Genomic DNA, 71,386 nt, shown 5'->3' on the forward strand with positions numbered 1-71,386 from the left:
AGGGAAAATTTTCGGGTAATCATGCCACTAAATTCTTTCCATTCCATGGAGTAAGCATTCGTGCTTCCTTTGGCTTGAATGATAGAGTCCCACCAATCCAATGCTTCATCTATAAATAAGTTGGAAGCATACAAAACTTTATCCTCGTTAGCACATTTACTAATGGCTAACACTTTATCAATCTTCTCTATCCAGCGTAGTGTCGTACTTCACCTTCATTACCACTAAATTCGGTCGGTTTACATCCTTGGAATGCACGGTAGTACATCCTTGATGTTTAGCCTTCTTTTTCTTCGGCTTTTCTTCTTCAGAGTCACTATCAGCATTAGAGCTGGCATACTCTTCTTCCTATCTTTCTAACTTGTTGTACATTTCCTTGTTCGAAGATTCTTGTTCTTTTATAGCTTTGAGCATGACTGGTAGGGCTTCAGCAATTCCTTTAGTAATTAGATGTTGCATCTCCTCCTTTCGAACAAATTGACCTTCGTTTAGAGTAGGGATGGCAAAAATCCCCGAATCCGACGGGGAAACCCGAAAACCGGCTTATTTCGGGTCGGGTCGGGTCGGGTTTTGTTTTTTCGGTTTCGGGTCGGGTTTCGGAGATTGTTTCGGGGATTGTTTCGGGTTCGGGTTCGGGTTTGGGTTCAGGTACCCCCGCCCCGACCCGCCCCGATATAATATATAAATATAAATATAAATAATATATATATATATATATTAAAAACCCAAACCTACTGTAGGTTTACAATCTCAATCTGCTTAATTAGGTCTTTCATCCAGACTACCACCGCAGCCACACAATCGCCGTCTGCAGACTGCACCACCATCACCTAACAAGGAAAGCCTAACAAGGAAGGAAAGTGACTGATTAGGTTACCTACATCCAGACTCCGCCACCGCCAGTCCGCCCCCGATTCACTCAATCGCCGTCTGCACCACCATCACCATCCACTCAATCGCCGTCTGCACCACCGGACCACCCTCCTCCTCCTCGTTCTCATCCTACCACCTGTAAGATCCCTAATTCTCTTATTATTATTATTATTATTATTATTATTATTATTATTATTATTTCACCTGTTTTCACTCCAACTTATGTTAACGTAAATATTATTTCACCAGTTTCCAATCCAAATCTATTTCAATAGTCAAATATGCAAACCGTTTAGATAAACACATGCTAACCATATACAATCAACGTCTCAAATTGATTATGAATGGTGATTTTGGGAATTTTCAGCCCGTTGACCCGTTTGGCTTTTTTGTTAACATTTGGCAGTTTACCTGTTTGAGCCGGCAGAGATAAAACACAACCCGAATCGACCCATTAATATGTAAAAGGGTCAAACTTGCCACCTCTAAGTCAAGAATCATAAAGAATGATTTTAACTTGTAATACATAAAAGATGCAAGACACTGCAAGTGACAGAAATAAATAAAAGACTTACTGCACAAGTCCCTGCTATGAACTGCACCAATCCGATTGCCTTCAACTACATTTAAATAAATAAAACGGTAAACCAAAAAAATTTATACTGATATCAATCATATTATTTTTAAATTCATGCATGTTGCACTGATCATCTAAAACAGAGTTCAAAGATTTTGAACTAAAAAGTGCTTCGGGTCAAACTAAACCCAACACATAGAAAATATAATCCATTTTGAAACAAACCGACTTTTGACTGGTTACCAAACGCGCTCGAACTAACATAGATGAATAAATGTAAAACATCGATTAAAGTGAGACTCACTTTCAGTAACAAGATGTCCATCGATTAAAGTCTTCTATGTGCCATTCTATTTCAGTTGCATCTACAACTATATGGCATCACAAGGTGATAAATTTGCTTCAGACACTTGTACTCCTACTCCCGTTGCTTCAAACACTCCTACTTATTCTACTCCTCAAGGAAGCAGTGAAGGGGTACATGATTCTAATGAACCACCACCAACTAACTTTACTACCCACGATGAGTCTAACCTTGATGATACTTTTGAAGATGGTCAAAATGTCGGTGGTAAAAGGAAAAGATCTGCCGTGTGGAACCATTTTAAATTAATGAAAGTGAACGGTGAAGATAAGGCGGAATGTAACTATTGTAAGAAAAAGCTAGGAGGTTCAAGCAAAAACGGCACATCGCATTTACGAGATCATTTTGAACGTTGTCCAAGACGAACTGTTAAAGATATACGACAAAGCATCTTGATTATGGAGCAAAAGAAAGTTGATGGTAGTTCATCATATCTCTCCAACTACACGTTTAATCCAGACAACTCAAGGAGAGATCTCGCGGAGATGATTATTGTGCACGAGTATCCTCTTACAGCGGTGGACCATCATGGTTTTAGAAAGTTTGTTCAAGGTCTTCAACCTTTGTTTAAGGTTCCGAGTCGAAATACCATCAAGAGCGACATTTTAAAAATTTATGAATATGAAAGGGTGAAAACTAAGAAACTATTAGGGAGGATCACAAGTAGAGTGGCAATAACTACTGATATGTGGACAGCTAACCATCAAAGAAAAGGGTTTATGGCCGTCACTGCACACTTTGTAGATGACTCTTGGAACTTGCAAAGCCGAATCATGAGGTAAAGCATATATATTGTACAAGTCTAATATAAAGTTAGTTTAAAACTTTAAATGTATTTTACACTTATATTAATGCATAAATTTTATATAGGTTTATTTATGTGTCTGCACCACATACAGCTGATGTTCTTGCAGATACGCTATATGATTGTCTATGTGATTGGAATATTGATAGAAAAGTGTCTACTCTTACCGTTGATAATTGTACCACAAATGATGCAATTATCAACAAGTTACTACAGAAGCTTCCATTGAGATCACTCATGAGGAAAGGAGAGTTGTTTCATATGCGTTGTTGCGCGCACATTCTCAATTTGATTGTTCAAGATGGTTTGTCTGTTATTGAGGATGGGATTGAAAGAATTAGAGATAGTGTTTTATTTTGGTCTGCATCAGGAAAAAGAGAGCAAAAATTTGAGGAAGCAGCCAATCAACTTGAAATGGAATACACAAAGAAACTGATCGTTGATTGCAAGACTCGCTGGAACTCTACTTATTTGATGCTTAGTGTTGCTATACCTTATAGACATGTTTTCACGCGATTAAAGCAAAGAGAGCCCAGGTATACTAGTTTGCCTACGGACCTTGATTGGGACTTAGCAACTGAGATATGTAACAAGCTACAACTATTCTATCGGGTAACTCTTTTGTTTTCTGGTAACAAGTATCCTACTGCTAATGTCTTTTTCCCTTTGATATGTGAGATTCGTTTTTCTATGCGGGAGTGGACTAAGTCTTCTATTGTTGACATTAGTCTAATGGCGTATAAAATGAGTATCAAGTTTGATAAATATTGGTCTGTAATTCATGGGATTATGGGGATGGCTGCGGTTTTAGATCCACGTTACAAGCTAAAATACGTAGAGTTGCTTATGCCTGCCTTATACGGTGAAGAAATGGCAAAGGAAGAGTTTAAATCTCTTGAGGATTTTGTCCGAGCTTTTTTTAAAGAATATGAATCTACCAACTCACGTGGTAAAAACTACTATGAAGGTATAATCATATTAATATTTAATGAGTATAAATATAAATTGCTAATATTTGATTTATCTTGATTCACATTAATTTATAGGTGGTGGTTCTAGTTCATCTTTATTCAGTTCGGGGTTGTCAGAGTGTTCTTCTGGTGGATTCCAAAAATTCCTATCTGACATTAAATCCAAAGCTAAGGTGAATGATGACTTGAATGATATGGCAGAGTTAGATAACTACTTGAAAGAAAATCTTTTGCCTGATGAAGTAGAACTGGATTTGTTGCTTTGGTGGAAGACAAATGGAGGTAAGTATCCGACACTTCAAAGGATGGCAAAAGATGTATTGGCAATTCCAGTTTCCACCGTTGCCTCTGAATCTGCGTTCAGTACAAGTGGAAGATTAATAAGTCCTCACCGAAGTCGACTTCACCCAAAAACTTTGGAGGCTTTAATGTGTGCTCAAAGTTGGTTGTTGAATGAGATTCGAGGTAACGCTATATTGAATATTACATTATTACTCATGTTATTTATCTTCATAATCATGAATATATGTTTATGTTATTACTATTAAATATAGAAACTTGTTCGGAAGAGACCGAGGCATATTGCCGCACCATTGAATATGAAATGGATGTGGAAGAGGTAATAATATTTATAAAATTTACTATTTTTGTAACATAGCTTTTATTCTTTTAACTTGGTTGATTTATTGATAAATATTCTTAATGTAGGTAGGTACTAAAGAAAGTGGCACGACGACTTTGGATGATTTGGTTTGATTTGGTATTTAGATTTGGTCGCAAGTTTGTAGTTTGTGTATTTGGCATGATTTTTCGGCCATGTAGACTTGGTTTTATTTCCTTTGTAACACATTGTTTCAGCTTTCATGTGTGTGATGCAGAAGTTTATTTCGATAAATGTTCAGTTATGTGATGAACCAATTTCGGGTCGGGTCGGATCGGTTTCGGGTTTTCGGGTTCGGGGACGGGGCGGGTCGGGGGGTTACAAAAAACCAAACGGGGAATCCCCGAATTAAACCCGACGGGTAATGGGGCGGGTACGGGGATGGTTTTTGGTTTCGGGTTCGGGTTCGGGTTAAGCAAAACCCGCCCCAAACCCGCCCCGTTGCCATTCCTAGTTTAGAGGGGTAGCATCGGTGTCAAGATTAACAGCTGTTTTCTTTAATCTCCCTCTCGTGTTCCTCGAGGGTCCGCTGTTAACTTCGATATTCGAGTTCCCTTTCTTCGACATCCTATAGATGAGAAAAAGAGGCAGATGTTATTTACTCTGCCTAAACATTTACTAAATACACCTATCTTATCCGTAATTATTTTGGTTAAGGCCTAGATACTTATCAAATATCTAATTCGCTAAAACATGTGGCTCTGATACCAACCTGTCACACCCGGCCATTTGGTCCTAGACGTATGACCAATAGCTGGTATCAGTTTTGAAAATATATTAGAGTTTATTTTGTTGCAGCGAAAAATTCTCTTGACAAAATATTTCTTTATTTAAACAATGATTTAAGTACCTTGATAATATAAAACATTTATTTTAACATAATCATATTTTATAAGGAGTTTAACAAAATGAGCCCACAGATCCTTCTATATCTCCAATGAGCTGTCTCCCTATTACTCTACTGTCTTTATCACTTACTACTTATTACCTGAAATTGTTTAAAGTACTATGTCAGCTAAAAGCTGGTGAATAACATTAACAGACACATAGTATTTAATGTTGGCAAGAATTTAAAACTCGTTCAATCGTAATTTGTATTGGTATATCTACACATTCAGCAGGACTGTTTCACCCGAGTGTACAAACACGAAGCACACTAGTCTTTTTAATCAGATTGACCGTAGTTTTACGTATGCCTACAACTGAGTTTCTTTACTAGCCATGTTACGGCCTTTCATCCGTAACACGTGTATAAAATTGGATCCAACTATACGTGCACTTATGGCCTAAATTCTATGTCGTTAGATTACCTTTACGCATCAAACGTTTTGAAAACCATTCAAGCCATGTGTTTGTTTTTTAAATAATATGTAAAAATGCTTAACGCCTTCGCGTTAGTTTTGGAGTCAATATACTCACCTTTATTATGATCAAAATGTCTTTACTGATTTATGATGCGCGTGTTATCTCGAACATGTAGTTACGAGAATATCTTCGTATGAATATCTAGATCAACTAATCTAGCTTTAGACCTTTAGTCTAAACCTTGATAAGCATTTATTTTGATATAAAAGTCATTTTTATTCAAAATGCTATTTTAGTTCGCATAACGTTTGATGTTGCATGCTTTGGCCTAATAGGTTCAAACACTCTCATCAAGCTCTCCAGGAAAGTAAACGGGTCCCGCAGTTCATTGAGATTTATACGAATTACTTTCCTTAGACAAGAAACTAGACTACCGATATTGTCACCCTTCCAGTTACTACATGCCCGTCACGCTTTTCTGTTTAATTATTTATAAATATATTTTATATAAAAGTTAATGTTTCTTCTTTTTCTAGAAGAAAATCAATTAACAATAATCTTTGCATGTAAAACTTTATATTTCTTAATAATAAAGAAATGTTTATTTTTATAAGCCTTTATATATATAAAAAGCTTAAATATATCTATAAATTTTCAAGGTTTAGGCTATACTCTCGACTAGGATCTAAGCTATGAAGTAAAATATCTTAAACATAAATTTTACCTTAAAATGGGTATAACGCTTAAGGATGAACGAAGACTATTTCGACTATACGTAGGGTGTCGGGGGTATTAAACGTCGAAACTCTATAGTGGCATCGAGACTCCAACTCAGTGGCACAAACTTCGAGAAAGTGAGAGTGGTTTAGTGTTCGGGATGTCACAAATGACCAACATATGACCACTATTTATAGTTGAAACTCACACCCTCGGTTGGACCGTCTCTTGCCACCATTCATTCTTGTGATGACACGTGTCCTTTCATGCTGACATGTGGTGACACATGTCATTCCATATGATTAGTCATTGGACACATGTCGATTTCACTAGATTAGTCATCAGACACATGTCGATTTCATCTTATTAGTCATCGGACATGTGTCGCTTCAAGAGAGTTTTATATTTTTATTTTAGCCAAATGACTAATTGGTCCCTCAACTTCCTAAATTGACAAAATTGGTATGAAATCTTTAGGGATGTTACATCCTCCCCACCTTTGAATTAATCTCGTCCTCGAGATTGATCGAATAAGTGTGGGTACTTCTTTTGCATTTCTGACTCAAGTTCCCATGTATACTCTGGACCACACCTAGAATTCCATCGAACTTTAACGAGTTTCAATCTTTTCCGTTTGAGGAATTTGATTTGGCTATCCTCAATTTGGATTGGTTGTTCTACAAATTTAAGCTTTTCATTTATTTGCACATCTTTTAAAGGCATTTTAAGAGATGCGTCGGCTAAACACTTGCGTAGGTTTGACGTGAAATACATTGTGTGCTCCTTTCATCTCTTCTGGTAGTTCCACTCGATAGACGACTGGTCCGATCTTTCCGAGAACCTTGAATGGTCCAACGAAACGAGGACTCAGCTTTCCTTTCTTGCCAAATCGAACTACGCCTTTCCAAGGTGATACCTTTATTAAGACCTTGTCACCTTCCTGAAATTCTAATGGTCTCCGACGAACATCAGCATAACTTTTCTGTGTATCTCTGGCTGCTTTTAAATGTTCTCGGATCTGTATCACTATGTCAATTGTATTTTGAACTATTTCAGGACCTGACATTTGATTTTATCCAATCTCTGACCAACACACAGGTGTTCTACATTTACGCCCATATAATATCTCGAATGGTGCGGCTTGAATACTTGTGTGATAACTATTGTTGTAGGAAAATTCCATTATAGGTAAATGGATATCCCAACTACCTCCAAAATCTATCACGCAAGCTCGGAGCATGTCTTCCAATGTTTGAATTGTTCGTTCACTTTGTCCATCAGTTTGTGGATGATAAGCCGTGCTTAAGTTTAAGCGCGTACCCATCGCCTTCTGGAAACTTTTCCAAAAATGGGACGTGAAATGACTATCTTTGTCAGAAATAATGGATAGTCATGTAAAGATACTATGTTATCCACATATAATTGTGCTAATCTATCCATGCTATATGATTCTTGAATTGGTATGAAATGGGCAGACTTGGTAAGCCTATCTACGATAACCCAGATTGCATCATTTTGTCGTGAAGTTTTAGGTATCTTCATGATAAAATCTATGGTTATCATATCCCATTTCCAAATTGGTATTTCTGGTTGCTGTAGTAAACCTGTCGGCTTTTGATGTTCTTCTTTAACTTTAGAGCAAGTTACACATTTAGAAACATAGATGGCAATATCTTTCTTCATGCCTATCCACCAATAATCATTTTTAAGGTTATGATACATCTTGTCACTTCCAGAATGCACCATGTATTTGGATTTATGGGCTTCTTCGAGAATCTTTTCTCGTAAGTTTCCTATGATTGGTACCCAGACTCTATTCCCTAATATGAGAATATTATCTTCATCTTTGACTAATGAGTCAATGGTACCATTTCGTTTTTCTTCAGCAATATGATTTTCTTCCATTGCTTTATTTTTTTTAGTGCACGGTTTTGCGTCTAGAGTCTTTGTATTTATCGTTAATGTTTTATTTATTAATTAATGTAATATTTAATGTTTATTATTAACTAGTTCGTTAAAGTTAAGTCTAGTTCGCTAGGGATGTTAGCGAACTAAGACATTATAATGTATTCCCTCCTGATTCGTTAGGGGATGTTAACGAATCAGGGGGTGGTTCATTATGTTAATTTATGTAACGAAGGGGAAGCTGGTTAGCTAGGGGATGTTAGCGAACCAGGTCACCTTCTATATATAGTGAACTACTGTTCACTTTAATTAGAGGTTTTGAAAAAGAGTTTTTTTTGAGTAATTGCTCTCTCTCTCAAGCTTCACCTTAACATTATTCATCTAATATATTGATAATATATACACATACATAACACAAAATCAAGGTTAATTATGAGCTAGATCCTTAAGAGTTCTAATCGGATATTCACAGATCTGAGATCTTTTATTGTTATCGATTGTTAATCCGGGATCCAACAAGTGGTATCAGAGCTGTTGGTGCTCATTACACTTGATTTGGTGTTTTAATTGTTATTGTTATTAAGTTTTTCGGTTTTGATTGGTTTTGAATCAATTTTGATTTGAATTGATTGAATTATGGATAATTTGGATTGAGTTTGTGTTGGTTAAGGTATTGGATAGGTGTGGATTAAAGGAATTGAGGTGTGGATTAGATTTGTGTGTTTTGGATTTGGATTCGGTTTAAGTTCGAAACAGGGGTGTGTTTTTGGTCAAATTGATTTGGTTTAAGGTGTTAATCGGATACGAGATTATGTGTATTGGATTCGGATTTGGTTTACGAGGATTTTGGTAGGTTATTTGTGCATTTTGGTTGAGTAACGAGGTTGTATTACGAATTTGTTATTGTTGGGTTTCTGGGTTTAATCTTCAAAATTTCTGGAAAAATTGTTTGAAGATTTGAAGATTTGAAGATGAATGTAATTCGTTATCTTCTTTCTGGTGATTCGCTATATGTTTCACGGTGATTCGTTATCAACTGTGTTACTTCGCTACCTAGTTCGTTAAATCAATTCGTGTGAGTTATTGGTTCGTGTTATCTAGTTCGTTAACTAGATTAACCGATTTGTGTGACACGTGTTCTTCTTGGGATTTGTGTTATAACAACCTTTGCCACGTGGCATAAGGTGTCAGAGTTTGTTACAAACGGTTGTAACAACCTGATTCGCTATAGTGTGATTCGCTAATCAACTGTAGCTGATTCGTTATATTAATTCGCTAAGCATTTCTTAGTGATTCGTTACTGATTATCATCTGATTCGCTAAACTAATCCTTTGTGATTCGTTTGGTCAATTCGTTAAGTTGACGTGTGATTCGTTAAGTTGACTTGTGATTCGTTAAGTTGACTTGTGATTCGCTAAGTTGACTTGTGATTCGCTAACCTTCATCTCATTCGTTATCTGTTTCGCCATTTGGTTGATTCATTAACTTTATTTGTGATTCGTTAAGTTGGCTCGTTAAGTTGACTTTTGATTCGCTAAAACACTCACCTCATTCGTTAAGGTACTTCGTTGCTGATCAGTCTTAACTTCGTTAAGGGTTGATTCTTTAAACATTGTTCACAGTTCGCTATAACTGTTCACAGTTCGCTATAACTGTTCACTGATTCATTAAGCTATTTCACTATTTGATTCGTTAAACACTTAAATTTTTCAAAAATGGCCGGTATGTATGCATTAGCGTCTCAAAACATGTTGATGCAACAGATGTTGCAACTTGATACCGAGATAGGTTCACATTCTAAATGTCCACGTTTGATGAAGTTCAGTGACTTTGCCAAGTGGGAACCTCGGTTTCGTGCACATTTGGGTTCTGTTCATCCTGACTGCTCATATTGTCTTGACGAAGTTTATGTGGCACCATGATTGGTGATGATACTATTGGGTATACTCCTAAAGCCGTTTCTCAATACTCACAAGAAGAGAAGAAAGCTTTAGAAATCGAGATAAAAGCCTATTCTACTTTGACTATGGCATTACCAGAAAATATCTTTCATCAAGTTGGTAGTATCAAGAGATGTGCGTCTTTATTTCAACATCTGCGTATGAGAAGCATGGGAAACACAGTTGAGAGTAAGAAAGTGATGCTCAAGTTTCAGTTTCGAAACTTTAATCTATTGAAGGGAGAAATAGTTGAAGAGATGACTACAAGATTTAGTCATTTAATTGCTGAAATAGACAAGATGAAAATGGAAATTTCTGAAAGGGATAAAATTGACACTATTAAAAGTGTGCTTCCAAGTTCCTACTCAACATTTCTAATGGTTTTGAAAGAAAATGACTATTTTGTGAATGAAGACTTGACGGCACTTGAATTTCTACAAAAGATCGAAGCTAGAGAATATGATCTTAAGTGTCAAAAATCCTCCAAAGAAAATCAAGATCCAGCTTTCTATGGTGGAAGTATGCCTCTTAGTTCAACGATCTCTCCAATCACTGCTTTTCTTACTCATGCTGCAAGTGAAAACGAATAAACTATGTTTAATGATCCAAAAGTTTGTTTCTACTCTGCTGGTAATTCGGGTGATTCTGGAAGTTCAACTAATACCAATCCATTTGCTACATCTCCTAGTGTTAATATGAAGGAAGCTGAGCAAAACTTTGCTTTTCTGACGGCTTTTATGTCTTCATATGAAAACTTAGTGAGTAGTAAGATTGCCACAAGTGATTTAATAGATGAGGACTATGATCAGATAGATCCAGATGATCTAGAAATCATGGATTTAAAATGGAACATGGCTATGATCGTTCGTAACGTTAAAAGATTCATGTAGAGAACTGGAAAAGATCTTCCAGCTTTAAACAAGAAGTTGGGTTTTGACAAATTAAAAGTAAAATGTTATAATTGTCAAGAATTTGGGCATTTCGCGAAGGAATGTGACAAACCAAGGAAAGAATACACTGGACCTCGTGGTCAAAGTCAAAATGCTTCTACACCACGAGGAAGTGATGCTGAAAAGAAACCATCTTCTTCTACAACACAAGCAATGTTAGCAGATGGAACTGATTGGTCACAACGGTTACTATGCAATGATGTTCAAGCAAATTTGGCTATTTTTGGGTTACATAAAGATTGTCAAGATGCTACTGGTAGTGAGATGTCTTCCGATAATGATTCTGGATCTGATTCTGACGACTCTTGCGACAAGTCTTCTGAATCAATGTTTGCTTGCATGGCCAAGATCAATGAGGTTAGTAACTCTATTTCTGCTACTTCATTTGTTAAAGCATCATGTGTTGACTGTGAATCTAACAAATCTAAGTTAGAAGCATTGAAAAATCAAAATGATAATCTTGTAAGAGAAATTGCTTCTCTTAAGGATACTTATCGACAATCTCTTGAATCTCAAAGTAGATCTCGAGAAAAGATTGAAGCATTGTCGACAAGTAACCACGATCTCAAAGCCGAGTTATCTGTGAAAATGACCATTAATGACCAAAAGTTTCAGGAAATTTTGAAACATCGTTCTAAGATAACTGAGCTTGAGAATGAGGTTCTTGAGTTGAAGAACAAATTAGGGAAATTTAGGAATTCATCTTTTCTATTGAATGAAATTATTGAAGTATATGGAAAACAAAAATATTCCAAGAAAGGTATTGGTTTTGTTGAAATTCCACCACCTTTTCATAATGATTATAAAATTAATCCTTTTGCAAGAAAAGAAGAGGATTTGATTCAAAAAGATTTTGTGATTTCTGAAAAACCTAAATTGATTAAACCTGAAATTGTCAAACCCCAAGTTGCTCCTCAAAAACCTCATGTGGAATGTAAAAAGGTCTTTGTTGAAAATGTTGACAAAGTGATTATTGAGGATGTATTTGAACGTGAGATAATACACAAGAATAAGAACATTCCTAGTTCTAATCATATTCTTTGCGAACCTCAAGAGTTTGAGGAAGCTGTGTATGGTTCATTCAAGTCTCAAGTGAACAAGGAAGAAACTGTGAAAACCAAACCAGTGAGGGCAAAAAAGTCAGTTAAACCAAAGATTTCTGACGATGACTTAATGCGTTTCATTAATCCTCCGAGTTCTAAGTCTTCATCGGCTAGAGTTTTTAAGTTAAAGGGAATGGATACGATGTTCACTGAAAAAGATATTCCAATAAGTATTATCAAACCTGAACTTATTGAGAGTGTTTTTGTCAATGAAACTTCAAAAATTCAAGAACTTGAACGTGTGTATGCTCAAACAAAAACATCAGTTCAATCTGACCCATTGACTAAGGCAAAACAACTTTTAAAACAAGCTAAGAAAATTAACTTTGTGAAGTCAACTGGGACAGATACACTAAAAAGTTTTTCGAACTGTTATAATTTAGATTTTTATTTAAAGAAGAAATCTGAATTATCTGATGAGTTTGCTAAGAGCATGACTAAAAATGTGAGTCATCATCAACCGTCTGCATCATTTATTCCAATTACTTCTCAACATTATTATGTAGACATGCGAAGTTGTTTACTTTGTGGTCAACAAGGTCATGTTGTGAGGAATTGTAGTCAGCAGAACTATCAGAATCTTCATCCTTTTATCAAGGACAAATCTAAGCCAATTCCATTGGTCAATGAGATTTTGAAATGACCTGTGTCGTATGCTGATGATACTCATATTTTGTTCTCTAATGTGAATCCTCGGAAGGTTCTTCATGTCAATAAGACACACGGTCAAGTGAAACCAAAATTCGTTCCAACTGAACCCATATGTCAAAACAAGAATTCAAACATTGTTCAGGCAGCTTACTTAAGACGAAAGTCTAGGAAGCCGGTAACTTATTCACAAGTGACTGAACAAAAATTGAAATCTGTTAAAGTTAATGATCAAAGAGAAAACCAAAAGGTGCCCAAGACTGAGGCCTGGGCTGCCCCTTTTGAACTAATCACTTTTGTTTGTGTGTAGGGTTCACCAAAGACCATTTCTGGTGAAAACTGGATCATGGATAGCGGATGTTCTCATCATATCACTGGAAATCTCAACCTCTTATCAAATGTGAGAAATATTCAAGGGCGCTATGTAGCGTTTGCAGCGAATTCTGGGGGCATGATCACACGAGAGGGTGAAGTTTCAAATGGTCACTTTACGTTTGAGAAAATGAATTATTGCGACAAAGTTGATCATAACTTATTGAGTGTATCGCAGATTTGTGATAAAAAGTACACTATGATATTTACTGAAAAAGAATGTCGTATCTTGAAACCGGGTTATGTTATTCCCGAGGACATGGTTGTCATGCGATCACCACGATCAAATGATATTTATGTCTTAAATATGAGTTCTAAAGTATCCACATCGATCGAAACATGTTTTGTCTCGAAAGCAACCGAGAAAGACTCGATTATATGGCATCGTAGAATGGGTCACATACATGTCAGAAAGATGAATTATTTAATGGCAAATGACTTAGTTGAGGGTGTCTCGTTAAAGAATTTTAAGTTATCCGATCACTGCGTTGCATGCAAAAAGGGCAAGCAGAAGAAGAAGACACATCCCTCTAAATTATTGAATTCCATTGATACTCCTCTTGAACGACTTCATATGGATTTATTTGGTCCAGTGAATCGTGCGAGTATTTCTGGAGACTGGTATTGTCTTGTAGTGACTGATGATTATTCAAGATACTCTTGGGTGTTATTTATGAGTTCGAAGGATCAAACACCGGTTTTGGTACAAAATCTTATTACTAAGATCGAATCACTGTATAAACAAAAGGTGAGGAGAATCCGAAGTGATAATGGTACTGAATTCAAAAACACTATATTGGATTTCTTTTGTATTCAAAAAGGAATTCACCGAGAATATAGTGCACCTTATGTACCTCAACAAAACGGTGTTGCTGAAAGGAAAAATAGAACTCTGATTGAAGCTGCATGCACAATGCTCGCTGATTCTAAGCTTCCTGTCCAATTCTGGAATGAGGTAGTGAATACAGCTTGTTATACGCTTAATCGAGTTCTAACTGTGAAACGCCTCAAGAAGACAAGCTAGAGATCTTAAATGATAGAAAACCTAATTTAAAGTACCTGGAACCATTTGGGTGTCCGTGTACAATGTTGAAGAAGGATTCGGGTAAATTTGAAGAAAAAGCTATCGAAGGGTATTTCTTGGGATATGCATCTCCAAAGAAAAGGGTTTTTAATTTCACATCTGGTTGTGTCGAAGAATGGTACCATGTGGACTGTCAAAAGTACACAACTCCTCCTCAATGGAAATGTCCAGACTGGATGTTTGACTACGATAATTTATTTAATTCATTTACTCCTTCGACTGAACACATTGATGAAGATCTGGTTTGAGCATACTTTGAAGATCATTTGACCATTCCAAGATCTTCAAGTTCTAATGAAGTTGAAGCTCAACCAGATGCTCCAACTGAAGAACCTCAAGTTGTTTTTCCAGTTGCTATTGATAATGTTTCTATTTCTTCTGATGATGATCAAGCTGAAGTTCAAGTTATTGATCTTGACAGTGATAATGTTTCATCTCCCGAGTTGGGTGAACATTACACTAACTTATTTGATAATGTTGTTGTTCCTGAGAATCACACTCTTCGGATTCATGGATATCATCCACAGGAAAATATCATTGGAGAACTTGATGTGGGTGTTCGTACACGTCATCAAGTTGCTTCGTCACGTGATAATAACATATTGTGTGCTTATACTAACTTACATTCTTAGGGAATTGTGAATCTTGCTAAATTTTCTTGCTTTCTATCTCAAGTTGAGCCAACGACAGCTCGTAAGGCACTTGAAGATCCTTTTTGGGTAGAAGCTATGCAAGAAGAATTACAGCAATTTGCACGTTTAGGTGTTTGGGATTTAATAGACAAACCTGCTAGAGTCAAGAAAGCCATTCCGACTAAGTGGGTATTTAAGTGTAAGAAGGACGATCGAGGGGTGATTGTCAGAAACAAAGCACGTCTAGTGGTGCAAGGTTTTCATCAGCAAGAGGGTATTGATTACACAGAGGTATATGCTCCAGTTGCAAGATTAGAGTCGATTCGAATCTTCCTGGCTTATGCAGTTTATAAGAATATCAAGGTCTATCAAATGGATGTTAAAAGTGCTTTTCTCAATGGTGAATTACACGAGGAAGTGTTTGTCCAACAACCACCTGGTTTTGAAGATCCTGATTATCCGGACTGTGTTTACCGATTAAACAAGGCCCTGTATGGTCTACATCAAGCCCCGAGAGCTTGATATGGCACGCTCGACGACCATCTGACAGATAATGGCTTCAAACGAGGAACTGTTAACTGCACTTTATTTCATAAAACTGTTGGTGACGATCTTCTTCTAGTCTAGATTTATGTCAACGATATTATTTTTGGGTCTACAAACGACACATTGTGTAAGGAGTTTGAGAAGTCCATGCAAACAAAGTTCGAGATGAGCTCGATGGGAGAGATGAATTTCCTTTTAGGGTTGCAGGTTCACCAGTCTGCTCACGGAATTTTTATTCACCAGACTAAGTATGTGAATGACGTCTTGAGCCGATTCAAGATTTCTGCTGGAATAATCCCTTCTACTCCTCTTCCAGTAGGACACAATTTATCACCGGATGAATTGGAGGATTCCGTTGATCCTACCCTTTATCGTGCCATGATTGGTTCTTTAATGTATTTTACGGCTTCTCACCCTGATATTATGTTTGCTGTTTGTCTTTGTGCTAGGTATCAAGCAAGTCCACGAGTGACTCACCTAGCTGCAGTCAAGAGAATTCTTCAGTATTTGAGGGGAAATCCAAACATCGGGTTGTGGTACCCCAAGGATGATACTTTCGATCTTACTGCCTACTCAGACTCAGATTATGGAGGATGCAACATCAACTTCAAATCAACGACTGCAGGATGTCAATTTTTAGGAAACCGGCTTGTTTCCTGGCAGTGTAAGAAGCAGAGAACGGTCTCCACTTCAACCGCCGAAGCTGAGTATGTTGCAGCCTCGAGTTGCTGTTCCCAGGTTTTGTGGATACAACAACATCTTCGCGACTACGGTTTGAAGTTTCTTACTACTCCTATTTTGATTGATAATTCTGCTGTTATTAGTATCACCAAGAATCCCGTAAAACATTTTAAAACGAAACATATCGATATTCGATATCATTTTATACGGGATTGCTATGAAAAGAAATTAATCGATCTTGAGAAAGTACATACTGATTTTCAGAAAGCCGATCTGTTTACTAAAGCTTTTGACAAAACGCGTTTTAAATTTTTGCTTGATTTAAACAGATTGAAGACCCTCGCTGATATCCTTAGACAAGGATGACTATCTTTATTTTCTGTCATATTTTTCTTTTAAAATTTATTTTGGTTTTAGGGGGTGAAAATCTAGAAAATACAAAAAGAGTGTATTTTTCGTTTGTATAGATAAAATCCAAAAAAATTTAAAAAAAATTTCAAAATTAAAAAAAAAAATATTGTGATTTCTGTTCTTTAATGTTTTTCGTTTAAATATTAAAAAAAAAACATTTTAAAATTTTGAAAAACAAAAAAGAATGTTATTTATGTTTTGTACAGAAAAATCCGAAAATCCAAAAAGATTGTGAAAGTTATTTTGTTTATAAGAAATTTGAGAAAGACAAAAATATTGTGTTTTTAAAGTTTGTATAGAGAAAATCCAAAAAGATTTTTAGATTATTTTCTCGCTGAAAATTATGTCGGTTATTTAAGTTTGTAAAGCATGCTTGCATATCTTAGTCCTATTATTCACTTGTGAATTGATGGTTAGCCATTTATTTATAAATTTAAGTTAACTGGGGCGATTAAATTTATTTTTTCTTTATTTTATGCTCCTCAAAATTTTGAGTTTTTGAAGAAAAAAAAGAACAGGATAGTACATTGATTATCTTGACCCCAAATTCAGCAAAAAGTAAGCTTAAAAGACTGTGTGCTTAATTGCATTGGTGCATTGGTAGGTCTTAAAACAACCCAGTAGAGTAAAGTATGTGATATAATCATAAAGAAATGCCAAATTGAAAGAGGTGTTAGTCTCTAGCAAAAGTCTTGGTGAAGATGGCAGAAATGTAATAACCAGTCATACTCAAGCCTTATATTTCTTGATCAACCAAAAATAAAATAAAGCAAATAACAAGCGTTAAGATTCTGGACATTGTGAGTCTTTATGCGGCTTAACCGTCTGGGTATTCATAAGCATGAATATTTCACTCGCTTTCTAGAGCAAATCCAAAGTCATTAAACTTGATCACCGATGTACTTCGTACAATTTAAATTACTGACTTGATCAAAATCCGCTGTTAGTCATACAATTGTTCCTCCCTTGCGTGCATCTTAATATCAATAAGAAACGGACCCCAGGGGATACAATGTATGTAAGCCGACAGATGGACTCGTGCATACTCACTCACAGTAAAGGAAACTTGATGCATTGCTCAAAATTTCGAAATTGGTATCAAAATTTTGATCAACAATATAATGGTTTAAGTCAAGTTGGGGTGATTTGGCAAAAATCAAATTAAGCTTGAACCGAGATTACAGGCTGATAGTTTCTGATATTCTGTGCTTTAATTGAACTATTTAATCATATCACAAAAATACTTGAATATGTGTTATTAGATTTATGTGGACAACAATACCAATGACCGACTTATCGTCAGTCATAATATCGCTGAAATATAAAACTGTGATGGAATGGCAATTTGGTCAATATGATTCTCTGCTCAAACTCAACAAAAATACAAAAATATGTACTGCTTTTGATAAAATCATTGAAAAACACAAAAAGATTGTCTATTTTTTAACGGACCAGTTATTCTTTTGTAAATACATTCTTTAAATTTTTACAAAATACCAAAAATATTTTCTTCTTCTTTGTACAAAATACTTAAATAATTTTAAGTTATGTTTCGGAAAACTGAAACGTTTTTAAGGTATTTGGTTGTCGGGATAAAAGGTTTCTCGATAACCTAATTTTATTTATTTTATTTAATTATTTAATTCATTTAATTATTTAATTTGAAATTAAATAAAAGATTTTTTAATTAGAATCTAATTCGTTATTTATGGATAACGAACTAGGTGATTCTTTAGCGAACTAGCTTCTGGTTCGCTAACCTAATTCGCTTCCGCACTCTGTAACGAATCATCCCTTCGTTATGCATATTTAACGAATCATGACACAAATCATGTCTTGATTCGCTACCTTTAATTTAACAAATCAAGTAGCGATTCGCCAACATAAGGTAACGAATTGAGTTAGCGAATGGGCTAATTCGTTAACTTTAATTTAAACGAATCGTCTGATTCGTACAAGCTGTACCTCGGGTTGCGTGCAATGTTATATAAGACAAGAAAACGAACAGTCTTCCACTGTTCGCCTTCTTCCTTCATCTTTAAGAAACCCTGTTCAAATTTTCTCTAAAATCTCGACTTTCTTGTTTGGATATTTCAAGGATATATTTGAGTTTCTAAGGTATAGCCGATCATGGCGATATAATTTTCGTCAAAAATGGCTACGAGTTGATAGTTAAATTATGAACTTTTAAGAGTTTAAGGGTTTCCGAAGTTTTGAAATCCATTTGTGTATAATTTATGTTAATAACTATATGATTTTGATGTCATTGTGATCAGAATCATATTCCAATACCCTTGGTGGGCTTTAATCATGATTTGATTGTTGTTTGCCGGGTTAATTATAGTTTTGTGTTATTGGTGTTTACAGTAGGTTCGTCTAACCTATGTACTTAGAGATTTTGAGTCTTAATATCATTCATCTTCGATTACGAACGTAATTCCGAGTACACCGAGCTCATTATTGCAATGATTCAACGATAGTTATGGCCTAATCGTCCCCGGATTCATATTGTTGACTATCTATGTTCATCCTAATTTTGACCTTGTGAAGTCAAAGAACAAGTCTTAATTATGACCATTCGTTAATCTTAGCGAATTGGGACTATTTCGTGTCCAATTCGTTAAGATTTTACACGAACTAGCTAAGCGAATAAGATGTTACACGAATCAGATATGGATTCGCTTAAAATATAACGAACTAGAGTTTAGTTCGTCAAAATTAAATAGTAATTCGCTATGTTCAGTTCGTTAAGGTATTTACTTGATAGCGAATCGCCTGATTCGTTATCTTATTGTAACGAATCAGTGTGATTCCCAACGAATGACATTTATTAAATAAATTAATTTTAATATTCATTTAATTTAATTAAAGGATTTAAATCGTCTAATACGCGTAACTAGATTAATTACACATATCTTTTGATTATATATTTTGATATCTATTCTCATATTCGGTTTTATTTATACAGTAAAACATGGCTGATCAAGAATAACAAAATAAACCTCCACAAGGACAACCACAACAACACGATCAACAAGTTGAAGTGATCTTATTGCCGTTTGATAAAAAACACAACATTTGTGCTTATGTTGATCAAGATGTGACTGATTTGGAAACGTTTGGAGCTATGTTGACTTTCTTACGACGTTCAAAGATACACTATGCAATCACTGCTAAACCTAAAGTGTATCTTAGTATAATCAGGGAATTTGGAACACGGAGGAATATGTTGAGGCTGATAAATGGGTTCGAGCTACAATCAATCAGATTCCAATTACGATTGATGTTGAGGTCATTCGTCGGGTACTTCAATTTGAAGATAATGATGATAACCCGAGTTAATTTGAGAGGACATTGGTTAGAGTTTTATTCACATGCTTGAACTATGGTGGTGATATTCGTATATCTATGCTGAACAAGAATGGGTTGTGTCCACCATACAAGTATCTGTTGCATGTTCTACTTCATTGTATGAGTGGACGTCGCGGTGGGTTTGATGAGTGTCGCCTAAGTTTGCAGTCGGCGTTTGTTGCCCTAATCCTGAACAAGCCCTTCAACTACTCAGAACTCATATTTGATCATCTGAAAGAGCAGGTTCAACAAACTCTACAGTCAAAGAAGTTCTTGATATATCCTCGCTTTTTACAGCTAATTATTCAGGATTTGATTCCGAATTTGGTGATTGATCGAACGTTGGTGAACGATGTTCTTGATATGGAACATATGAAAGCTGAAACGGTACATCGTATGTTAATTTATAGAAAGGAAAAGCCACAGGACAAACGGATGATTGGTCATATAATCAATCCGGATTATGTATGTCCTCCTAATGAGCGCTGGATCCACGATGATTCGGATTCCGAGCGTGAAGGGGGAGAAGGTGGGAACAATGATGGTGGAGATGATGATGGTGATAATGATGGGAATGATGGTGCTGGTGGAGCTGGTGAACGAGCTCTTAAAGAACAACAAGATGCAGTCGATGCTGCTCTAGTTGCCACCATGAAAGCTCAGCTGGAAAGAAAAAGAAAGGGTAAAGCTGTAGCTACTGGTGAACCATCAAAGAAGCCCCGTGTGTCTGCTGGGGCTGGGGTAATCATTGGAACCCCACCACCACGTCAATCAACTCCTCAAAGCTCGGCGGTGCCGCTAACTACTAGCACTTCGATGCTTACTTTGACGACGACGTTGGTGTCACACGAGAGGCTCGGTTTTATTCCTCAAATGGCGTTAACCGAGATACCGAGACCTCCTGCTGCATTGTCTACAGTATCTTCTACTACATCAATGAGACCTCCTCCTCCGCCAACAACTACTCTTCCTCCACCTCCGCCTAGTGATGTCTCATTCATGAGAATTACTCGGCCTCAAGGACCTGTTCAACCTGTTCATCCATCCATATACAACTTGCCACCAGGTCGTCAAACTGAAATGCTGCTAAATCTGCTACATCTATATGAAAATCAAATGGCAGCTGATCGTCAAACTCAAGAACGACTCATGGAGAATCAAGGACGAATGATGAGTTATATTTCTTTCTGTCATAAGGAGACTAATTCGTTGCGTACGATTGTTGAGTCTCAGGGGGTGAAATTAAAGGAGCAAGAAGAGTTGATTTTACAATTAACTTGTAAAGAAGATGCCCTCAAGAAACTCAAAAATGACGATGATGATCCTGACGAGTCTGATGCAGGATGTGAGCCTAAACAATAGCATGGTTAATCCTCTGGTGCAGGTGTTAGTGGCGGTGATGATTCGAGCAAGCAGATAATTATTTATCAAGATCCAACAGCTGCCAAGCCAATTGAAATGATTGCAGCTAACACAGTGATATTTATTGATGGATCAGGGGTGGTTCGTAGTGTGGTAAACAGAGATGAGATAGAGGTTGGTGAGTTTGTGGTTAGATCCTTGACATGGGAGCAGATTTCGATTCTGCTTGGGCTGAATGACGATCAGTTGACTGCTTTAGAGACTGAGCCCGATGTCGAAGTGATAACTGAGGAAGATTTGGAAGTTGATCCGTTGTTTATGAATACGGATTTTATTTATGAGAACGAGAAGATTGAGATGGAGGATGTGACCGCTGAAGAGTACCCGGACTTGTATCAACACGCAAACGTTGATCAAGGTGTTCCGGTATTTCATGAAGAAGTAATTAAAGAGACTGAGGATGAATTGGAAAAGGTTGTGCAGCGAACAGTACCCTCACTCAAAGAAGTGATTGATGAGGACGTAGAAAGATGGTTCAATCGTCATAAAGTGGGTAAAATTATCAGTGCTTATCGTTATGTAGATCAAGAAAGAAAATATACTGCTGCTGCTTGGGTTGAGGCTAATCAGGTGACTACCTTCAAGACTGTTTCAAAGGTACACGGTGATATTGTTTCATAGGCTTATGACTCTGACCTTAAAGTATGTATAGTCAAGTGGGAAAAGGGTGTCCAGTATTACGAGAGGATAATGGATGTTTTAACTCTACCGCGTTGGGATGTACGTACCCACCCTCGCGAGACGTCCGTTTATCAATCGTGGGGGTTACCGAACGGCTGAGTGGTTTCATCAACACTTAATGTTCGAGGTCAATCATGGTTTCAAATTCTTCAAGCCCCAGGTCCCAAGACGTAAGCACATTGACAAGATTGATCCAAGGACCGGCTGGAAGAAACTTGTCTTGAAAATGAAGCCGCCAAAGACGATGAAAAAGGTTCCTGTGAAGACAATGCCTCAAGATATTTATCTGTCTTTCAACCGTTGGTACTATGACAATCGTACTGGCGAGGCCGTTATTGTTCGTGGTCGAGGACTGCAGACCGAGCTCATCAAGATAATCGACCCGATGTGGTTGTTTAATTTATCAGAGACAGACAATGATGTGCTACATAGGAAGCAGATTTTGATCGAGCGCCAAGAAGATTACGACCTGGCTATGCAATTCCAACGAGTCGTTCGTGTGTGTCATGAACATGGAATTCATAGTTTCAGAGACTGGCAGTCCAAGCGCTTCAAATAAGTTAAAGACAAAGAGTTCAAGACGAGGGGGTGTCTGTTATTGCACGGTTTTTCGTCTAGAGTCTTTGTATTTATCGTTAATTTTTTATTTATTAATTAATGTAATATTTAATGTTTATTATTAACTAGTTTGTTAAGGTTAAGTCTAGTTCGCTAGGGATGTTAGCGAACTAAGACATTATAATGTATTCCCTCCTGATTCGTTAGGGGATGTTAACGAATCAGGGGGTGGTTCGTTATGTTAATTTATGTAACGAAGGGGAAGCTGGTTCGCTAGGGGATGTTAGCGAACCAGGTCACCTTCTATATATAGTGAACTACTGTTCACTTAAATTAGAGGTTTTGAAAAAGAGTTTTTTTTGAGTAATTGCTCTCTCTCAAGCTTCACCTTAACATTATTCATCTAATATATTGATAATATATACACATACATAACACAAAATCAAGGTTAATTATGAGCTAGATCCTTAAAAGTTCTAATCGGATATTCACAGATCTGAGATCTGTTATTGTTATCGATTGTTAATCCGGGATCCAACAATTTTGAGCATTCTTTATTTGCTGAACTAGATCTATTTGTATCTCTAATCTCAATGCTCTAACCCTCTTGGGTTTTTCATGCTCTTTTCGACTTAATGCGTCGGCTACTACATTAACTTTACCCTCATGATAGACTATTTCGCAGTAATAATCGTTTAGGGTTTCCATCCACTTCTTTGACGCATATTAAGTTCTTTCTGATTAAAGATATGTTTTAAGCTTTTATGATCAGTGTACACGATGAATTTAACTCCATAGAGATAGTGTCTCCACAATTTCAGCGCGAATATTATGGCACCTAATTCTAGATCGTGAGTTGTATAACTCTTTTCATGTACTTTTAGCTGTCTAGAAGCATAAGATATAACTTTGTTTCCTTGCATTAGGACACAACCCAATCCTGTGTGAGATGCGTCACTATATACCACAAAGTTTTTCGTACCCTCTGGCAAAGCCAGTACAGGTGCATTTGTAAGCTTTTGCCTTAGAATATCGACTGCCTCATGTTGCTTGGGTCCCCACTCGTAGTTGACATTCTTACAAGTTAATGAGGTTAATGGAACAGCTATCCGGGAGAAATTCTCTATGAATCTTCTATAATAACCTGCCAAACCTAAGAAACTTCTAACTTCGATTGGCTTTTTTGGAATCTCCCATTTTGTTATAGCTTCTATCTTCGCAGGATCTACTTGTATGCACTTTGCATTGACCACGTGTCCAAGAAATTGTACTTCGTGGAGCCAAAACTCACATTTGGAGAATTTAGTATACAATTTCTCATTTCTAAGTAGTTCAAGTAAAATCCTGAGGTGAACTTTGTGATCCCCCTCCGATTTAGAATAAATAAGTATATCATCGATGAATATGATTACAAATTTATCTAAATAGGGTTTACAAATTCTATTCATCATATCCATGAATGCGGCTGGAGCATTAGTAAGTCCAAATGGCATAACCATGAACTCATAATGTCCATACCTTGTTCTGAAAGTTGTTTTGGGTATATCTTCTTCTTGCACCTTTAGTTGATGATAGCCTGAACGTAAATCAATCTTCGAAAAGAAACTCGCTCCTTGTAGTTGATCAATGAGACATCTATTCTTGGTAGCGGGTATCGATTTTTAATAGTTGCCTTTTCAAGGCTCGGTAATCGATGCACATTCTCATTGATCTGTCTTTCTTCTTTACGAACAATGTTGGAGCTCCCCATGGTGAAGAACTAGGTCGAATGAATCCCTTCTCTAAAAGTCCATCCAACTGTTTCTTAAACTCTTGCATTTCCATTGGTGCCAATCTGTATGGGGATTTAGCAATTGGAGCTGTACCCGATAACAGGTCAATTCTAAACTCCACTTCTCTATCTAGAGGAATTCCTGGTAGTTCTTCTGGAAATACATCTGCGTACTCCTTAACTATTGGCACATCGTCGATCTGATTCTTCTTTGGCTCTTTGATCACACATGCCATGAATGCTAAACATCATTTTCTTAGGCATTTGTTACTTTAATCATCGAGATTATACTAACGTGACTAACACTTTTGTCTCCTTCAATTTGAATCCTTTCTCCTATTGGTGTATGAATTTCTATAATCTTTTTGTGGCAAATGATACGAGCTTAATTATCAACTAACCAATCTATACCGAGCACTACATCAAATCCTACTAGTGCCATGGGCAGTAACCATACATGTGTGATATGCCCTGCCAAGGTAATTTCACCATCTTCTAATGCTTCTGATATCTTGACTAGTTCTCTGTTTGCCGTTTTGACTTCTTAGGTTTGGTCTAACTTTACTAAGGGTTTATTTAATAGACTAATGAATTTATAATCTATAAAACTTTGATTTGCACTAGAATCAAATAAAACCCTAGCATACGTATTATTTACAGGAAACGTACCGGTAATAACGTCTGGTGTCTCTGCTGATTCACGAGTGTTAAGAATGAAAGCTCGTGCATTTCCTTTCCTTGCACCCTTGTCAGTCTTGGTGCCACATCCACCGACTTGGTTCAACTTTGGACATGCTGTTTTGACGTGCCCCTTTTCTCCACAACCAAAACATGTATTGTCTTTATTCTTGGTGTAACATTCCTTGGTTGAATGACAAGAAATGTTGCAATATTTGCAAAATTTCTCAAATCGGCATTTTCCTAAATGCCTTCGTTTGCAAGTCTTGCATTCAGGGATTGAAGGTTGAAACACCTTCTTACCTGATTTCTTATCAGATTTCTTTGATTCACTCTTTGTTTTTAAACTCTCTTCCACCTTCTTAGTTACCTACTTCTTTTCTTTTTCCTTCAATGTTCTCATCATTCCTTCAGTTAGGACTCCAGCTATCTCTGTCGCTATATCCATTGTGGTCGGCATTGGTGCCTTAACTACATCCTTGATCTTACTATTTAAACCCCAAATGTATTGATTGATTTTCTCTGACTCGGGTGTTACCGATTGAGGTACCAACCTTGAGTATGCAAAGAATTTGGAGTTGTAGTCTTTTAGATCGGAACCTTCCATTTTCAGATTTAGAAATTTTTCCTTCATCTGCTCTTGTTCATATTTAGGGTAAAATTTTCGGGTAATCATGCCACTAATTCTTTCCATTCCATGGAGTAAGCATTCGTGCTTCCTTTGGCTTGAATGATAGAGTCCCACCATTCCAATGCTTCATCTATAAATAAGTTGGAAGCATACAAAACTTTATCCTCGTTAGCACATTTACTAATGGCTAACACTTTATCAATCTTCTCTATCCAGCGCAGTGTCGCTACTTCACCTTCATTACCACTAAATTCGGTCGGTTTACATCCTTGGAATGCACGGTATGTACATCCTTGATGTTTAGACTTCTTTTTCTTCGGCTTTTCTTCTTCAGAGTCACTATCAGCATTAGAGCTGGCATACTCTTCTTCCTCTCTTTCTAACTTGTTGTACATTTCCTTGTTCGAAGATTCTTGTTCTTTTATAGCTTTGAGCACGACTGGTAACGCTTAAGGACGAACGAGGACTACTTCGACTATACGTAGGGTGTCGGGGGTATGAAACGTCGAAACTCTATAGTGGCGTCAAGACTCCAACTCAGTGGCACAAACTTCGAGAAAGTGAGAGTGATTTAGTGTTCGGGATGTCACAATGACCAATATATGACCACTATTTATAGTTGAAACTCACACCCTCGGTTGGACCGTCTCTTGCCACCATTCATTCTTGTGATGACACGTGTTCTTTCATGTTGCCACATGTCATTCCATATGATTAGTTATTTGACACATGTCGATTTCACTAGATTAGTCATCAGACACATGTCGATTTCATCTTATTAGTCATCGGACATGTGTCGCTTTAAGAGAGTTTTATATTTTTATTTTAACTAAATGACTAATTGGTCCCTCAACTTCCTAAATTGACAAAATTGGTATAAAAACTTTAGGGATGTTACAATCTAGTTTCATGAAATTCCGCACACGAAAAGTTAACATTTTTAGCCAAACATACCTTTTCGAGGTTGAATTAGATTTGGTATTGGACACGGGTTTGATCTTGATCTTGGTATTTTTATTCTAAACGTATGGTATGATGAACACTAATTGATTCTTGTTTCTCGTCTCTAAATCCAAAGGTAAAAGGAAGAAATGGATTGTGTATTTTTTGAGTGCGTGTAGGCAAAATATAGATTATGAGATTTAGAGTTTCAAGGAGGTTTAAGGTGCTTGTATTTGCTAAGCACAAGGACCTCAAGGCCATTATCCCGTAAGTACATGTTTTATTTCTAAGCATCATTTAATAATAATAATAATAATAAAATATTTTATTATTAATTATTTATCTAGAAAGACGGGTGTTTAAGAGACGAGAAATTGGGCAAGTATGGAGCAAGCCATGAGACTAGCTCAAAAACGCGTACAACAACTCGTGTCTCGTGTCGCAAAAATTGCAAGTGAAAGGCTACGCTACTTATGACCCAATTTGGTCAGCGTTGTTCTTGAGACTTATTACGCATCGCGAATAGCTTGAAGTTAAGCCTTCGCGTGGCACGACGCGTCCGAAAAAACATAAACTTTGGAATTTTGATAGTTTTGGTCCATGGACTTTGTTAAAATAAAGTTTGAGAATAATATACATGAAATAGAGTTTGCAAACGAGTTTATAACATCGTAAACATAAAAAGTATGTAACATATCGTAACAAATAATTATAAACATGCATCATCAATATCAATGACATGAAAATCAATACTTTCATTAATAAATGCGAATCAGGATTATGTCAAAATTTTAAAACGGATCAGGTTTCAGGTTTGAAATTGACAAATGTCACAAGTCTTTAGTTAGTGTGGGATCGTTGTAGAAAAATACATTGAAACTTGAGATGTTTAGTAACATTTCCTCGGTTTGGATTAATTCTGACCAAAAGATGAAAGTTTTGTTTATGAAAATCCAATTTGCCAATTTATTATTCAAAGGACGTGTATGAAAATAATTTAAGCATTAGAGATTCTATATCCATGCCTATACTTACTATAATACATAAGTAATCACAAATTAAGACGCTTGTTTTAAGGGTTTTACAATTTATAATGCATAAGATACATGTGTACAAAGGGGCGAAGTGGTCTTTTAAACACAATCAACTCACGTTCATTTGATTTCAACAAATATAATTACAATTATGGTACCTCGACTTTACTCAAATTTTGTTAATTTAAGAAATACTTACAAATTTGATCCCTCATGTTTACCCACTTTTAACTCAACTTTATCCTTTCTTATTTTAATCTTATATGTTTTACACAAATATGATTAAAAAAATCCGAGCATACCCATTTAAAATGGCTTATTTTTGTCGATGTTTCGATATAACTTTTTTACAAGATTTGAAATGTATAAGTTATTACTACATGAATGTACAAGTTTTTTAAATGATAAATGTTTACAATTGCATCTCATTAGTTAAATATCTAACCCTTTATCTATTTGATAAAAAAACATAAATAAATTTGTTACAATTAAAAATGTTTTCACTTATCAATACATTATACTATTTAATATACAACTTAGACCCCTCAGGTATATCCAAATATTACCCAATTTTATTCTTTTCTTGTATTTATTTTATAAGTTATACAAAAATATGATTAATAGTACTCAAGTTATAAATCAAAATAATCAAGATGAATTCGACTTTAAGATTTCAGCATTAGTTTGGAGTTGAGCTGAGTCAGATTGGTGTAAAGTTCGAGTCAAGCTAGCCTTGGCTCACTAACAACCTTAAAATGTTATTCCCGCTACATCGTGCGGGCACTCGACTAGTATAAATTATAAGCAAACTATCTTAATAGTACAACTCACATCATGTATCTATTTAGACAAACCATACAAGCTACACATATCAAATCATACTATAAAGGTGCTCGCGTGAAGTGGTAGGGAACACAAACACGGGTAATAACATACATGCTAATTTTTTATTGAAATAAAAAAAACTATAGTAATGTCATACTTAAATTAAAGAGAATAAAATGTTTGATTTTATGATGTAACTTTAAAAATATTAATGTCGGAAAAAGTTATGATTGTTTAAAAATCGCGAAAGAAATTGTTCTAATAGTCAACAATGCATTTAAAATATTTGTACCATATATTTAAAGTATTTAACTACTTAGACTTTTAAAATTAGGTAACATCATCTTTAACATTCTTATAGACTTATAATTTAGTATAAATAATAGTTAATTGTTACTAATACAAATACATTAAATTGTTTTTGAAATTGAACGAGTTGTATCTCACTGCACTATCGTGTCTTTGGGTGAGTACTTAGGTGCGTTGGTCTTATATGAAGGTTATCCATGGATCAGAATGCGAGTATATCCCGATGTTGTGAATTTAACAGTAGTCTATTTAAAGAATTCGTTGGTGGTTCAAGGAAAAAAACTCTTATTGAAATAATATAATAGTTAATTACACTTTATTATAACCACACCTTTTGTATATATCAAATGAGAGTAAGAAAAATAAAATAATGAATATAAAATATATATATATCGAGTCACTTCTTAGTTGCCTAGATTAAAATACTTCTTGCCCTAGAGGACAATACAAGTAATCATTTTGGTTTGCAAAGGAACAACCGGATCTTTCTCAAATATAACATCTTTTTATGGAGGGCATAGATGGATTGTATACTGACACTTATTATCACTAGTAAAATTAGAAATATCCAGGTAGGATCACAAACTTGCATGCAATGTGGAGATGCTTCGAAGACTAATGATCACTTGCTTCCTATTACATCGCAACCATGATTTGGCAAAAGATTAGTATAGATGGTTCAAAATTATGCAAATCTTCGCTTTTTCGGTTAGAGATCTTCTGAAATTACACAAGACAATTGTAAAAGATGAAGCCATAATGAAAATGACTTGGTGGTGTATTTGGCGAGCGAGAAACGAAACTCTGTTCTCAAATAAAGATGTCAAGGAGGAGAAAATATTTTCTAGAATATCAAGTCTTTTGAATTTTTATGGATTACAAATAGATAAAAATACAATTGGTTTCTTTAAAAGGGTTGGTGTTATTTCAACTTAATTATTGTAATCGCGTGTACATTTCTTTTAGACGATCTTACCTCTCTTTTGAGTGTAAAATACTTATAATTTAACAACAAATATTTACTATAATTTAAAAAAGAAAACTTGCATATGTTCGCATACGAGTCAGTTTAGCTACGCTCATATTAGACGATAGGTAGAAGTAATGTTACTATTGAGCCACAAATAATTAAGTATTGAGGATATGTTATGCTTGGTGACCAGTCTAGATCAGTTATCCTTATGAAGAACTCCGGGATTATGTCAGAATCAAGAATCCTTGGTACTTGGTGTTATTAACGGTTGTTCCTTGTATGTAGGTTGATATTTATCAAATGCAACGGCTCCAAGACTTAGTCCAACACCTATTTTGCTACTGAACTTCTAAAGCACGTGGTCAAATGGTATGAAGGAAGTGAGTGGAGAGATGGCGGATTAATAGGACCTAGTAGTTAGTTGTTATTTTCGTTTGTTATATACCTAGATTATGATCAAAGCTAGGTCACTTATTCACATTCATTCACACACAGGTGATACTCGCAAACACTTTGACAATAACTCTCTCTAGCATTTTGTTCACACACTTAGATTTTCTTGTAATCCTTGATCATAAACTCAACCAATTGTAACCTGATTTTGATATTGATAAATTGGTGATAGACAAGTTGTCATCACCCGGGGTTTTTTTCCTTTGATCTAATCAAGATCAAGGGGGTTTTCCTCGCAACAAATCACGGTGTTCATCTCCATTTTGTTAATATATCCACTATTGTCATCTTAGCACTAAACCTTGCAAAACTAATTTGGTTACTTGATCCTTAAACGATTTTTGACCAAACCAATTTGGCGCCCACCGTGGGGAAATTGGTGCTATAATCCATATTATTCCTATCAACTCTCAACCTTATTACCTATACTACCGTCAATGGCCTCTCAATCAACCTCTATTTCATCAACCATGCCATCTTCGGTTCCTCTGTCATCAAGAACTTTGCCGCCGATGCCTCCTTCAGTTACGGGAGCACCAAGGGCTGCTGTTGCTGGAAACAAGACGCAACTACCAGTATTCCAGAGCTCGAAAACCACTATTGCCACTTCGGTGGTTTGTACTAATAATGATGTTTCTGCTATGTTTTCACAGGTTAAAGCATACATGGAGCAACAAAACAAGACTAACCAGAGGATCCTTCGGGATATAGAAGACCTGAAGAGGACTAAGAGGCCAGCGGAGGATCAGACTCCGTTAGTGCCTAGGATGCTGGATTCACCACTCCAGGATCCTTGGCTCAGTTCACGCAAGGATCATCTATCCTAGATCCGAGGTCCATGGGTCATCAGATTCAAAGACCCTCGATCTTTCAGCAAGGATCTTCAATCCTTAATCCATGATCGATGGGTCAGCAGGTTCAAGAATCCTCCTTGTTTCAGAGAGGATCATCGATCCTTCAACGAGGGTCCTCTGGGGTGTGTCACCAAGTATCCTACAGTTCTCAGCCTCAAGGATCCTTCTTCCAGGATCAAGGATCCTTAGGAGTTCAACATCAACGATCCTCCGAGGTCCATGAAAGAGATATAATCCCCATGCAGACCATAGCTTCTGGTGGACCAAATCTTGTAGCAGACTCTTCGTATCACAGTTATTGTTCTAGGATGCCGACATTCACGCAACAAAGAGGTAACACATACAATCCTATATCCTTGGATGCTAATCTTGGTCCTATGCAGGGTGCAGGTATCAACCAAGCTATGGCTAAGGAACTGCAGAAGCTCAAGGATATGATATCCAGCGTACCAGGGATGGTCCAACCAATCCCTGAAATACCAGAAGGGAGCCACAAGTTGTCCAGATTTTCTCCACCTATCTGTGATGCTGAAATCCCAAAAAGATTTCAGACCCCCAACATGAAGGTGTATGATCGAACAACTGATCCTGAAGAGCATGTAGCTCAATATAGAGAGAGGATGGAGATTAATTCAATCACTGAAAGACTCAAAGAGGCTTGTCTATGCAAGGGTTTCGGATCCACACTTACAGGATCTGCACTCAAATAGCTACTAAGTCTCCCTCCTTACTCTGTTACTTCATTTTCTCATTTAGTTAACTTGTTCAACAGTCAATTTTCTTGTAGTAGGAAATTTGAAAAGTTAACTAGTGATTTATACCGAGTTATCTAGCCTTATGATGAATCCCTTAGGGATTTTGTTACAAGGTTTGGCAGGGAAGCCATGTAAATCCCTAATCTTGATATGGCTACTACTGTTGAAGCGTTCAAGATGGGACTTCAGAGTGGTTTCCCTTTTATGATGATCTTGTGATGACTCCTTGCATGACTTTAGATGAAGTCAGAAACAGGGCACTCAGATTCATACGGTTAGAAGATGACAAGAGGATCCAGGATCGATTAGGGGTTCAAAAAAATCAAGAGTCTTCCGATAAGAAACAAGGATCCTCGTTCAAGAACAACAACTCGAAGCCATACTCCAAATTCAACAATCAGAACGTCCGAGTTGTCGAAGAAGGAGATGATGACAATGAAGACTATCCGAGCATCTCGGAATATTACTTCTCAGTGGGTAATCATGGTTTAATTTATGCCATGAAGGATCTAGGTGAGAAGGCAAGATGGCCTCAAAAGAACAAGAAAACAACATCCTTTAAAGACAAGTCCAAATGGTGATCATTCCATGAGGACTTCGGCCATTTGACTGATGATTGTATTGGCTTCAGGAGGGAAATAGGATACCTCCTAAGCAAAGGCCACTTCAAGGAGTTCTTAGGAAGAAAAAATCCCAGGATCCAAGATCCTGAGGAGCTTCCACAAAAAGCAACTCCGCCCCCCACTAGACGCACAAGTAATCAACTTCATTTCCGGTGGTTCAGACATATGTGGAACTTCCTTCTCCGTAGCTAAGAGGCTCGCCAAGGAGACCAAGTTGGATAACGGGGAACGACCGGTTATATCCACTACTTTGACAACGGACAAAAGAATCTTCTTTGATGAAGAAGATAAGACGAGCATCCAGGATCTTCACCATGACGGTTTGATTGTAACTTTATTCATTGCTAACCATTATGTTCGCAGGATCCTAGTTGACGGTGGAAGTTCGGTCAACATCATCTAACATGATGTTATGCAAAAAATGAATATCCCTGACTCGGAGATCATCCCGAGAACGTCAGTGCTAGTGGGTTGCAATGGTGAAACCAAGAAAACAATGGGGGACATCAAACTCCCAATATACATCGAAGGGTTAAATTCCTACCAAAAATTTTGTGTTATTGACAATTTATCTTGTTGCAATGTTATCCTTGGCAGGCCCTGGCTACATGGAATGAAGGTTGTGGCCTCAACTTACCATAAGTGTATCAAGATGCCAACTCATTGGGGAGTCATAAGAATAGATGGTGACCAGGTGGAGGCCAAGAATTATTATTCTTCATCCATGAAATCTACAGCTAAACAAATATTAGCATAGCAACCACAACAACATCCTAGGGACGTGCTGGAAGCTCGGGAGCGAGACATAAAAGAAGTATCCTTAGATCCTGAAAATCCAGACATGAAGGTGTTCCTAGGATCCAGTATTCTGATAAGATCGAGGAGGATATAGTATCCTTCCTAAAGCGAAGAAAGTCTACATTTGCCTTCAAACATTCAGACATGACAGATATTTAAGTAGGTAACTACTCACAAATTAGGCCTTGATTTATCTGTTAAACCCGTCCATCAAAAACGAAGGAAATTCGCTCCTGAGAGGAACACGATCATATAAGAAGAAGTTGAAAAACTTCTTAAGGCCGGTATGATCTGAGAGGTTAAATATCCTCGATGGTTGGCTAATGTGGTTGTTGTTTCTAAAAAGAATGGAAAGTGGAGGGTGTGTGTCGATTTTACCAATTTAAAAAATGCATGCCCTAAGGATCCTTTCTTGTTACCACATATAGACTCCGTGGTGGATGCAACGGCAGGGCATGAGATGCTTACCTTCATGGATGCTTCCTCTAGATTTTAACAAATTCAGATGGAACCATCTGATCAGGAGGATACGACATTCATGACTCCTACCGGCATATACTGTTATATTGCTATGCCATACGGACTAAGAAATGCAGGGACAACATATCAAAGATTGGTGAATATGATGTTCAAGGACCAACTAGGGAAAACCATGGAAGTCTATATAGACGACACGGTTGTCAAGTCCAAGAGGGCTGAAGACCACCTTAAAGACTTGGAAGAAGCATTCAATATCCTTGACCAATATAACATGAAACTGAACTCGTCAAAATGTCATTTTGGTGTTAAGGCTGGAAAGTTTCTAGGATATATGGTGTTCAAAAGAGGGATAGAAGTAAGCCCCGAGTAGATTGAAGCCATTATCAACTTAAAGTCTCCTGTGAATGCTAAAGATGTCCAAAGGCTGACAGGAAGAATTGCTGCTCTCAACAGATTCATTTCCAGATCCTCTAAGAAGTGCAAAGATTTCTACGACATTCTTAGGAAAAATAAGAAGTTCGAATGGGCAGAAAAGCATGAGGCTGCACTCAAAGCTTTAAAGGATTACTTATCCTCAGCATCAGCTCTGATGAAACCTGTGGATGGAGAATCCTTATATCTGTACCTAGTTGTTTCAGAAATTGCGGTGAGTCCCGTCCTCGTGCAGGATCACGAAGGAGAACACATCCCGTTTACTATGTAAGTAAAGGTAATCTAGATGCAGAAGCAAGGTATTCTCATTTAGAAAAGTTAATTCTTGCACTTATTATAGCCTCTACTAAATTGAGACATTACTTTGAAACTCATACTATTATTTTGAGAACTAACTATCCTGTTAAGAATGTCCTTAGAAAGCCAGAGTTGTCAGGAAGGATGGCTAAATGGGCTGTGAAGCTGAGTGCGTATGATATTCAATATGAGCCCAGAACAGCCATCAAATCAAAAGCACTCACAGACTTTGTGGCTGATTTCAGTAGCGACATGGAGAAAGAAGCTGACTTGGAGGTTCAATAGCTAGAAGAAACCAAGGATCCTTGGATCCTCTTTATAGATGGAGTTTCCAATGTAAGAGAAACAGGATTAGGTATCCTACTGAAATCTCCACAGGGGGACATATTACCCCAGTAAGAAGGGACAGGCCGGAAAACAAACCCACACCTTCGATAATATATCGCATGGGGTGGAAGAATCGTAAGGTCTGAATACAGTGTTTGGATGAAAACGGGATGCTATTTGGTCAATCTCAGGGTCTGTGAATTTACAAATTTCCGATGAATAGTTTTGAAATAATCCTTGACTTTTCATATCTACGGCCATCTGGTTGGACGGGTTTGAAAAACAACTATCGATAGACATTAAACACAATGGAATATAAAAGAGAGAGGAAGATAAAGGATTACCTGGACTAAGATGGATAGAAGATGAGAAGCTTCCGGAATGACGCGAATTAAAAGAGAGTTGATTATTTATCTTTAGTCCCTATGTTGGTTAATTATTATTTTATCTAACCCCTATTTATGTCCTTTCATCTAATCAATTTGACAGCTTTTTTGAATTTTGAATGCAATTTGACAGCTGTGAAATTACCATCAACCGCCAAATTGGGGGCAATTGTTGAGCCACAAATAATTAAGTATTGATGATATGTTATTCTTGGTGACCAGCCTGAATCAGTTATCCTTCTGAAGAACTCCGGGATTACGTCATAATCAAGGATCCTTGGTACTTGGTGTTATTAACGGTTGTTCCTTGTATATAGGTTGATATTTATCAAATGCAACGGCTCCAAGACTTAGTCCATCACCTATTTTGCTACTGGACTTCTAAAGCACGTGGTCAAATGGCACGCAGGAAGTGAGTGGAGAGATGGCGGATTAATAGGACCTAGTAGTTAGTTGTTATTTTCGTTTGTTATATACCAAGATTATGATCAAAGTTAGGTCACTTGTTCACATTCATTCACACACAGTTGATACTCGCAAACACTTTGACGAGAACTCTCTCTAGCAGTTTGTTCGAACACTTAGATTTTCTTGTAATCCTTGATCATAAACTCAACCAATTGTAACCTGATTTTGATATTAATGAATTGGTGATAGACGAGTTGTCATCACTCGGGTTTTTTTTTCCTTTAATCTAATCAAGATCAAGGGGTTTTTCTTCAAAAATCACGGTGTTCATCTCCATTTTGTTCATATATCCACTATTGTCATCTTAGCACTAAACCTCACAAAACTAATTTGGTTACTTGATCGTTAAACGATTTTTAACCAAAACAGTTACTATTACAAAACTTCCTAACCACGATCCAGGTTGTTACAAAAGCATCTTCTAGAAAGGGACAGCTGTGCCAATCATATTCCCATATCCTTCGGCTATAAATATCTTTCATCATCTCCATGAGGTATTCATTCACTCCCCACTATCTACTCTCAATACTTAGTACATTCTCTTCATCGGTATCGTACTTATTCTCATGCCAGAGGGTGGTTACGGGAAGACCCCCTCTTGTCCTTCCCGTAACGATCTCACGGTGGTTGTTTTGCAGGTTTCGTCATTGGACTTGGGAGATCGAACTTGTATCGTTGTTTAGTAGTTACTTGACCAATACCCTGTGGACTCATTGGATCTAGACCCCTTGGAGATTAGATCCGTGTTTCTTTAGTGATTGAGCAAAAGATTAGTATAGATGTAAAAAAATGTTGCAAATCTTCGTTTTTATTTGTTAGAGATCTTTTATAATTACACAAGAAAATTATAAAAGATGAAGCCTTAAAGGCTTAAAGAAAATGCGTTCTTGGCATATTTGGCGAGCCATAAACGAAACTCAATTCTCAAATAAAGAAGTCAAGGTGAAGAAAGTTTTTAACGATATTAAGTCTTTTGGGTATTTTTAGATTACAGATCGATAGATAAAAATACAATTCGTTGCTTTAAAAGGATTGGTGTTATTTCAGCTTAACTATTGTGATCATGTGTACGCTTCTTTTGACTGTCTAATTACCTCTCTAGTGTTACGCTAGAGATGGGTGGTGGTTTATGAAATTTTGCCTTTCATAAGAAAAAAGAAAAAAAGACCATATTAACTAAGATCCGGACTTAGATATATATTTAATGAAGGTTATGACATTCCATATACTTTTCTTTGTAGGACACATATTACTCATGATACTATAATTTACCTTAACAAATCACTACATCTTAACAAAGTTTAAAACAATAAACTCGTCTTTAAGAAGTGAATGCCTCCGCCAAGTGAGCCCTATACATCGACGTGAGATTCCACATACTATAATATTTATGTTCTTGTCAAATCTACACACAATCATGGTGATGAAACATTCAAATCAATAAATAATACACGTGCTTTCTTCTCCATTCCAACAAAATCTTATCAGAGCAATTTTCAACTACACAAAACTTTGTTTTCAAATAAATTAATAATGTAGATTGTTATGCAATTTATTAGTGATTTAAGAAATTCTATAAGTTTAAATTTTCTGTTTTAGATAAGTTTAAAATAATAGCCAATTTTGATTTATCTTCTAAAGAAAATTCAAATGTTTATCTTCAACAGTTTTTCAAAAATTTGAATAATCAAATACATGTAAGTTAAAAACCGAATTTTAGGATTGTTTCAAACAGAAATATTTATTATATTTTTATTCCAATTTATATTTAATAGATTATAATCTAAGGGTTGACAAAATTAGATTTCCTGACTGGGAAACCGGCCAAAATAGTAAACATAAATTATCTATTATTTGAAATACAACCTGGCCCAACAAGGCTATAAATTCACAACCTCTATCAAACTTCCATTCACGGATCTTTCATCAACTTCTCTCATAGAAAACACACGTTTTGGTGTGTGTTTTCATCTGCTTAAATGATGAGGGTTTTTAGTAAACTGTTCTTGGTGGTTGCAGTTGTGGTGTGTTTGTTTCCATTGTTGAATATTAATATCAATGGCAGAGGAGGAGTTATGGCTTTTCATAAGACTTATATCGTCAATCATGAACTTATAAGTACAAAGAATGTGAAGCAAGTTTACAGAACTGGATATCACTTTCAACCTAAACAAAACTGGATTAATGGTAAGATTTCTTTTTCTGTTTATCTTAATATTATTATACATTAAACTACGTAAAAAAACCCTAATTCTAGGCTATACGACTACTCGCTATAGACCCCAATTGTCGTCGTTAAAAAATGTCGCATCGACATGTCGTTACCATAGTATTGTCACCATTGGTGGCAAAGGTCTATACAACACCTATTTATCATGAAAAATCATTTGTCGATATAAGGATAAAATTAATAAATATGGTTTATTCTTTCACTTATGATATATATATATATATATATATATATATATATATATATATAATGCTAACGATTATAAATGTTTTATCTAAAATCTTTTCTCATTTCAGTTAGTTATCGTGTATATGTAAGTAAAATCAATCTAGTAAGACGTGTGTTGTGGGAGGCGCCATCATGGTCACCTCACAACATCATTGGCGTGTTAAACCACACAATGACCCTCTTCCCCCCCCCCCCCCCCTCTCCCTTTTTTTCCGTTATCTTTATGGCGCCCCAAATGACTCAAAAGCCGGGTCCTCTCCCACTTATAACCAATCACTTTTTTTATATAAAATCTAGTTAAAGGCCACTGTGTATGTGGCCGTGCCATGGCGTTGGCGCATAATAGACAACCTAACTATAGGCATATGGCCTACTATAGGCATTAAAAGTCGTTTATAGCAAGTTCTGATTTTTCTTGTTATTCAATTTCGTTGAATTCAATCTTTTAATTGTGTCATTATGTGCTAATTAAATATGAATAATGATATGAAGTTATTTTATATATACTTAAGTTTCGGTACGGCAACCCATTTTTGTCATTTACAGTGGATGATATAAAGTCATCTATTTGAAACTTTGAATGCAACTTAAGTTAGTTTCGTAACTATTTTGCATACTTAATTTAAACATTAAGAATTTAAGATTACAAGTAGTATGTGTATATTATTGCTAATTATACTAAACCTCCAGTCAGGGGTTTTTTATAAGGTTTCTTTTTTGGAGATCCCGGGTTCGATTCTCGCAAGTGTAAGTTACTTAGTGGGGAGAACACCGGTATAAAAGAAGTCGAACTCGGGTCAAGATTGGCTCATGTAAGGTCTTCTTTTCGTAGGGCTGTCAACCAGACTAACATACATTCTTTTAAAAAAAATATATTAAATCTATAATTTATATATATGTAACATTATTTAAAAAAAATTATATTGAATATATAATTTCTATATAGGTGTACATTACCTACATTCTTTATAGTTCATACCCATCAAATTTGATCTGGAGCAAAAAAGTCAAAGTCAACGTTTTTGAAATGTTTGCAATACACGTAACTTATACAACGCAGGAACATGTACCCACGTGACATTATTGACCTATCCGTGTTTCAAAATTTTATGTAAAATATTATATAAAAGCTAGATATATAATTAAATATATCAAATAGTTTAGCTGTATGAATAATATTTTTTTTAGTTATATAAGAAATAGCTGTTTTATATTTGATACTGATCGAAACCAATATAATAATTTATTATAAGTTTAAAATAAAAAGAACAAATCGTAAAAAGGAAATAAAAATGGCTGACCTATCCCTTCTTAAGTCATACCCCACACGCTTTTTGATTTGTATCTAGTTTTTAGCCTAGAAGAAATTTCATATGAATTTCTAAAACTTAAACACATTTAAGCTTATAATTTTAATTTAATTGATATATTTACATAAGTTTACTTAATCACATAAAATGATAGGATTAAAAGAAATTTTTCGTCCAAAAAAATCCATCACTAAGTACCAATCAAAATCATAAACTAGATTTTAGTTTAAATATTTAATCGAATAGACAAGTTGGATATGATATGAAAAGTTATGAAAACAAATTCATGACAGTTACATGTTCGTTTGAAAACCATTAATCTATTAGTTTATGCTAGCTATTTCCTTTTCATCAAATCTGATTTGTGATTTGTTTTTGTATATTATATATATTTTTATATTATGTTACTGATAAATGTTTTTTTTTTCTTTTGCATGATGTGGCCAACCAATGTAGACCCTAATGGTACGTTTATTTCTCTAAAATTCATTATTATTACTTGATTAGTTTTTTTTTTTTTTTTTGATAAATATTAGTATTTGTTTTAGTAAAATAGCTTATTAACTGTTATGTTTTTTGGCAGCTCCTATGTACTATGAAGGATATTACCATTTATTCTATCAATATAACCCAAAGGGTGCAGTTTGGGGTAATATTGTGTGGGCACATTCGGTTTCAAAGGACCTGATTAATTGGATTCCATTAAAACCAGCAATTGAACCGTCGAAGCCTTTTGATAAGTACGGTTGTTGGTCCGGTTCAGCTACAATACTCCCAGGAAACAAACCTGTTATTTTGTACACGGGAATTATTGCCAAAAAGCCCGAACCAGGTTACCAGGTTCAAAACTATGCAATACCAGCAAACTATTCAGACCCGTTACTTAGGGAATGGATCAAGCCCGATAACAATCCGATAGTGAAACCAACTTCTGAGAATGTGTCGGCTTTCCGTGACCCGACAACTGCTTGGTTCAATAACGGGCATTGGAAAATGACCGTGGGCAGTAAGCATAACCAGCGAGGTATTGTTTACTTGTACAGGAGCCGAGATTTTATTAAGTGGACTAAGGCTAAACATACACTTCATGACAAAAAGAATACGGGTATGTGGGAATGCCCCGACTTTTTCCCTGTATCGACTAGTGGAACAAATGGTTTGGAAACTTCGACACTCGAGGGAGGTATTAAACATGTGCTTAAGGTCAGTCTTGATTTGACTCGGTTTGAATATTACACGATTGGGACATATAACACGTTCAAGGATAAATATTACCCTGATAGCACTTCTGTTGACGGTTGGGCTGGTTTAAGATACGACTATGGTAATTTCTATGCGTCAAAGACGTTCTTTGACCCGGCCCAAAATAGGAGGATTCTGTGGGGTTGGGCTAACGAGTCAAGTACCACTGCTGAAGATGTCGCAAAGGGTTGGGCTGGAATTCAGGTAACAATTTTTACATGTTGTATAAAATAGTTTTGTAATGACTACTAACATATGTTTTATGACCATGTATTTTAGTTGATTCCGCGTACGGTGTGGTTAGACCCTAGTGGGAAGCAATTGGTGCAGTGGCCGATTCATGAATTGAAAACATTAAGAGGTCACAAGGTGCAGAAAATTAACGTGAAGCTCAATAAGGGTGATACTGTTGAGGTCAAAGGAATCACCGCTGCGCAGGTTTGTAATACAACTATACAAGCATATATTGCTTGTAGTACATTTGATTTGGTCATGTTAATGTGATTCATTTATAAGGATTGATATTATGCAGGCTGATGTGGAAGCAAGCTTTACATTTTCGAGTTTGGATGAAGCTGAGACATATGATCCAGAATGGTCTAAATTACCTTCGGAAAATCTTGCATTGGAGATATGTGGTATCACAGGAACTAAACAAGGCGGTTTAGGGCCTTTCGGATTTTTAACTTTGGCATCAAACAAACTCGAAGAGTACACTCCGGTATTCTTTAGAGTTTTCAAGACTCAAGACAATAAACATAAGATTCTTATGTGTTCCGATGCCAAACCGTAATACTTCTCTCTCACACTCTCTTTGTTGTTCATAGCTAACAGTGTTATCAATTATCATAAATTTTTTCCTTAACCGGCTTTCACATTTGCTGTACAGGTCTTCATTGAACAAGGCTACGTATAGACCATCATTTGCAGGCTTTGTGGACGTTGATCTATCGAAAAAGAAGCTAGCTTTAAAGAGTTTGATCGATCATTCAGTTGTAGAAAGCTTTGGAGAGGGCGGAAAGACAGTTATAACTTCAAGGGTTTATCCAACACTAGCAGTGGACGAACATGCGCATTTGTATCTATTTAACAACGGTACTGAGACGATAACTGTTGAGAGACTCGATGCTTGGTCGATGAAGAATCCTCGCTACATGAATTAAACCACGTTTAAATACTGAAGAACTTCATTACTAATTATTTCACAGCGTGTTATTTTATTCGGGATTGATTAGATTCTTAGTAATTTGTTCTGAACTTTACTAGTTAAAATAATATTTACTCTTTTCTCCTTTTAATGTTCTTATATTTAAATTTAGTTGGTTGCTTGTTGAATATCATCAATATATATGTATGGTTAACTTGTGTATGTAGACACCAATTACTCTATAAAATGAATTGACTAAAAGAACTAACATCATACATCCTCTAATAAAGAAATACAGATAAACACTGCAAAACTTGAGTACAAAACTGTTAATTTATGCCCAAATTGCCATCACTGACATGCCTCCAGCACCTAGAATTACTGCAACATATGAAATTGTTTGCAGTTTTATATCATCTTGAAGCCTTTCTCCCATGAAATCTGATGCCAGCAAATCAACTAGCGCCATGTAGTTCAGCAGCCCTGCGGACACTGCGTTTAGCACTCCGACCACAACCAATGCTGTTGGACTATTTTCCCTGTATACATTCGACAGGCTGATCCCAAGTGCTATCCCAAATGGAGTTGTCACCGAGAAGAAAAACACCATAATCGCCTTCATCTTCTTCTCATAATTCACCTATTATCATCAAATATTATATATGAATTAGATATGATTTTATTTCGATTCAAAAGGTTCCATTTTTGGATATTAAGGTGGTTTAGAGATGTGGGAATTAACTACTTTTATGCACTTTTTGATGGTTGTATAAATGGAGAGTTCGTTACATTTATAAACGAACTCAAGAGAAATCGGACAATGTTTTTCTAAGATTGTTGGTGACTGGGGTGGCAATTTATGTTCCATGTCAACCAGTCACCAGCAATCTTAAAAATTCATTGTCACGTTTACGTTGAGTTCGCACGTACGTGCCTATTTATACAACTTCCATAAAATGCCTACAAATACTTGCCATATCTCTAAATTACCACCTAAAAGTCCAAAAAGTATTCTAAAATCAATACAATATAATATGAGAAACAAAACCCTACTTGAAGAATGCATCCACCAAGACCCATTCCTTCAAAGAATTGATGGAAGCATAAAGCAGCCACAAGAGGTCTAATGGTGCACACATTGTCCGATGCCCCCATCGATAACCCGATCACAACCGAATGTACAACTATGCCTAGCTCCAAAACCTGCATTTTGAAGCGTATAATTAGTTACACAAATAGTTTACTTTTATTGGTAACCATGAGTTACCATTACACAAAAAATAACTAGACCTGTCAATACTTTGCTAACTAACAGGATCAATAATATATGGTTATAAGAAACCGGTGCATATATGAAAACAAGATTCGAAACCAAAACCTCTAATAAGATGCACATTAATTATAGGTATACCTGAGCAACTACCCGGTACCGCCTCAATTGTGCTTGTGGATTATCAACCTCAGACGAACCATGACCGTGGCAATGACCCGAGACTTTCTTTTCCAGATCCTGGTCTTTGGAACCCTGATTATGTGTTTTACATTTCTTATACCAACTCATGGCATATGAATCAACCATTAATGTGAAAACAGCCGAAAACATCGCGATAAACGTCGTGAATGGGAACTTTCTCCAAGGGTTTTCAGGTAAGCATTTGGACGTCAAACAATTAAACGAGTCAGGTAACACGTGCATGTAACCCGTTGCAAGGATCACACCCGAAGCAAACGCTTTAATCAACACAAAGAGCTTTGTATCGGGTTGTAATGCGGGTACAGACCGCGAAAGTATGGGTAGAGAGACGCCTAGCATACTAGTGACAAGAATTGCGGCAATGGCAATGAGTTTAAGCTTTAAGGATCTGGTTTTGTTGTGGCATGGACCACCGATGGACTTCTGGCATTCGTTCGGGACGGGTTGTCGGGCGGGATCGGCTCCGAGAGACCGTGGTGTGATGGTGGAGAGGAGGAGAAGTGAGAGGATGATGAGGAAATGGAGTTTGGCCATAAGTAATAATATTAATAATATTGTGTTAACTGTTTATAGTAATATTGTGTATTAATAATTGTACGAAACTTTATGGTACATGGTAAAGATTTATAGTGGGATTTGTTGAGTGATTGAAATATTTAAGGAATAAGAGTTTAACGTTGTTAGTTGTTACCGACTAACTGGTTGTTGGAAGGGTAAATTGGGAAATATATGGGAATTTGTCAAGGTTTTACATGGCGTGTGCATGGCTTGGGCGAGAGTGTTTATGGATGCGGATAGGCTATTTACTGGAACTGACGTGGCATAATTTTGTATGTAGTGAGCTACTAATTTTCAAGCACAAAATCCACGTCATTTGTTTACAAAACCTCCTACACATGTATGTAATTGTAATAACATATATTATAGCTCCTTTCGACTAGCAATAATAATAAATAACGGCATTCGATGATATTCTACAGTGTCAAGTTTGTCTAATGATAAAACAAGATATTAAGATACAGTCAACATAGAAAGTTACGATTACAATTGTCAAAGGGTTCGTAAGTTTTTACTTTTCTTTTATCGGTAATTATCTTAGATGACAAGTATCTTTTTTAGTTTGATGTAATTTTATAATAGCACGTTACTACTAAAAAACAAAGTTTACCATCTAACAAGTAACAACAACCCACTATATTGGTGATCGTGGTCTAACAATTGATCGTCTCAAAAACTCGAATCGTCCTATATGTAAACCCCAAAACCAAATTGTCCCAAAACCCAACAATGTAAATAGTAAGATCTACAAACGCAACCAAGAAGTGAAGATCAATGAATACTTGACCTCACCTCATACACACAATTGCCGTTATTACCACCAATAAGGAGAAAATCCTAAAATCTAAGAACCAAACATATGAACCTAAGCGCAAACATTATTTACATGTTAAAAAACGAAACAAACTTATTTACTTGTCAAACTTAAGTTGAATCCAGTAGCTCATACAAGCACTTGAACTGTTCAAAATCTCTCAAAATAACACTAAACATGTTTAACAAGAATTAAACAACCACCATAAAACTAGTCAATTTTAGTTAGACTAAACATAAATATAACCGGCCAAACATTAACTGGGAATGAATATTTTTAATAATCACATTGATCATCAGGGGCGGACTCACTTATAAGTGAGAAGTGTCCCCCATCCCCTGTGAAAAAGAAAATAGTGTTAATATACCTGAAAATTTCCGACCAACCCCTGCAAAATTTTGGCACCGACCCTTGTGAAATTTGGAAGCCGAACCCTGTATAATTTCGAAACGACCCCATGAGATTTTGAGACTAACCCTAATAAAATATACAATGAAAGTTTTATATATATAACTATATAAACGTTATATAAATAATTTTTCCTATTAAATTTGACTTTAATATCAATAAGTTCATTAGTCCAATATCCAATCCAATTTTTAAGCTCAAAACTCAATTCAAACCCTACTCAAATTTTAGCCCAATACACAATCACATTCTAAAATATATTTTCTTTGTTACTAGAAGTGGGTTGAATCAAGAGCTATCTCTTACAAGGCCTGAAGATACACATTGAAATTCCCACTATAAGAAAACTTGGTCGTTTGGTTACTTTATATCCAATGATTATGATTATGGATGTGCTTAAATATGTTGAAGAAACTGGTAAAGACGAAAGCTATCATGAGCCAAGCGCAAGGACTTCAATTGGAAATGAAAAAATACGACTTTGTATTTTACTTGCACTTGATGTTGCATATTCTAGACTTCACAAACTTATTGTCTCAATGTCTTCAAAGGAAAGAACAAGATTTGGTGAACGCGGGTTCATTGGTTTCTTCAACCAAGCGCCAACTTGAAGACTTTAGGTTGGAGGGGTATAACAAGTTTGTGGAGAATGTTAGCTCTTTTTATGAAAAACATAATATTCTAGGGGGTAAAGATGGATGATGACTACATTAACATAATAACGCCAAGAAATAAAACAAACATGAAAATCGCCACTATTATGAGTATAATTGTTTTAATACGGTTCTAGATTTGCAAATCCAAGAGTTTGGGGACCATTTTAACGAGGTAACATCCGACTTACTTGTTTCTTTGAGTTGTTTGACTCCTTGTGATAATTTTCGGGCATTTTCTATTCCAAAAATATTACGATTGGTCAAGTTGTACCCATACGATTTTGATGAAAGTGATAAAAGAAGACTCCCGGTTGAATTCGCGACATATATCGATAATTTGAAAGGAGATAAACGATTAAAAACTTGAATGGTTTAGCAAGTCTTGTTCAATTGATGGTTCAAACAAAGAAACACCATTCCTTTGCATTGATGTATCGCTTATTAAAGTTAGCTCTCGTATTACCTGTCGCAACCGCAACCGTTGAAAGATCCTTTTCGGCGATTAAGTATGTGAAGTCCGATTTGCGTAATTGAATGGGTGATGAAAATTTAAGCGACAGTTGTATTTGTTACATTGAGAAAGACTTGTTATTCAATGTTAAAGTAGATGATGTAATGGTTAGACTTCAAATAATAAAAACTCGTAGAGAACAACTTTAATATATTGGTTATCTAATATTTTGTTTGGTAATCATTTTTTATATATGACCCGACCCGATTTGACCCGACAATTGTATTAGTATCAACCCCAAAAATTCCCGACCTCTGTGAGAAAATTTTCTGGATCTATTACTGTTGCTCATTGATGTACGGTTATTGATACGATGTGCACTTACAAGACTAATTCCAGTTCGAAATTGTTGCACATACATGACACCCTTTCGTACTACTTTTATATTGGTTGATGACTCGAATGCACAACTTTAACAAATATTGTGCATGCGCACTACTCTTAACACATTATTACACAACTTTTAAAAGCATTCAAATTTTAAGTACGCATTTACACTCAAGATCAATTTGAAGTATTTCAGCATTGATATAGTAAAACACCCATTTATCATTTATGTACTTCAAACTTAAAAGTTATAGGAGTTTAACATAATATGATAATAAGCTACAAATTTAATAGTAGTTATGGCTATGCGTTGTTTTAGCATACTGTTTAAAACTATTATACACTAATTAAGATGTGTTTTGTTGTGTTTTCAACAATCATACACAACTTTAATTCGAAAAAGCAATTAGCATTTAAAATATGTGCTCCGTAAAGTTAGATTTCAAAAATGATAAAATTCAAAGTAAACTACACGAATGATTTTATTATAAGATATGATTGTGATTTTGGTTCTTACTATTCAAAATCTGCATACCTTTCTTTGTCTTTTGACTAACGTCCTTTTCTTGAGTTTTTTTAAATGAGGAAATGAAAGGAAAACTAAGAATAGTTAATAAATGGGTGTTCTTGAATTTTTTTAAGGATGGAAAGGAAATGAGTAGGAGGAGTTAGGATGGATTAAATTAATGTATTTTTCCAATAAGTTATCCTTCCAAAAATGGGATGATTACTAAAGATAACATAATTATTCTTTAATTTCCTTCCAACTCAGAACACACCTAATTAAAAAAAATATCCTTTCCTTCACTTCCTTTTCTTATCCTTCCCTCTCCTTTCTTTTTCTTTCCTTGGTTAAAAAACTCAAGAACAAGGCGTAAAAGATCAAGTGTGCTATTCAAAATTTACATTAACGTTCTCACCATCAATTTATTTATAACATTCAAAATTTACATTAACGTTCTCACCATCAATTTATTTATAACGGGATTGATCCCAAAAATTAGACAGTTATTCTTTATACAATAACATTTTTTAATAAATAAGCCATTATAGTAAGAACTCGCCCATCACCATTGTCCTCTTCTCTGAGGATAGAACACTCTATATTAAGTGGAAACGTGTTGCAATTTCTTATAATCAAAGTCCCAACACTACAATGGAAGTGAAGGTTTTTCTAGGCATCACTCGTTACAACAAGTAGAGCAAAAATTTTCTTTTCCTACAATATGTTGGTCTACGATTGTTTATATGGAGGAATTGTTCACGAAAATGTTTTAGTTTGGAAGGTTTGATTTGGTTTTGAAGGTGATATTAAATATTCAAATGGGTTTTGAGGTGATTTTGAAGAAAAATTTAAAAAAAAAATTCATACCGGTCAAAGTTAACTAAGGAGGTCACATATAAAAATTTTACGAAACAAAACTAATGTCAAAAATAAATAGAATCCTCAAGCTCATCAAAACGTCCAAATTTAGTTCAATGCAAATGCCAATCTTTGGCCAACTGTAAATTTAGTTACTTACCTGGACTACCATGCAGATAACATCGAGTCGCGGTGTAGTGACACAAAAACTCTGATAAATATAAACGTCATTTGATTGTCGATTAAACCTTAAAAAGATTCATGAAATTACCCAAAGGAAACTCAAAACCAACACAAAGACTAGATATAGAAACCTTTGATCATGAAAAGCAACTCAAGTCTTTCACCACAAATAGCAAAGTAACTCAAAGCCAGTTGCTTCTTCAATTAAAGTATCAAAACAAATTATCCATAGGTACTTCGACAACAAAATATGACAAAATGATGCATACTGAACTTCTAAAATTAACCAGATAGATTGCATTCCTAAATCTTCACTTAATCTTCTTCTTTGGCCTTAGCTGCAACACAATTACAAACAATACCAATGCTATTAGCACCTCCAAACTCCCTTTTTTAAACAAGTGCACATTGTTTATATCAAAATAAACAAACTATGAAGAATAAGCGATTACTTGGTTGCTATGACCACACTTCTTCTTCCTGCAGTTTACCGCCCTTGGGTGTAAACGAGCATAACACCTAACCACACACGAAGTAATAATTAGATTTTGAAACAAACACACAATACGTATAAGATGAACACAACCAGAAGATTTATAATTGCATGGTGACAATAATCAGAGTATACTTCTAGAAAATTAAAAAAAATAATATGATTCTAGTAAAAAGCAAGTATGCAAAAATTATTCAACTAATATTCAGCCACAATTCCACAAAAAATGCTAAAGTTCATGTAAAGCTAAAAAACTACAGTTTTAAATCAATTTTGAAGCCGAAAATTGAATAGTGAAACAAATTTATAACTGCATATAAACAGCATTAAAAACAGTAAAAAACTCACTTGCGGCAAATGGTTTTGTCTTGATTGTATTTCCTAGCCAACGCCATCAAAGAAGGTTCGATGATTCCTCCCCTTAACCTCAAAACCAAATGAAGAGTTGATTCTGAACAAACAAAATAAATAAAATAAGCATCATAATAAACCAACTAAAAAACTACTTCTCAAAAGGAAACATCATTCAACCTAAAATCCACAAAATTACAAGCAATTCAAGTAAAACCAATATTCAAAATCAATAACAAAAACTGATGAACTGAAGTGTGATACTCTTATTAAGTAATAAGAGTCCAAAAACTAGTGATTACCGAACAATAAGATAGTATAATACTTGCTATAGCATATAGCAGCAATGTGCAATTTTCATACAATCAATTAACGTTCAAAAACTTAACATCTCTAATAACATAAAATCAAATAATCCTGAAAACTAATTGTCAAATCATCCATTAACCACATAATAAACAACAAAATCTACTTCATAACTATAAATTTGTAATCTAAAAAATCATTTACAAGTTATAGCACAATTAGTAAAAACAATACATGAGTTCCTAATCAGCTAATTAAACGAAATTAAAGCATATACCTTTCTGGATGTTGTAATCAGCAAGAGTTCGGCCGTCTTCAAGCTGCTTTCCGGCAAAGATCAACCGCTGCTGGTCCGGTGGGATACCTATATCATACATACATACAAACAAAATGTTATAATCAAAATCATTTTAGATGCCATGAATAACAAAGAATTGTTTTGAAATAAATATGATACCTTCCTTGTCTTGAATCTTGGCCTTGACATTGTCGATGGTGTCACTGCTCTCAACCTCAAGGGTTATCGTCTTCCCGGTTAGGGTTTTCACGAATATCTGCATCTTTCTTTATCTATCTGAGGCAGATGGTAGAAGAAGAAGAATATATATTCTGGCTTTTACGATTAGGGTTCCGAGGTGTGTTGTTTTTGGCCCATTTCAGCTTTCAGGCTTAGCTTTGTTTTATTTTGTTATTTTAGGCCCAACTTAATACCCCATGTCTTCGTTTATCAAAAGAAAAGCAAGAAAAAGAAAGTTTTATCTTCTTATTTTTCTTTTGAGATCTCTTCCTTCTCTTCAACTTATTTTCCTTTCAAATCTTTTCAATTTAGAAAGACACAAATTCTTTTATTTTACTCATCATTTTCTCTTCTCTCCCCTCCTTTTCTTTCTTTTAATGAAACTCGGGAACACCTCTTTTAAATTTTCCTTTCTTAAATGAAACTCGGGAACACGACATAATTTTTTCCATCCCTCATTTTCCTTCTCTTTCCTCAGTTAAATGAAACTCGAGAACACGGTGTTGCATCATCAACTTTTAACACACTTTATTAGATCTGTTAATGACTCGAACGTTCAGTGAACTGTTTGTAAACCTTTTGATGGGAATTTCATCAGTTAATAAATAATCGGACTTGAACAAAAAGATTGTGCTCTTTTAATGTCACACCTGGCCGTTTGAGCCTAGACGTATGACCAATAGTTGGTATCGGTTTTGAAAATATATCAGAGTTTATTTTGTTGCAGCGGAAAGTTCTTTTGACAAAATAATTCTTTATATAAACAGGGATTTAAATACCATTGATGATATAAAACATTTATTTTAACATAATCATGTTTTACAAGGACTTTAATAAAATGAGCCAACATATCCTTCTATATCTCCAATGAGATGTCTCCCTCTTACTCTATTCTTTATCACTTATTACTGATTACCTGAATATATTTAAAATAATACGTCAGCTAAAAGCTGGTTAATAGCATTAACAGACACAAAGTATTTTATGTTGGCAAGAATTTAAAACCCGTTTAATCATAATTTGTATTGGTATATCTACACACTTAGCGGAACCATTTCACCCGAGTGTACAACCACGGAGCACACTAGTCTTTTTACTCCAATTGACCGTAGTTTTACGTATGCCTACAACTGAGTCTCTTTACTATTCATGTTACGACCTTTCATCTCTAACACATGTTTAAACTTGGATCCAATTATACGTGCACTTATGGCCTGAATGCTTTTTAGTATATTATCTTTACACGAATTTAAACAAGTCTTAAACATGTCGGCATGTTTAAGACACGAAACTTGTTAACATTAAATCCAAACTTGTTAAAATTCGTGTCGTATTGTGTCGTGTCATGTTAACAGGCCCGTGTTTAAAATTAGCCGCCCTAGGATTTTAAAATCTTGCTGCTAAGGGTAGGCGGAATACCTTCGGGGTGGCCTCGGGAAGGTTTCAACAGGAACACCACCCCGAATTGTTCAGGTCAATGAAAAAATGACCAATATCAATGAAGATCATAGAAGAAATGGAATAGGCGTGAGATGGACTTTTAGGATGAGTGTTGAATTTTGGGATGGGAGATGTATGAACACCACCCCACGCGCCTTTGGGATCGAAGCAAGATGATCGAGATGAGATGGGTACTTCCACCAAGAGCTTTTACTATGATAATATTTTGAATTAAGAGAATAAAGTACTTGTAATCAAATTAAGGGGGTGTTTAAAATTTCTTAGACTTATTGTTAAGTTATTAGTTACAAGGAGACAAAAATAAGAAATCCTAAACACCCCTGAAGTGTTAGTTATGAAAATCCACTTTCTTATGATTATCATGTAATTATATTTATTTGTTTATTTAGAGATGATTAACAAAACCCTTAAATATTTTATTTAATATGATACTACTCTTTTATTGAAAATAATTTCTTATTTTTATAACTTATTCCACGACCCATATAATAAGAATTGCAAATCCATTTTGAAAACTCTAAAAATCACAAAGCGTATCTTATCAAATTCTCTTACAGCTATAAATATACTAGACGGGTGCCCAAGCAACGCAGCAGGTGTTTAAACACAAACTCGAATAATCACGTAACAATGATTTGGTGTTAATTGTTTGGTTTGAAACCTTAAAACCGTTTTTACTAATCATTTGTTAGGATTCATGGTTGGTTTTTCTTAACTTTCGGTTTCAGATTTTTACGTTTCAATTTCGAATTTTGATGACAAAAAAAATGTTACTACCGGGTTGACTCAAAGGTTTAACTTAAAAACATTTAAAACCGAAGCGCGAACACCCATACGTAACTTGTTATATTTTTTAGTTGAAAAAAACTAAAACAATATCATACTCAAATTAAAGAGAATAAAATGTTCGTTTTTATAGTGCAACTTTTTTTAAAAATATTAACATATGAAAAAGTTATGGCTGTTTATAAATCATGGATGAAAAGTTGGTTAAAAGTTAAATTAAAAAGTAATATACAATTAAAGATGAGGGGACAAACTTGCAACTATTTTTTAACTTAATTAAAATTAAAGGTGAAAAACTGTAAATATATCAAATGAAACTTTGAGATATTTTTTTACTTGAAAGTGTACATTACCCTTTTTCAACATTATAGTTGTACCTTGTGTTAAATATTTTATGAATGAATTAAAAATAAAGTGTCTTAATTTGTCCATCACTCTTACATTATATATAGTATAGATATTCATTAAACATTTTAAAGATCGACACGAGTAAAATAAAAGGTTGGATTGACCATTGGTTATTAAGGTGAAGCACGATGTATATTGTGTAGAGGATGCGATATCCGACCTCACTAGAGGTCATAGAAACTAGACAGCGTTTAATATAATGTCCTGTCTCGTTAAGCCGATTATTTGCTTTATGTATCATATGTTTGTTCATGTGTTTATTTATTTTTTGCTTTGATTTTATGATATTTAATCCAGTTTATTCTTTACACTTTATTTTTCATGCTTATAATGCAATTAATTCTTTGAATACTTGACCTAATATTGTGTAACCTTACACTGATTAATACTCTCAATTTATGTTCATGCTTGTCATACTATATGTGACAAATTTTAACCATGCATGTGACAGTAACTTGTGGGACTCTTTTCGGCGCGGGGGGGGGGGGGGTGTTGTGGGTCTTGGTTAGACTCCAACAAGTGTATGCCACTAATAAAGGGGAACATCATTGTTCTAGGATTCGAACTCGGATAAGGTGTGTTGTATGCGGGTAGCAACTAATAAGCCTTTCGGAGTCTCCCGACAACCGGTCGCAATAAAAGTCGTTAAAATAACGTGTTCTCACAAGAGACGATGATTAGCCAAAACATTTCGTGTAGAGTTTTATTTACTTCTCCTTTATTTAAAAGAAAAAAATAAGCACAAAACAACACTTTCTTTTTAAACTAACAATCACAACTTAAATGATATTGAATGATTTATTTGCTTTAGAAAAAAGAAATAGTGAAAGAGACTAAGAGAGAGAAAATTAACAAATTCATACCATATCTAGCAAAGGTAAATAAAGTTGATGGTTTTACAATTATTTTAGTTTTGTGGAGATATTTAATGCAATAAAGGTTTATAATTGGGACACTTTTAGTTATTATAAAAAAGGTATTAAACTTTGTTTTTGTCCCTTTCTTTCCCTCTCCTAACGGTTTTGAGTCTTGATGTTTATTGGGTTGGTTTTTAAGTTATTTGGGTTCGGATAAGGACCATTCCGAGTATTTAAAACCCTAAATCAGATTCAGTTTGAGCTGTATTTTGAGTTTTTCAAGTATGATTCAAATAATTAGCATCATATGTTGATCAATTCCGCATGGTGATAATGGAAAACATGAATAATATGATAAACCTATAATTATATGTGTACTTGTTATAGCATGGAGAGTACTAACCGCATCGGAGAAGGATGTAGACGACATAGTTGTCAGGTTGATCGAGTTCCCCTTTAGGATGTATAGTTAAGGATGGTTAGGGTTCTTGAGAGGAACCCGGTTTAGAAGAGAGGAGACACATGATTTACTTATGTGTGTGAGATTAGGTTATGATGTTAATTTATTCTCTCTATATATACACCCAAAGGGAAACCCTTTATTAGCTATTAAGAGTAATATGACCCATCAACAATTACCAAGCTAATATATAATAAGGTATAATTAATTATTTTGATATATTATTATATAAATGATAATGATGGCCATATAAATAAATATATACAATATATATATTCTTAAATTCTCCCACTTGGCCGAGTAATCATTTATTATGAGTATTAGATAAGCCTTATCAGGAGTTAACACTCATATTAGTTTTAAACTCAAACTGGAACAAAGAAATACAGTCATTGAATTGAACATCAGCTCAAGACCCCCATTAATCATACTGTAATCCTTATTTAAAACCTAAATAGTTATGATCAAAATTAAGTAAGCCCTTCAGAACGTTTGATTTGTATATTTAATTCGTCTATATGTCATTATGCATGCAGAACATATTAAGAGACATACAAAATCAAAACTGATGAGGAAATTTAATAGTTAATCATTCATAATACGATATGCAGTTGTATGTAGTCATTAATAAACCCCTCATGATTATAAGCACTTTCATAATACTTATGGGTAATAGACCTTTAGTTATAGAATCCTTAAGCATATCATATATGAAAATTTAGATTCCTCAATTCGTTCATAAACGAATAATTAATTTCATATCAAAATTTAATGCAGCACCTCTCAAACTGTTACTGTTTGAGAAAACATGGTAGCTGACTTTATCACAATAAGTCTTCAATATATAATTTATATGGAGTTTAATAAAAAGTTATGAGTCCACTAATAAATGTTCAACATTTATTGACAACAACGTTGTAATTAATCGACATATTATGTTGTTATGACTTAGGTTGTTGTTATCAGTTCATTATGACTCCTTCATGAGATAAATTTGTCTGCTGACATAAGAATATATCTCGAAAATTACATTTTCTTATCTCTGAATATGACAAAGTTTAGAGTAATCTACCGGTTTGAATTATCACTTCTTCTTTTTAAATTATAGTCTTTCGTTTCTTTTAAAGATATTTTAATACTCTTTTAGATGTTTCACATTAATCTAGACATATCTAGTGTGTTGCAATTTTGAGTAATATCTGAACGAGTATAGACTTGAACCTATATAAGGTTTCTACTTAATGAAGCATAAGTTAATAATCTCAATGATCCTATTATCCTCTAAATAGAGCAATATTGTTTGTTACATGTGTAAGGACCCATTTAAGATAAAGCTTATAGAACAAAACTAACGTCCCTTTGGGTCTATCTCAGAATATTATGATATCTATTATGTAAAGGATATCTCTAATATCTATCACATCGAAGTATGTACGAACAATGCTTTGACTTATGTAACATATACTTGTCAGAAGAATGTTATCTATATAAGGACAAGTTTGTTTTTAGTTGCTCTCACTCATCTTGAGGTAGGTACATTAATCCACTAGGTTTTTTATGAAAATAATTGTATAAAGATTTCATCACATTTTGATGTTTACATTAACCCATATATGGATTTTATTGACTTATAGACTAAATGTTCTTTAACCTTCAGTTTATAACTTTTAGATTGTGTTATGAACATATAAATATGTAAGTTGATTGTTAGGGAAAGTTGTTTTAATGTTCATATAATGTAGCTCTTAACTATTATAAGCTACTAGAACAATAATGATACTTAAAGAAATCTTTTGTGATATAGGTAAGAAGATTATTTGATAATTGATTTCTCCTTGAATGTAACCTTTAACAATCAATCATGCTTCTTTGTGTCTTAACGTTTGTGTTAGGATTTAATTTAGTTATGAATACCATTCGGTGTTTCAAAAAAATCTCAAACGTTATTCTGACTTATGAAGTGTAGTTTAATTTGCTAATAATAGCTTATTCCATCAAAAGATTGATTGATGCTAATGATTTAATTAGAAGGAGTATGATCATTAAACTTTCAACATCCATTTCAACTTTAGTTATGGAGCTTACATAATCATCAAAGTTAGTAGGTTTTAAAACCTAGATGGCCTCCTGAGTTGATTATTAGGTAATTTTAAAAGTCTCGGTTTTATGGATTAGCTCTTGGTTAGGTTGCTATCATTTTCAGGATTCTAAGTGTGTAAGAGTTGGTGCAGTATGGTGTACAAGAGGTGTAATTGGAGTTAAATTTGGAGTAAAATTTAATAATTCTCTTCCCCTGCCTCTTGTACTTCTAACAAGTCATTATAAAGACTGTTACTGCTCCCACTGACCTTAGAAACCGTTAGGAAATTAACATGCTTAGGGTTAATATTTATAAACCGGTAGATTCTAACAGAGAAACAAGTTAATAATATAAGTTGTTGGAGTTTCTCTTGTTGAGGATTAGTTTAGTAAGAAATCCGAATTTGCCCACTTTAAGCAACAATGAAACTTTTGTAAGAGATTGTAGTAAATTCTAAAGAGATAAGTTTTGATGGAATAGTGTTATGATGGAGCAGTGTCTTGTACAAGAGGTGTATTTGAGATCATATCAAGTTTTCACTCCCTCACCTCTTGCAAATCTTGTAAGTTATGATTGAGACACTTAAGGCTCCCACTGATCTTTAATATCTCTAGGAAAAATACAAGAGAAGTTTCAATTATGTACATGACGTCGGAATCTGTCATATATATGTTAGACTTGATTTGATTCCATTAACGTCCAAATGTCATAATAAACTTAAAGGACATATTTAGAAGAAATCGTATTAAGTATATATGAACGGATCTCTTTAAGATCTCGGACCATAGAATATTGATTAGATACAAGTAAATAGCATTTTAAATGATAAAAGAATTATGTTTGAATATTCCGTTTGAATAAGTTTCACGAATGTCAGTGAAATATAACTTATGGTAGACACGTACTTATTCCTTAAGCCAAGTAATGTTTAGGGCATTTAACACATGATTTAAAATCACTAAGAATGAGATCATATGAAAAATCACCCTCATCAACCATGTCATGATTTCTCATGAAATTTGGTTTTAATAGATGAATATTATAGGTCTCATTTGTCTTTTGTTAAATTTTTATTTGCATTATAACAAAAGTTGTGAAAGTATACATTATCATCTATTTCTATTTTATAAATGTTTCAATCCAGATATTGATAACAAATAATATAAGAGTTTAAGCTAAGAGTGACTTTATGTTGCTATGCAAACCTTATAACTGTCATAATGTAACTTAAGTATTGATACTAAATTCTGATTAATCTTCAGAATATTTAAGGTATCATAAAGTGTAATTAAAAGACAGTTTATCATGGTTCTAATAACCTTAACATTTAAATTTGTCACTAACCCTCATGTTAGTTATTTGTTGGTTTTTGGGTAAACATATAGAACTAGACTCAACCAATCATGTGTTAATGAGAATATTAGATTAGCAGACTTAAATATCATTAATATATAACTATTAATTTTAGCCAGTTGTTCTTTGGAATTATGGATAATCTTGTAATGCCTATGCCTAATCAAATGGCATATTTTTGCAATGAGACTTCTCCTTAGAGAACTTAAAGCTGGAAGTAATACTTGTATTTTGTCTATGAACCTTAGAATGATCCTCTTTTAGGTTTTAGTGGTAGTGAGTTGAATAACATCTTATTTTCTAGTACCAGATGCTTCTTTTCTTGTACATATGTTGGCGATCAACACACTCATTTTCCTTTGGGACTTCTGAGTGTTATAGTTGATTCTTTAAGACACCAAATTGTACTATTGAAAATTTTAGTATGTAATGTACTAGAATATTATACTTAATTTCACGTGTGAACCCTTAAGTTTATGGGTTATGATTGTACATTATGATATATTTAGTAATAGCATTTAACATTATAGTTAGAATTTTTAAGAAGTGTATGAATCTTAGGAGTTATTTTGAATAGTCTTAGGAAAAACTAAATCTAGAATAACTCTAGCGATAATATTTATTTATATAAGTTCTTGATTATCATTATGGTAAGAGACATTATGATTGAATCATTCCATTTGTTAGGCTCTAGTTTTCAATGGAATGATTGTTATTAGAAAGAGCAGTTGGATAGTCATATCATGTCTTAATGGATAATTAAAATTGAGAAGAGCTAAATGTTATTAAAACTCTTTATGAGACAAAAATCATTTGTGTTTTGAGATTAGAGTGGATGATTTGGATGAGATAGCTATTTATAGAAGAAAATTATAGTGAGTAATGTTATGGGATATTAAGATAATACGTATTAAAAATTTATGATCATTAGATTAATGAAGGATCATTAATGTGAGGATCATTATATTTTATTGAAGATGTGATATGTCTATTATTAACATCAAACTAATAGACTATAATTAAAAGTTCCACTTAAACAAAAAATAAATCACCTTTGGGCGGAATTAAATTTTATTTAAGTATGTGTGCAAAATAATTGTAACACATCACCTTTGGGCAGAAGTGAGACAATTATTTTAATTATGCACATGCTAGTTTTGCTGAATAAAAATGTAACACATCATCTTTGGGCAGAAGTGAGACATTTATATTATGTTAGGCAAAAACTAACAAAAGCTTTTAGTTAGACTTGAATGATATGGTAAATGTAACTCATCACCTTTGGGCAGAAGTGATACATCAAAAGTTCATTCAAGTTAAACCTTTATGTTTTGTAAATTTTATAATATTTATGTATCTACAAAACATTTTAATGAGTTAATAGTAAAAACTTTCTAGGTAAAATTAAGGATTTCGAGAAATAACGTTTTCGGGTAAATTATAGTTTTCGGATGACATGGGTTCTTGGTTAATATGTTTTCGAGTATTATGGGTTTTTGGGTAAAGTAATGAGTTTTCGGAAAATTAGCGTGTTTGCGGGAAGAAGATTGGAAAACCATTCCAAAAAAAACCCGTACAAGGCTATATAATTTAAAATCCGAGAACTCTAAAATCCAAAAAAATAATATTATCCTAATTAAACTGAAAACACAAAAAAAATAATAAAACCCATACAAATAATTCCGTAAACTAGTTGATCCCTAAACAGATTTCGAAAACTAAAAGAATAATAATAAGATTTGGTTCAAATCTTTTAAGGATTAACAATTATATCTATTTCCTATTTTAATGGGATTCAAATCTTTTAAGAAAATATCAAAAATTTTAATTAATTCAAGATTTGAAAAATTATATCCATAAATTAATTTTAACAGATTTTAATCCAGATTTGAACCAAAATATGTTATAATTTTCAAAAAATTATGATGAACACGAAGAACATCGTTGAAAATTTTAATTATTAAACATATACAAAAACTGGAATCGAAATCTTTAAACATGATTTTAACATATTTCGAAAATATTAGGGTTTATTAAATATGAATTTTAGCGATTTTAAACAGTTTCATATATTGTTTTCGTAATAGAACATGAAAAAGAAACCGTAAAAATTAGGGTATATTAAGTTTTAGTCCATGTCTTCTGATTAAATTCCAGATTTAGGGAAACATGAAGAACTGATTAAACAACATTACTCTGATGCCACACATTTATCAGTTCTTCATGTAAGCAACATAAAACATGATAAATATTAAACCTATAATTATATGTGTACCTGTTATAGCATGGAGAGTACTAACCACATCGGAGAAGGATGTAGACGACATAGTTGTCAGGTTGATCGAGTTCCCCTTTAGGATGCATAGTTAAAGATGGTTAGGGTTTTTGAGAGGAACCCGGTTTAGAAAAGAGGAGACACATGATTTACTTATGTGTGTGAGATTAGGTTATGATGTTAATTTATTTTCTCTATATATACACCCAAAGGGAAACCCTTCATTAGCTATTAAGAGTAATATGGCCCATCAACAATTACAAAGCTAATATATAATAAGGTATAATTAATTATTTTGATCTATTATTATATAAATGATAATGATGGCCATATAAATAAATATATAAAATATATATATTCTTACACCATACTATTGAAGTTTTGAGATAAAAGTTATATATTAAAACTTTAAAAAACTCAAATCTATTTCTTCATTTTCTACCAATGAGCTCCGAACAAAGCAAGTTTGCTCTAGGTTTTGTTTTAACTATATTTGTGTAAGGACCCGTTGCCGGTGCCCTACATTTGGTCGTTGGATTTACTCATTAATATAGTTCTAATCATCAGAGTTAATAAAAACATTCGCGGAATATAAAAACATTCATAAAACATTACACATTAATCCATAACTTGCCTTAATAACACAATGTCTTTCAAATTTAAACATAAGTTAATAAACATCTTGAGTCTTCGGATTCCAGTCTCTTATTCGATTGCCACGTGTTCCCCTCAAGAGGGCTGAGTGAGTTCTAGTTAATCATACAACGTACCATACATCCATCACTTCATACTTTCGTACATACTTTATATCCTCTTACTTCGTACATAGTATATATTCTTACCTTCATACTTTATTCTAAATTATACTTTACATTATTCTATTCTGCCTCGAATATTATTAGGGTCCGGTCTCTTTTTCTGCCTTGACTATTATTAAGGCTCAGTCCCTTTTCTGCCTCGAGATTATAAAGGGCTCGATCCCTTATCTACCTTGACTATTATAAAGGGCTCGATCCCTTATTACTACTCATATCGCATTTCTATCTTTATATAACCCACAACGAACGGGGGTCCGGGGACAGCGCCCCTGGAAGCGGGGTCCTAGGGGCGGCAACCCCTAGCAGGGTCCTATTGAATTTATTGAAAGGACGTATTAAGGATCGACGTTACAGTATGTTTACTCTACGATGATCAATGGCGGAAACACTAATCAAAGGGATAAACACATGCAATTCACACAAATATTCTCTATTATTGATTTGGACATGAAAGCTCTCAAGATTACAAGATACGACTCTCTAGGATTATGAATAAATGGATAGATATAAAATATGACATGAAAGTCTCCTATTTATACTAAAACACTATGGACCATATAAGTGGGTGTGGTGTATAAGCTTATACGCCCGTATAAGCTTATACGCTGACCAACTTAAACGTTCCTTACAACATATCTAACAATAATAGCTCGTTTAACCAATCCAAGACCTAGCGATAGACAAAAATGCTCTAACAGACTCCCCCTTGGATATTGCTTGGTCTTGGTGTCTAAGCAGTAGACGATTATGCTCTAACAGACTCCCCCTCGGACATTGCTAAGACTAACCAATTCGATCTTCAAATCATCTCCCCCTATCGTCTTGATAGTCTAACACACTCCTCCTTAAGCTGTCAGAATTGACACGTATAACTATTGACGTTTCTGAACTTTTGAATTTAATGGATATGTCTTTTTCAACATCAACTTGATCGGATGAGTCTTTCTCCTTAACGATCCAATGATATAACTTTGAAGTGTTTCTTTTCACATAATATTTCAACTTTTCAAACTTCTTTTCATTACAATCTTTCAAATCAACAACCTCAACATGTGGCTCCCTCGAAACATCTTTAACGATGTCGTCTTTTTCTTTCGAACGTCTATTTCGGAGGACCCTTTGGAATATTTGATTGAATATTTGAGATCGTATTTTTGAATTTTGAATTTTGAAATTTTTGTTTTTCTGTCTTTAGAACATCTTGGTTGCCTATATATGATTTTAGAATGTACAAAAACTTAAAACTATTCTTTTACTAAGAAGATTTCTTAGTTCGTTCACGTTTGTCTTTTGAACAAAGAAATTCTTATTGAATTAATTTCGATACTGGATTTCTTTCTTGCTCTCAGATGTCGTACCATGAACGAATGTAACCTTATTAACTTGCTCACATTTAATAGCTTGTAATTCCTGTTTGAGTGCAGCATTCTCCTTAATGAATCTGTTTATTGTTTTCGTATTTTGATCAACCTTCTCCAAAAGTACCTTTTCATGTTTTTGAAGTTGATCATAAGCTTCCTTAACTCGATTAAGCTTATTCAGTAACGAGTAAGTGTGAGATTTTAACTTGTTGTACTCCTCACATTTTTCACAAGATTTAGCTTCTTCGACTTTATTTTCAACTTTGAACTACAAAACAGATTCTAAAACCAAATCTTCATCATATTCTGAATCACCATCATCATCGAATTTTGGAGTGTTTTCAATTTCTAGTAATGACGGTTCTTCAGATTTTAAACACCATACATGATTTTTTATCTTTTCGATGAACTGAGAAAATTTGCATGTGTTGGGTTTGATTGAATTGCTATAACGATTGTACCCCAAACTTCAGGTGACACTTCAGGAGTGTATATTCCAACCTGTCAATGTAGTCTAACTCGCTTTTATCATGTTTCATTTCGTTAACAAGCTCACAATATCAATGGATTAACGAATCAAATGATTCTTCAGTCAATATATCAAACATATCAAATTATTTTTTCAACGCTTGCCCTTTGTTTCTTCTCAAGGCCTCTGTCACACCCCCATTTTAGGCCTAGGAGTGTGACCAATAGTTGGTACCACATTTGTAAATAAATCAGAGTAGCGAGTTAATGCGGAAGTCTTATAAAAACATGTGGATTTAAAGTTATAAATATTTACAATACAAAAGACGAGAGGAAAGTCTCGTTTAAGTTTACTTGTTTATAAGTTTAACAAAACATTTAATATATAAACAAAATATCCGAGCCATCGGATTCTTGAGCCATCGGATTCTTGAGCCCTTCATCCTTCAAGCTCTAATCTTGGTTAACTGCAAAATATTAGAAAATATGTGAGCAACGAATGTTGGTGAATATGCTGACGCTAAAAATATTTTCTTTACTTAATAACCCCTCGAGACCACGTAAGTCTCTGCCCATCTTGGCTTAGGAATAATCAAGTTAAAACAATATCATTATAAACTCGAGTCTCTACACTAGGTCACCCCAGCAAAACACCGCAGCGTTTCAACATAACTTAGGTACCATAAATATACACATGGTCAGTCTCACTCGAACGTACTTAGGTCCGGACCATCGTGGCTGGAGGTCGTGACCAAGCGTGGTGCGATGTTCCCACCGCATTTTACCACATATGTAAGGATCCAGACAAACGTATACTACAGCCTGAGGGCTAGGCTTATACTCTTATTTACAATGTTTTTAGAGACACTTAGTCTTATGTAAAGTTTTACACATAACAAGTTGGCTCGTTTGAAAACAAGTTTGGCGTATTCACCTTTTCAATTGGGATCGGATTCAAACACCGTTCGAGGGTCTTTCCCTTGCTATCTCGCACCTACAGTACGAGTATAACTTTTGTTAGTCGGATATACAATCCAGCTTAAGACCTTTAGTCTTATTTACCTCAATGAACCTTTAGTTCAAAATCTCTTTTACTTTAAAACCTTTAGTTAAAAAGTAATGTTATAAACCTTTTAGTTTATTTATAAAATCCTACGTTTCTTCTTCTTTAAGAAACATATTCTTTTCTTTATTATTTAAGAATACTCATTATTACTTAAATAATACAATAACAAAGAATAGTTATACACATATGTATATACATATATATATATATATAATTATATTTCTTTTCTTTTTTCTTTTTCTTTCTTTGTTATATTTTCTTTTGTTTATCGATGTATCGAGTATAACCTCGACTTAGGGTGTTAAGCCTTTATAATATTTTATTATTTATTTCATTCGGGCATTATGCCTACCTTTGTCAGCTTAACAAAACCCTATACTCCTAAGCAGCACTCCATCGCCGCTTGATCAACACTTTTTCCTTCGTCGTCTTTTCTTGGCAAATTTCTCCACCCTTGGCACGCTTTACGAGGCACTACACTTCAAGGCACGCACTTCAAGATGATCGTCGGGATGTCGGAATGGCACCACCTTCTTGTTTGGAATGTCGTCGGGAAATGGCACGAGTATCGAGGCACGGAAATCGAGGAATCGAGGGTATGAACTTCGAGGTATGTTAGTGAGATGTTAGAGAGAGAAAGAGCTTACTGATTTTTGGATGTGGGAAATGAAATCCCGAACTTTGGGGTACAATCGTTATAGCAATTCAATCCCACATGGGTATAAATAAGGGAAATGGAAAATATCCCACATGGAAAGTGGTAAGGAAATGGAAGCTCTTTATAAGAAATAGAATTTCCATAGTTATATTCTTTTATGAATATCAAGTACCAAGTGGTCCTATCGGAGGGTGCGTAGCACCCGACGCCCACGTGCACGGGCTCGGGCGATGGCGAAGGCGACGGCGAAGGGCGTTGGGCGCAATGTGGCTCTTTGATGGCGCGCTTTGCACTTCGCATCGCCGCGACCCGCTTTAAGAGCCGCCTTAGTATTTTTGGACAACGAGAATTAGACCAGAAGTGACAAGCTACAAAAGATGAAGGACTGAAAATGAAAAATAATATACAGTGACCCATCGCGCTACGCGATGAGTCCAAGAAGACGGCCATCGCGTACCGCGATGGGCCGTGATGACACATCACACACGTGTCACACCCAGGTGACACGTGGCGGCAGGGCATGATACGTGGCAACATACCAGGACACGTGGCAAACGTGTCAACACGTGGCGTTACCTCAAAAAGGGGGCGTCGCGGTACGCGACGCCGTTAAAACATGAGCCCATCGCGTACCGCGATGGGACACAAAATTGGCTATAGAAGGGGAGCCTCACGGCTCATTCCCTCACACCCACATCCACTCTCCCTCCAGAATTACACTCTCTCTACCTCGTTTTGCGTGCCACCGACCCGACAAATATTACCTCGTAATACGTGCCAAAAACTCGTCGTTTTCCTCGAAGTGCGTGCCACCCACAAGTAACCCGACATTCCGTATCGTAATACGTGCATGACCCGGAGACCGAACATTGCCTCGATTTGCGTGCCAAAAAGTGTTGATCAAGAGCGCCTCGATAGACGTGCATAGAGTAGAAGTGTTGCCCGTATAACTTAGGAATATCTAACTCCGAATAACCGTGCGAGGTAGGGGTTCTGCCTAAGTTATTATTTTACTATTATAAATGGCTTAGACCATAGTCGGGGGTATAGCCCGAACCTTGATTACAATTAAGTATTATATAACTTTTCTTAAGCAAAGGTTATAGTCAAAATATAGTTTCTTCTTGATTAAGAAGCGTAAGCAAGTATATACAAGAAGTATAATTAAATAGTATTTCTTTAATTATTAAGAAATATAATATTCATAAAGAAAGATTATAAAGTTAATGTTTTTTTTAAAGAAGAAACATAATATGTAAATGATAAACAAACAAAGGGACTAAAGGTCCAAATGTTTTGAATAAACAAATGTTTTTATCAATGTTAAAGCTATACAAAACAGACTAAAGGTCTGAAACTAGATCGATGATCTAGTTATTTATACAAAATGTTATTCTCGTACTATAGGTCTGAGGTAACAAAACAAGAAGAAGGAAACATAAAAAAGGAATCAGTAACATAAACTGATTACAAACAGAAAAGATGAATACGCCCCAAACCTTTTATAATGAGTCTGAATGTATTGATAATAATTGATTCTTCTCTACATCAGCCGCATACAAGCTGCCACACACCAAGCGACGTTGCCAGCAGCCACCGTTGGCGGAATTCTTTTTCATCTTTTCTTCTATATACATGTTCTAACTGCTTCCATCATCAACACACAAGTAGGTTGACAGGTTTAGGGATAGATCTTAGATGGATACTGATGATTTTTTTGATTAAAACTTTGAAAAAAATTGTGTTTACCGGTTCACCTGGCGGGTCACCGGGTCCGATTCAACCGCCAGCCGTAAAAACCGGCCGGGTTTTAAGAAAATGGGCTAAGTCTGCAACCCGAACCGGTATGGAAAGCGGGTACCGGTTGTAAGGCCCCGTTATCGGTAGCCCTACTTTGGTGTTGGATTTACTCATAAACGCAGTTCTAAATATCAGAGTTAATTAAAACATTCGCGGAATATTAAAACTTAAATCATTATATATTACAAAACTGTCAAATCTTGTCTTAACAAACATTCAAATTTATTTAAACATAAAACATAGTCTTTAAACATCCCGAACTTGCTATTTATAGGCATTTTCAGGAAGCCCATCGCGGTACGCGATGGTTTCCTGATCACCCGTCGCGTACCGCGACGTAGGCCAGGTGAGTCACCCAGTAGACCTGCCACGTGGCGACACGTGGCAGGAGTTGTGCCGCGTGGCGACACATGGCGGACATGTTGCCACATGGTGACACGTGGTGTTGGGCCTAGTTTTGTGGTTTGTACTTAATATAGTAATGTTTGGGCTTGGGTTTTGGAATTGTGTGTAGGCCCTCGGTGGGCTTTTGGTTGTTTGGGCCGGCTTAGTTAGTTTCTATGCCTATATATAGTCATGTTATGTATAGGGTTAAAGGTTGTTCATTCCTAGTATTGTGATCGATCATTGTAAGTGCTTAAGCACCCGACGTATTCAATAATATACGTGTGTTTTGAAGCAATTCCGTGTTACTTTTACTGTTCTTATTCGTGTTCTTGAATCACCGAGTGTTGGTATTCCGCACCAATACTGGTTTAGTTGATATCATATTGTAGTGATCCAGATTCAGAACTTACAATTGGTATCAAAGCCTTTGACGAATTTAGGCTCGTTATTGTGGTATCAAAGATTCAAGAATATCACTTGCAAGGTTACAAGGCGTTTTTCCGGCGAAGCAGTGTTCGGAGAAGAAGATTGGACTATTTTTAGATAAAGATTAGATTTGACTTGAAAAATAGATCAAATCCCACTTTATTTGGAAAGTTATTACAATTCAGTTGAAGTTTTTTTGGTTTTTCGGCCTTTGTAGCTTTAAAAAGGCAGTTCTCGGCTCATTGTAGTTTTCGGCTGAGTCGAGTTTTCGGTCAAGGACTTATCAACACTCTAGTTCTCGGCCAATTCGTGTTTTCGGTCAAGGACTTATCAACACTCTAGTTCTCGGCCAATTCGTGTTTTCGGTCAAGAACTTGTCAACACTCTAGTTCTCGGCCAATTCGAGTTTTCGGTCAAGGACTGGTCAATATTCTAGTTCTCGGCCAATTTTTGTTCTCGGTCAAGAGAGGTTTTCGGTCAATAGTTGGTCAACAAATTTTGCTCTCGGTCAAAAGGTTGGTCAACACTGTAGTTCTCGGTCAACGTGGTTCAGAATACTCAGTCCAGTCTGATTGGTTTAGGCTTGTTATCTTAGACTTGGTTATTGGACTTAATTTTTAATTGGACCTAAAACAATCAGTAACTTAATTGCAATGGCCCAGTTAACTAATGGTAGCAGCGCCATCAACTCGTCTCTTCACCAAGAACTTGACTCCATCATGGGCACTGCTACTCGTATACCCCGTTTATTGTCCCACGAGGGGTTTAGTGAATGGAAATTCCGTTTCGAACACTATGCCAAAATTAAAGATGCGAAAATTTGGAGAAGCATTGTGAGGGGACCTCAAAGGATCACTTATCAAAGGGAGAATTCAGATGAGGTTCTTGTAAAGCCGGTTGCTGACTATGATGATAATGATTTTGCTAAGGTTGAAGAAGATGAGAAAGCTCTTTCAACTCTAACCATGGCACTTTCACCCGAGATTGCCCTTCAGTTTAGAGAACTCCAAACAGCTAAAGAATTGTGGGCCGCACTGATAGAGGTTTATGAAGGAAATGAGGATATGAAGAGAAGTCGCCAAGATCTGTTGCGACAAAAGTTTAATATGTTCAATCATGTCTTGGGAGAGAAATTGGAATCCCAACTTCAAAGGTTCATATCTCTCGTAACTGAAATGAGAACTGCAGGAATCTCCCTGCAAACCTTAGAAATTAACAACAAGTTGGTGAACTCTCTGCCAAAAAAATTGGGACATGAATGTTGCGGTTATTAAAAAGACCAAGGATCTGAATAGATGAGCATGACTGAAATGGTAGACACCATTAAAGCCTGTGATATGGACGATAAACAGCGGGCAATAAATCACGCTAGTTCTTACAGTGTTGCGGGATATAACGTTGCTTCCAACAGTGCTCTTATGTCTCAAAATAGCTTTTCACTTTTCAAGCCTACTCAACAAACACCACAGGGAAACTTTCAGATGTTTTCGTCCACTCTGGGTCAATCATCATCATCTAGCTTGCCCAATCCAGCACCTGTCTTTTTCACAAATCTAGTCAGTCTACAAATGATTCTGGTAAAACCACTCTCAGTCTAAACTCCAGCCAGATTCCCACTATACCTAAAGAAACTCAAAGAGAATATTGCTCTAATGGCGGGATTTATGAATTGTTATCATGCTTTTCTGGCCAGAGACTTGGTTCAACCGGTGGTTACTGCTGAACTAGATCGGATTCATCCTGATGATGTTGAAGAAATGGACATCTCGTGGCAAATTGCCATGGCAGTTTTTTGTGCAAAGAAGTTTACTAAGAGGACGGGTAGAAATAATTGGAACATGCCTAATAACCAAAAGGTGGGTTTTAACAAAGAGACCCTCAGATGTTACAACTGTCACGAACCGGGTCATTTTGCTCGTGAATTCACTAATCCAGCTAAAGAAGGAAATACGGAAAAGGCATTGGTTCCAGTTGGAAATGCTCGGGGTGAAGTTGGAGGCAGTTCGAGTAATGGTGAAAGAGGAATGGTTGCTCAGACGTTATCTTGGGAAGGTCAGATGGCTGCACTAAACATTGGAAATCAGACTGCAAATTTCGCAACTGTTGAAGATCTTGAAGAAGAAAACATTACTGAGGAGAAGGTCAAGGAGCTCCAGTTTGCATACATGGCGTTCACTTCTCCTGATTCATCTGAGGTACGCTTTCAACCATGTTCCTTAAATTGTGGTGAGAAAATAGAAATGTATAAACTTCATAATGACAGTCTAAGTAGAGATATGGAAAGAATAAAATCAGAGAATTTTAAACTTAAGAAAAATGAAAAGGGATTTTTAGACAAAATTGAATCTCTTAACAAAGACATTAAGAAACTTAAGTCTGATTTTAGCATAAAGAGCTGTAACCATCGTGATGCTAAACAAGACATCGCTGATCTGACTGCTAAACTGGAAGCTTCTAAGTTATCTTAATCTAATTAGCAAGTTTGAAAAGACTGAGTTTAATTTTAAAAAATTCGAAGGTTCCAGTAAAGTAGTCAACTCAGTGATTGAAAACCAACTATGGTGGAAAGAAAATGAAGGTGAGGGGATATGATTCAGTCAAGTTCCCCCACCATACAACCACAATTATGTCCCCACTCCTGTCACCAAAGAACAAGAAGAAAAGATAAAGGACTTGAAGTATGGTAAACAAGATAAGGGTGAGGGGACCGGTTCTACAAGTATCGGTCCTTTTACTTCAAGTATGAACGATTCTAATGTGTCTACTTCATGTGCAGAAAGAGTAATTATGAAGGAGAGGACTTATGAGGATGACGACCCTAGCTTTGATTTTGATAATAATTTTGTTTCTAATGTTTCTTTGGAACTTCCTTTTTGAATTATGTTATTCCGACTGTTTGTGTGGGCTCTGTTTTAAAGAGCAAGGATACTTGTGTGAGTGATTCGGTTGAAACTTTAATTTCTAATAATGAGGTTTCTGATAAAACTGAAAGTTCAAAAATTTCAAAAAATTCAGAAACATATGTTGCACCTAAGTTTGTTTAGGAGAGATGCTCCAACGACAAAGAAGGTGATAAGCTTAAAAATGTGAACACGGATTCTCGCAAATCTAAGTAGACTGGTCCACACAACCAGTCCAGACAGGGAGTTGCCCAGAATAATTTTTCCATAAAACATCAGACATGTTTTAACTGTGGCACTCCGGTCATATTGCCAGAAATTGTCCACATCGTCCGTACATTCCTTATTACGGATTTTATCAAAGGAATATGCCAAATGTATCTTGTAATGCATACAGACAAGGATTCAAGTATCATCCAGCTAGTTCTTTTGACGATGATTGGAATCGAAACAAATCTGGCAGGTTTAGTCCTCATCAGACCAAACCAAACAGGTCTAAAGGAATGGTCAGGAAAAATGATTCAAAACAAAAATCTGACATAAATACTAAGGCTAAGCCCAAACAGAAGAAGAGGGCGAACTCGTCTCCTCCTACGTCCAAATCACCGGAGGTTATGACAACCATTCGTACGTATAACTCCAAGTCACACAGACATAGATGGTTGCCTAAATCTCCTGTGAAAACCTCTACAAAATCTATTTTTGATGATCAAAAGGATATGTCATGGCAATCCGTGACAACTGTAGATGAATCAGGGTCACCCAGTGCAAGTATGGACTGGGTACCAAAAACTAACTAATCCAGCGTTTCGTATAGGGACAGCTATGGAGGAATATCATCATACCTTGGTATGTTGATAGTGGCTGTTCCATGCACATGATAGGAGACATTACCAAGTTACACGACATTCAAATATTTAATGGTGGGTATGTGTCCTTTGCGGGAGGAGAGAAAGGAAAGATCACTCAAAAGGGTACTGTAAGTAACAGTGTGTTGAAATTTGAAAATGTTAATTTTGTTCCATAATTTACGCATAGTGTTTTAAGCGTGTCACAAATTTGTGACAAAGATTTTTCAACTCATTTTACTAAAAATGAGGGCTTATCATACCAGAAGAATGGATTCTTGTTCGATCACAACGAAAAGATAATGCTTATGTGATCGACATGAACAAAAATGGTCCTGACGAAATAACCTGTTTGTTTTCAAAAGTGTTCAGAACATAATGCGATGCTTTGACATCGTCGGCTTGGTCATGCTAATACAAAAAATCTAAATCGTCTTGCTAAAAACAATTTAGTGCGTGGCTTACCAATCAAGGATTTTGTGATTGTTGAAAAATGTGTTGCTTGTGCTTTGGGTAAACATCATCGAAAATCTCATAAGCCTAAGTTAATTAATACCATCTCATCAGTTTTTCAGTTACTTCATATGGACCTCTTTGGGCCGGTCCATGTCTTAAGTTTGTCTCGTAGCTCTTATTGTCTTGTTATTACTGATGACTACTCACGTCTTACCTGGGTATTTTTCTTGTCAAATAAGAGTGAAACTGCAGATCTGATCAAGAAGTTTGTGGTGTTAATGGAGAATCAAATGAACCTAAAGCTAAAAGGAATCCGGTGTGATAATGGAACTGAATTCAAGAATGCAGTTCTGAATCATTTTTGCTCAGAAAGGGGGTGCTTCGTCAGTACAACGCTCCAAGGACACCGCAACAAAATGGTGTCGCTGAAAGAAGAAACAGAACTCTAATCGAGGCAGCAAGAAAGATGTTATGTGACTCCAAATTGCCACTGTTTTTCTGGGTAGAAGCCATCAATACTGCCTGTTATGTTCAAAACCGGGTAATAATCAACAAGTCCAAGATGAAGAATTCGTATGAGATCGTTTATGGTAATCAACCCACTGTCGCACATTTTAGAGCTTTCGGTGTCCGTGCATATTACTAAATCTAGAAACCACTCCAAAATTTGGGGCTGCAGCGGATGAGTGTTACTTTGTTGGATATGCGGGAAATACAGCATATAGGGTCTACAACAAGCCAACTAAGCAGATTCTAAAGTCTTATGAATTTTGTTGGTTAGAAGAAAATGAGACTGACGCCCGTGT

At 35.4% G+C, this 71,386-nt stretch overlaps 4 protein-coding genes across 4 annotated transcripts; 2 read left to right on the top strand and 2 right to left on the bottom strand.

Moving 5' to 3' along the window:
• The first annotated feature begins 1,825 nt into the window (after positions 1-1,825).
• LOC143555720 (zinc finger BED domain-containing protein RICESLEEPER 3-like) lies at positions 1,826-2,596 on the top strand. The gene is made up of 2 exons (XM_077045225.1): positions 1,826-2,120; positions 2,190-2,596. Exons 1-2 carry the CDS (start codon positions 1,826-1,828, stop codon positions 2,594-2,596), a joined length of 702 nt encoding a protein of 233 aa, XP_076901340.1.
• Positions 2,597-39,950: 37,354 nt separating this feature from the next.
• Positions 39,951-41,822, top strand: LOC143555732 (beta-fructofuranosidase, insoluble isoenzyme 1-like). The gene is made up of 4 exons (XM_077045237.1): positions 39,951-40,808; positions 40,884-41,042; positions 41,137-41,393; positions 41,494-41,822. Exons 1-4 carry the CDS (start codon positions 39,951-39,953, stop codon positions 41,765-41,767), a joined length of 1,548 nt encoding a protein of 515 aa, XP_076901352.1. The 3' UTR covers positions 41,768-41,822.
• Positions 41,823-42,085: 263 nt separating this feature from the next.
• On the bottom strand, positions 42,086-44,140 carry LOC143555716 (fe(2+) transport protein 1-like). The gene is made up of 3 exons (XM_077045221.1): positions 43,163-44,140; positions 42,805-42,954; positions 42,086-42,391 (listed from the first exon to the last, which is right to left on the bottom strand). The coding sequence occupies exons 1-3, from the start codon at positions 43,757-43,759 to the stop codon at positions 42,086-42,088; spliced, it is 1,053 nt and encodes a 350-aa protein (XP_076901336.1). The 5' UTR covers positions 43,760-44,140.
• A 4,087-nt stretch (positions 44,141-48,227) lies between these two features.
• LOC143555717 (ubiquitin-ribosomal protein eL40 fusion protein) lies at positions 48,228-49,822 on the bottom strand. Its single transcript, XM_077045222.1, has 5 exons — positions 49,653-49,822; positions 49,473-49,559; positions 48,887-48,989; positions 48,498-48,564; positions 48,228-48,383 (listed from the first exon to the last, which is right to left on the bottom strand). The coding sequence occupies exons 1-5, from the start codon at positions 49,753-49,755 to the stop codon at positions 48,357-48,359; spliced, it is 387 nt and encodes a 128-aa protein (XP_076901337.1). The 5' UTR covers positions 49,756-49,822; the 3' UTR covers positions 48,228-48,356.
• Between the last annotated feature and the right edge of the window lie 21,564 nt (positions 49,823-71,386).

The sequence above is a fragment of the Bidens hawaiensis genome, unplaced genomic scaffold, assembly GCF_021521415.1.
Source record: "Bidens hawaiensis isolate Kalapana, Puna unplaced genomic scaffold, B.hawaiensis_p1.1 tig00018272_1, whole genome shotgun sequence".
In the NCBI taxonomy this organism is placed as follows: Eukaryota; Viridiplantae; Streptophyta; class Magnoliopsida; order Asterales; family Asteraceae; genus Bidens; species Bidens hawaiensis.

Coding starts and splice junctions, on each gene's coding strand:
- LOC143555720 (XM_077045225.1), top strand. CDS start 1,826: ATGGCATCACAAGGTGATAAATTTGCTTCAGACACTTGTACTCCTACT. Junction 2,121..2,189: donor TTGTAAGAAAAAGCTAGGAG/GTTCAAGCAAAA, acceptor GAACTGTTAAAG/ATATACGACAAAGCATCTTG.
- LOC143555732 (XM_077045237.1), top strand. CDS start 39,951: ATGTACTATGAAGGATATTACCATTTATTCTATCAATATAACCCAAAG. Junction 41,043..41,136: donor AAGGAATCACCGCTGCGCAG/GTTTGTAATACA, acceptor GATATTATGCAG/GCTGATGTGGAAGCAAGCTT. Junction 41,394..41,493: donor ATGTGTTCCGATGCCAAACC/GTAATACTTCTC, acceptor TTTGCTGTACAG/GTCTTCATTGAACAAGGCTA.
- LOC143555716 (XM_077045221.1), bottom strand. CDS start 43,759: ATGGCCAAACTCCATTTCCTCATCATCCTCTCACTTCTCCTCCTCTCC. Junction 42,955..43,162: donor GGTACCGGGTAGTTGCTCAG/GTATACCTATAA, acceptor TTCAAAATGCAG/GTTTTGGAGCTAGGCATAGT. Junction 42,392..42,804: donor TTGGTGGATGCATTCTTCAA/GTAGGGTTTTGT, acceptor TGATGATAATAG/GTGAATTATGAGAAGAAGAT.
- LOC143555717 (XM_077045222.1), bottom strand. CDS start 49,755: ATGCAGATATTCGTGAAAACCCTAACCGGGAAGACGATAACCCTTGAG. Junction 49,560..49,652: donor CAAGATTCAAGACAAGGAAG/GTATCATATTTA, acceptor TGTATGATATAG/GTATCCCACCGGACCAGCAG. Junction 48,565..48,886: donor GACAAAACCATTTGCCGCAA/GTGAGTTTTTTA, acceptor GTGTGTGGTTAG/GTGTTATGCTCGTTTACACC.